This window comes from Stegostoma tigrinum, chromosome 20 (assembly GCF_030684315.1).
Source record: "Stegostoma tigrinum isolate sSteTig4 chromosome 20, sSteTig4.hap1, whole genome shotgun sequence".
Classification (NCBI taxonomy): Eukaryota; Metazoa; Chordata; class Chondrichthyes; order Orectolobiformes; family Stegostomatidae; genus Stegostoma; species Stegostoma tigrinum.
In genome coordinates, this window is record NC_081373.1 from 12,166,886 (window position 1) to 12,232,276 (window position 65,391).

Here is a 65,391-nt window from a genome sequence, read left to right on the forward strand (position 1 = left end):
TGCTTTATCAATTCATTCTTCCGCCCTCAACATCAGTCAGCAATGAATAAATGTCAGGTTGACATGATTTTCAACAGAACCGAACTGCTAGTTACATGTTTTCTCTTGTGCAGGAGCTTCAGGACCCTGGCGCAATCTTGCAATGATGTCATGGAGCTGCAAGTCGCTAAACATAAATAGTACAGCGCACGTGGAGATAGAACACTAGAATGAGAGAGAAGTGAGGAAGCCCATTGAAATGAACACACAAAGAAAATAGATTAGTCTATAATTAATGCAGCTATATCCAGATCCTGGTGTATCTATGATTACATGTATAACAATATGTTGAGTGAAAGGAATAATAAATAGTGTTACTTTGAAATCTAAGCCTGAGGACAGTTCCTGAATTTGCCTTCTCCTTGATCAGTCTGTCTCGAATCCAAACTCATAGTGTGGTATCAAACCACCAACGAGCATTTGTGAAAGCAGAAGATAAAACATGACCCAAGTGTAGGCACAACAGTTCCAAAAATTATTTCCAGTCTTGAAGGTTCATCCTGTTTTGAACTGTGATGGTTAGCTGCTAGTGTGCGTGGACCAGTGCATCTTTAGTCTCGAGATGCCATTGCTGTACCAGGTCGATTGGAGTCTTGCCCTGCTAAAATTAAAAACAGACACATGCCTTACTTTACACAGGCAAACACCGCAACCAATTTGCTCAGAGAGACTTCATACTCTTTGACATTCAATGTTGCACACTCTGATCCCCATTCAACATTTCACACTCCTCATTTCCGGAACGATGTTCCCTCGTGATTCTTGTGACCTGTGGCTAAAGCCATTAAAATGTCACCAGAAAATATGACATTGACAAGTTGATGTCTCTGATCTGAAATCCCACACGTAAAGGTCACATCCTAGATCCAAATTAGGGCTCCATTATTATTTAAAAATTCTTTCTTGGATTGTGGGCATTGTTGGTAAGACCAGCATTTACTGTCCTTCCCCAGTTGCTGGTAAGCTGCCGTTCTGACCTGCTAGAGTGGAGAGACACCCACAATGCCATTAGGGAGGGAGTTCCAGGATTCCTACCCAGTGACACTGCAGGTGCAACAATACATTTCAAAATAAGGGTGTTGTATGGCTTGGAGGCGAACGTGCAGGTTGCGGCGTTCCCATGTACCTGCTGCTCCTGTCCTTTGTCAGCTTTGGGAAATGCTACCCGAGGAGATTTGGTGAACATTCTGTGTGGTGAAAGAAAGACGCACCGCACATTCTTTATCTCAGTCATCTCAGAGCCGTGGCACTTACCTCCTTCAGTCTTCTCTTCCTCTGCGAAACTTATTAAAGTTGCCTAGTCCCCTAATTGCTGGGTCTTGATCTATATCAGCTCCTCACCACCTCTGACTGATTCCCCTGCACTACGACCTTCAATGTAGGATCTTCGCAGTTTGAAAGATGGGGGTGTGAAGACTTACCTCATTTCTGGCTCTCAAGTCAGCCCCTTGCAAAATGAGCAGCTTTGTGATCTTGTACCGGTTGAGTCTGACAGCATCATGTAACGCTGTGTCCCCCTCCTGTAGATCAACGAAGGAAATGCAATAAGTATCTCAATCGGGTCTCAATTCTCTGCATTCCAGATCTACTTATTTGAACAGTAAATATAGATGTGTTGCCAAAGTATTTCATCTTGCACCAGAACATGTTTGATGTGATTTAATTTATTGTAGTGACATGTACCTAAATACAGTGAAAAGTTTTGTTTTTCCAGCAGTACAGGCAAATCACAGCAAACAAAGTCATACAGATCACACTGTGCTTAGACAGAGAGAGGTATACAAGGTTACAGCTGCACAGGAGATGAGAATTTAGGTTTAAAAGTGCAGAATGGTTTTAATAAATGTGAGAAATAGATCTGCTATAGACAGCTCGCCAACAGTCACCCAATGTTGGTGCCATCTTGAATCAAATAGCTATCTGATTTATTTTTTTGTGATGTCTTTTGCAACAAAATACAGTGAAAAGTGTTGTTTTCTCTTTCATGTTCCTTTCTTCCTACTTCATATTTCCTTAATTTCCAATCCATTGCTTCCACCTCTTAGCTCCCCTTTTATTTTTCTAACACTCGGTTGCCTGACTGGTTATCTTGGCCCTTTCCAGCACATTAGCAAATACGCTCACAGGAAATTAAACCCATGTTTTGGATATCACTGACACATGAAGCAGCAGGAAGCAGAGACTGTTTAAAGAGAGGTTTTGTGTATGTGTAAAGAAAAAGGAACCACAGAAATATGTGGAGTGATGGTCGAGGTATTTAGAGCAGGAGGAGACTCAAATAAACAAAGACTGGAATTGTTGGAGGAACTCGGCAGATCTGCTAGCGTCTGTGGAGATAAAACAAAGTTAATGTTTTGCATTCTGTGGCCCTTCTTCAGAGCTAGAAGTAGCGAGGAAAAGGTAACATTTAAGCTGATGACAGTGAATGGTGGTGGGTACTGGGGGGAGGAGTGAGTGTACAGGTGGACAGGAAGGCCAGAGAGAGAGGGGAGGGGGAGAGAGAGAGAGAGAGAGAGAGAGAGAGAGAGAGAGAGAAGGGATAGGCAAACAAGGGGATCGTTGACAATAGGCAAAGGGATAAGAGAAGCTAACAAAAATGGAATTTGCTGGAAAATCTCAGCAGGTCTGGTGGCATAAATAAAGAAAAATCGAAGTTCTGAGGAAGGGTCACTGGATCCAAAATGTTAACTGATTTTTTTTCTTCACAGATGCTGCCAGGCCTGCTGAGCTTTCCAGCAACTTCTGTTTTTTGCCCTGATTTACAGCATCCACAGTCCTTTTGGTATTTTTTTAACAAGAGAAGCCAATTAGGTGATAATGGAGACTATGAGTCATTGAAAAAGGGTCGGCTATACTGACAGCAAACCATTTCATGACAATGATAATAAAATGTGAGGCTGGATGAACACAGCAGGCCAAGCAGCATCTCAGGAGCACAAAAGCTGACGTTTCGGGCCTAGACCCTTCATCAGGGTCTAGGCCCGAAACGTCAGCTTTTGTGCTCCTGAGATGCTGCTTGGCCTGCTGTGTTCATCCAGCCTCACATTTTATTATCTTGGAATCTCCAGCATCTGCAGTCCCCATTATCTCTCATTTCATGACAATGACCTGGGATGCTGGAGGTGGCGGGGGTGGGGGGGTAATAGACAAGGATTGGGGCAGACACACAGGAGGGGACTCATGTTTTTATTTAATTGTTTGTGGGATGAGGGCAGTGCCGACCATGCCAGCTTTTTCTGAAGAAGTGTCCAGACCCGAAACGTCAGCTTTCCTGCTCCTCTGATGCTGCCTGGCCTGCTGTGTTCATCCAGCTCCGCACTACGTAGTCTTATTTATCGTTTAATTCCCACTTGTTCTACATAAGGCAGTGGTGAGATACCTTTTTGAACTGTTATATTCCATGTGCTGTAGGTAAAACTATAATGCTGTTCGGGAGGGAATTCCAGGGTTTAGACCAGTGGCACTGAAGGAACAGCGATATATTTCTGAGTCCGGATAGTGAGTGGCTCGGAGGGGAATTACAGATGGTGGTGTTCCCATGTATTTGCTGCCCTTGTCCTTAGAGATGTTAGTACTTGCAGGTTTTAAAGATATTTTAAAGTGAACTTGGCAAATTGCTACAGTCCATCTAATAGATGGTGCTCAATGCTGTCTCTCTGATGAAGGGAGTGAATGTTAAATCTGGTGAACACATTGCCAATCAAACAGGCAACTTTATCTTCAATGGTGCTGAATAGCTTGAGTGTTGTTGGGGCTGCACTAATCCGGGCAAGTGGGGGGCATTCCATTAGGATCATGATTTGTAGGTGTTGGACAGGCTCTGGGCAATCGGGAGGTGAGATGTGCACTGTGAGATTCCTAGCCTCTGACCTGTTTTAGCAGCCACTGCATTTATGTGGCGAATCCAGTTGAGTTTCTGATCAATGGTAACACCCAGGGTGTTCTATAGTGGGAGATTCAGTGATGGGAATGCCATTGGAGTGTTGAGGGAAGGGCGACTTTGCCTGGGAATGGTGTTGTGCGAATGTTACTTGCCAGTTATCACGATAGAAAATAAGCCAACTTTACCCGGTCTTTAATGTTGATATCAGTGCCACAAGTGATGAGATGCTCCACACATTCCACATGTCCTGTTCTGGTAGCAACGTGCAAAGGTGTACTGAGCAGCTGCAAGTGGAGGAAGAGCCAATGTATACACAGCAGTCAAACTATAATAGTCCACTAGAACATTGTACCTACTAACTGCACCACCTCGTTCACTATTAAATAACACACAAGTGGCAACTCAACACAAAAGGTCTTTGCTGGTCCTTTGAAATATTTCCAATTGGTCCCAAATGGTTAGGATCTGAAATGTTCTACCCAAAGGTATGGTGGGGGTGGGGGGTCAGATCAGTCAAGGTATTTAGGGAAATTTGCATCAATCTCTGAAAAGGAAGGGTGTGCAGAGTTTTAGGCAGTATGCAGTGGAATAGCACAAGGTGGACTGTTTACAGTGTGGAAACATGCCCTTTGGCCCAATAAGTCCACACCGCCACTTGAAACATCCCACACAGACCCATTCCCCAAACCCACACGCCCCTGAACACTACGGGCAATTTAGCATGGCTGATCCACCTAGCCTGCACATCTTTGGACTGTGGGAGGGAACTGGAGCACCTGGAGGAAACCCACGCAGACACGGGGAGAACGTGCAAGCTCCACACAGACAGTTACCCGAGGCTGGAATCAAACCTGGGTCCCTGGCGCTGTGAGGCTGCAGTGCTAACCACTGAGCCACCGGGCCACTTTAGAGGGCCAGCACAGAAAGTATTGGGCTGATGGTATCCTGTGCTGTTACACTTCTGTGTTTCCATGCAACTTAGAGTCCCTCTCTTTCCCTGACGAAGGGGCTTCATTCCAAAAGCTTGTGATTTCAAATAAAGCTGTTGGACTATAACCTGGTGTTGTGTAACTTCTGACAGTAATTATTCAACTATACACTGAAAGCCAATTGCTATAGTCAAAGTGAAAATAAACCATTGATATTCACCCTCTTATCGATTTCCCTGGCTGATAATATGACTGAACATACAGGCCCAAAAATGGGTGGAAATTGAGGTTCTAGAAGCAGTCACTGATCTGAGAGGAATAAGGGCCAGGTCAACACCCTGAAGAGAAGCTGGAGAGAAAGGGGAGGACAGTCAGAGCTGCCCCCAACCATCAAAAGAAGGGAGGCTGGTTGTAGATGGTTTGGTGTTCAGGGGTGGGCCTTCTCCTTTACTGGCTCCATCCCCGCCTCTTTGATCGGTCTGTCTCCTCTCCACCTATCTTCTCCTCTATCCATCTTCTATCTGCCACCCATTCTCTCCCTATTTATTTCAGAGCCTCCTCCCCCTCCCACATTTCTGAAGAAGGGTCTAGGACCAAAATGTCAGCTTTCCTGCTCCTCTGATGCTACTTGGCCTGCTGTGTTCATCCAGCTCTACAGCTCGTTATCTCTCTTATCAAAAGAAGCAGATTGGGTGGGAGGCAAGTGGGAAACTGCCCCAAATGCCCCCACTGTGGGAAATCAAAGGATGCAAAGCGAAATTGTTCCTGGTGTTCCCAGAAACACAAGCTGCAAGTGTAGGCATTAAGGTGGTCCGTGTCTGCTCAAGTATGACCAGGACAGCTGTCAGGAGGTTGTATCAAAAGGAATGGTGACACTGGCTGCTCTAAACTTGTCTGGGATTTCCTGAAACACTAGGTGCTCACAGGCACTGCGAGTGGGGAAATTAAAACATTTTCAACCCTGAAGCAAATTAAGTTCCAGCGTGCTGATGAAAGAGCTCATGGGAACGTATACAGAGGTGGCACTGCTCTAAATTTACTTATAGAACAAACCTGTTATGGGTCTTGTAACAGTGTGGGGCTTGTCCCAAGCATAGCATAGGGAGGGAAAATGGTTGACAGATACCTTTGTGGTAAATCACAAAGAACTAGTGGAATTTTCAGACAGGCCAGGAGGAAATGGGGCAGAAACCTCATTCAGTGGAAGATTTCATTTTCTGAAGAAGGGTCCAGACCGAAGTGTCAGCTTTCCTGCCCCTCTGATGCTGCTTGGCCTGCTGTGTTCATCCAGCTCTACACCTTGTTATCTCAGACTCCAGCGTCTGCAGTTCCTACTATCTCAGTTCCTACTAAGAGTGCTGAAGATTGCTCTTCTTCTTACCTCCATTAAGATGCCTGCAGCGGTCACTGCTTAACATCTCATTTGACAGGCAACACCTCTGACTCCACAGCACATCCGCTGTACACACTAGAGTATCAGCCTGGATCATTGCACGTGGGTCCCAGAGTCACAAGGATGCTGCCTGATCTGTACACTCACACACATACACACACACACACACACACACACACACACACACACACACACAAACACTAACATAGACACACACACGCGTGTACGCAGATATGCACTCACATATAGTAACACAGACACACACACACACTCATGCACGTACACACACACACACACCAAGCACACACTCACACATACACTCACACACAGACACACACTGCTCAAATACACATACACGCGTGCACACACACACACACACACACACACACACACACACACATCCATGTACACACACGTACACACAATACACAAACTCATACAGATACTCACACAGACACTCACAAAGACAGGCACACACTACTCACATACGCACAGACAGACACAGGCAGCGACACACACACACACACACACACACACACACACACCCACACACACACCATGCACACACTCACACTTACACTCACACCGACAGACAGGTGGTACCCATGGCAGTGCCAGCAATGGCTCAGCTGGTAAAGTGTTCCGAGGTGTAACATTGTGAGTTTGAATCCCACTCCAGGGCTTCAGTATAATTGTCTCAACAGACACTCCAGCTGGTACAGTTGGTGAGATGTTAAAATAAGGCCCTAACTGCTGGTATGGCTGCTGCAAATATCCTGAGGCAGTGTTGTGAAGAAGAGCAGGGGAGTTCTGTCTAGGGCCCTGGTCAATATTTAACCCTCAACCAACATCTCAAGAAAGGCTCACTATCACATTACGGGTGCTGGGACCTTGCCGTGCACACATTGGCAGTTGTGTTTCCTACGTTACAATAGTGAGTACACTTCAAATGTATTTCATTGGTTGTGAAGTGCTTTGAGATATCCAGTGGTAGTGAAAGGTGCTATATAAATGGACAGCTTCTTCCTTTAGTTTTAAATTCCTGGGAAGCCCCAAAAGGCAGTCCTGGAGTTTTGGCAGTGCTCTGCCATCTCACACAAACTTCCCAGCACAGGCCGCTGGGCAGTACGTGGGAGAAAGACTCTCTCTGCTTTTTATTGTACTCTGGAAATTTTGACAAACATTAAGATTGATAAGTCCCCAAGGCCAGACCAGATTTATCCTACGTTGCTCCGGGAAGCGAGAAAGGAGGTTGCTAAGCCGCTGGCGAAGATCTTTGCTTCCTCACTCTCCACGGGAGTTGTACCAGAAGATTGGAGGGAGGTAGATGTTGTTCCTCTTTTCAAGAAAGGGAATAGGGAAATCCCTGGAAATTACAGACCAGTCAGTCTTACGTCTGTGGTCAGCAAGGTTTTGGAAAGAATTCTGAGGGATAGGATTTATGACTATTTGGAAAAGCATAGCGTGATTAAAGGGAGTCAGCATGGCTTTGTGAGGGTCAGGTCATGCCTTACAAATCTTATTGAGTTCTTTGAGGAAGTCACGAGACAGGTTGATGAGGGTCGAGCAGTGGGTGTGGTGTACGTGGACGTCAGCAAGGCATTTGATAAGGTTCCCCATGGCAGGCTCATTCATAAAGTCAGGAGGTATGGGATACCAGGTGATTTGGCTGTCTGGATTCAGAATTGGTTGGCTGACAGGAGGCAGAGAGTGGTTGTAGATGGTAAGTATTCTGCCTGGAGGTCAGTGCTGAGTGGTGTCCCACAGGGCTCTGTTCTTGGGCCTCTGCTCTTTATAGTTTTTATAAAGGACTTGGCTGAGGAGGTTGAGGGGTGGGTTAGTGTGTTTGCTGATGACACAAGGTTGGAGGTGCCGTTGATAGTATCGAGGGCTATTGCAGGCTTCAGCGAGACATTGACAGAATGCAGAGCTGGGCTGAGAAATGGCAGATGGAGTTCAACCTGGATAAATGCGAAGTGATGCATTTTGGAAGGTTGAACTTAAATGCTGAATATAGGATTAAAGGCAGGATTCTCGGCAGTGTGGAGGAACAGCGGGGTCTTGGTGTTCAAGTGCATAGCTCCCTCAAAGTTGCCACCCAGGTGGATAAGGTTGTTAAGAAAACATATGGTGCTTTGGCTTTCATTAACAGGGGGATCGGGTTTAAGAGCCGCGGGGTTATGCTGCAGCTCTACAAAACCCTGGTGAGACCACACTTGGAAAATTGTGTCCAGTTCTGGTCGGCCTATTATAGGAAAGATGTGGAGGCTTTGGAGAGGGTACAAAGGAGGTTGACAAGGATGCTGCCTGGACTGGAGGGCTTGTCTTAGTCCTTGTCTGGACTGGAGAGGTTGACTGAGCTCGGACTTTTCTCTCTGGAGAGAAGGAGGAAGAGAGGTGACCTGATCGAGGTGTACAAGGTAATGAGAGGCATGGATAGAGTCGATAGCCAGAGACTTTTCCCCAGGGCAGGATTGACTGCCACGAGGGGTCATAGCTTTAAGGTGTTAGGAGGAAGGTATAGAGGAGACGTCAGAGGGAGGTTCTTCACCCAGAGAGTTGTGAGCGCATGGAATAGTTTACCAGTGGTAGTCGTGGAAGCGGAGTCATTAGTGACATTTAAGCGACTGCTGGACATGCACATGGACAGCAGTTATATGAGGGAAATGTAGGTTAGGTTATTTTGTTTTTGGATTAGGATTATTCCATGGCACAGCATCATGGGCCGAAGGGCCTGCACTGTGCTGTACTTTTCTGTGTTCTATGTTCTGTATTCTATACCCAGGGTACTGATGCTAAATGTGACAGATTCAGCATTACTTTGGTTAGGATTAGCTCAATCAGATCCAACCTTTGGAGTGGCTCAGTGGGTTAGCAAATCCCACCACTGCAGCTGGTAGAATTGGAGTTTAGTTAAAATCTAGAATTGAAAATCAAAGAACAAAGAAAATTATAGCACTGAAACATGCCCTTTGGCCCTCCAAGCCCGCAACGATCCAGATTCTCTATCTAAACCTGTCGCCTATTTTCCAAGGATCTGTATTCCTCTGGTCCCTGCCCATTCATGTATCTGTCTAGGTACATCTTAAATGACGCTATCATGCCCGCCTCTACCACCTCCGTTGGCAACGCGTTCCAGGCACTCACCACCCTCTGTGTAAAGAACTTTCCACACATATCTCCCTTAAACTTTCCTCCTCTCACTTTGAACTCATGACCCCCTAGTAATTGAGTCCCCCACTCTGGGAAAAAGCTTCCTGCTATCCATGCTGTCTATGCCTCTCATGATTTTGTAGACCTCAATCAGATCCCCCCCTCAATCTCCATCTGTCTAATGTAAATAATCCTAATCTATTCAACCTCTAGCACCCTCCAGGCAACATCCTGGTGAACCTCCTCTGCACCCTCTCCAAAGCATCCACATCCTTTTGGTAATGTGGCGACCAGAACTGTACACTGTATTCCAAATGTAATCGAACCAAAGTCCTATACAACTGTAACATGACCTGCCAACTCTTGTACTCAATACCCCACCTGATGAAGGAAAGCATGCCGTATGCGTTCTTGATCACTCTATCGACCTGCGTTGTCACCTTCAGGGAACAATGGACCTGAACACCCAGATCTCTCTGGGCATCAATTTTCCCCAGGGCTTTTCCATTTACAGTATAGTTCACTCTTGAATTAGATCTTCCAAAATGCATCACCTCACATTTGCCTGGATTGAACTCCATCTGCCATTTCTCCGCCCAACTCTCCAATCTATCTATATTCTGCTGTAATCTCTGACAGTCCCCTTCACTATCAGCTACTCCACCAATCTTAGTGTCATCAGCAAACTTGCTAATCAGACCATCTATACCTTCCTTCAGATCATTTATGGATATCACAAACAACAGTGGCCCCAACACCGGATCCCTGTGGAACACCACTGGTCACCGTTCTCCAATGTGAGATACTCCCTTCCACTACAACTCTCTATCTCCTGTTGCCCAGCCAGTTCTCTATCCATCCAACCCGTACACCCTGGACCCAAGCTAGGACACCCTGGACCCCAACTATCAATAGCTGAGGCAGCAGTGCTCACCACTGAGCCACCTTGTCACCCTTTACATTTAAGTCCAAAGGTCAGCTATCAATAATAGGGAAAAACCCAGCTGGTTCTCTAGCAGGGAAGTAAACCTATTATCCTTACCTAGTTAAGCAGGGAAGTGATGCTAGCATAGAAATAATGTCAATGCAGTATCGTAGAATCCCTACAATGTATAAGCGGGCCAATCAGCCCATTAAATCAATACCAAGCCACCAAACTTCATCCTTCCCATCCCTGTAACCCTGCACTTCCCATGGCCAGTCCACCCAGCCTGCACATCTTTGGAGTGTGGGAGGAAACCAGAGCACCCGGAGGAAACCCACGCAGACACAGGGAGAACATGCAAACTCCACACAGGCACCTGATGGTGGAATCAAACCCGGGTTCCAGGTGTGCTGTGAGGCAGCAGTCCAAAGGTGTGCAGTTTCGGTGAATTAGTCAGGGGAAATGCAGGATTACAGGGATAGGGCAGGGGGAACAATCTGGGTGGGATGCTCTTCTGAGAGTTGGTGTGGACTTGTTGGACCAAATGGACTGTTCCTACAGTGTAGGGATTCTATGAAAATGTATAGTAGAAATGTGTCCCCGAACTCCAGCTGAGTGTTCTGGGAGCATGGTTTCAAATTCTTTCATGGCAGGTAGTGAAATTTGAAATTAATAACCAAAGAATTGACCTATTGTCAATTTTTATCAAAATTATCATCTGGTTCACAAATAATTTAGGAAGGGATATGGACTGGCCTACATCTAAGTACGGACCCAGTGTATCTGCCCTCTGCAATGGCCTAGAGAACCACTCAGCTCAAGGGCAGTCAGGGATGGACAACGAGTTCTGGCCTTGCTCCTGACTCCCACACCCATTGTCCTCTACTCTTGCAATCTGTTGTGGAACCCCAGTGACTCTTACCTTGTCATTGACGTTCACAGTAGCTCCTTTTCCCAGGAGGATCTTAAGCACCTCCAGTCTCCCTCCTCGGCAGGCCCAATGAACAGCAGTGCAGTCGAGCTGAAAGGAGAGGGCGAGTCGAGGATAAATCAATGTTTGTGAGAGTTTCACCTTATTGGATCTCAAATGGCCAATGAACTGTGAGTAATTCTTCCAGAATGAGGTTGCAGCTCAGCGCTGAAGCATGCCCCTAAGCTCCAAGAGGCAGATTAGCACATTAAAATGTGACACCATCAGAATCCATAAGGCCATAAGAAATAGGAACAGAAGTAGGCCATTCAGCCCTGTGAGCCTGCTTCACCATTCAATAAGATCACGGTTGATCAGACTTTCCTCATACCTACTTTCCTGAATTTTCCTTATAACCCTTATGCCCCTACTGATCAAGAATCTATCTATTTCAGCCTTAAATATGTGGCAGAGTTCCGAAGATTCACAACCCCCGAGAGAAGAAATTGCTCTTCATCTTAATCTTAATCCCTGATCCTTATCAGGACAAAGCAGCTCTCCCCCCCCCCCCCCACCCCGCTTTAATTGGCACCACATCCACAAGAATCCACTCTCTCTATCACCGACGCTCAATAGAAACAGTGTAGACCATCTACAAGATGCACTGCAGAAATTCACCAAAGATTCTTAGACAGCAGCTTCCCGACCCACAATGACATCCATCTAGAAGGACATGGACAGCAGGTACATGGGAACACCACCACCTGAAAGTTCCCCTCCAAGCCGCTCACCATCCTGACATATATTGCCATCCCTTCACTATCGCTGAGTCAAAATCCTGAAATAACCTCCTTGAGGACATTGTGGATCTACTTACAGCACATGGACTGCAGTGGTTCAAGAAGGCAGCAAACCACCACCTTCTCAAGGACAACTAAGGATGGGCAAGAAATACTGGCCCAGCCAACAACACCCACATCCCATGAGTGATTTTTTAAAAAATTACACTCTTAAATGACTGCAGTTTGTCCTGAATGGATTTTACCTCGGCTGACCTGTGTCTGAATCCCTGTCCTGACCTGACACACATACATCTACAAGCATTTTTCAATCAACAGAACCTACAGCATTGAAGAGGCCATTTAGCCCATTGTGACCCATTCTCGCTCTTTAAGAGATCTGCTGAACTATTCCCACTCACCTTACACTTTCCCCATTACCCCTGTAAATTCCTCCTTTCCAAGTTTTGAACTAACTAGCAACGTTGCTAGGAAAGCTCAGCAGGTCTGACAGCACCTGTGGAGAAAAATCAGAGTTAACATTTCGGGGTGAAATGAAACGTTAACTCTGATTTCTGTCCACGGATGCTGAGCTTTTCCTGTAATTTCTGTTTTTGTTTCTGATTTCCAGTACTCACAGTTCTTTTGGTTTTTATTTTGATTTTATTACTGTTTAGAATGTTATGCTCAGGCAGCATAACAACACACTGCATGTGAAAACATTTCCTGTCATCCCTTCTCTGATCTTTTACTGATTCTCTTCAATCCGAGTGTCTTGATAACCCAGTCTCCTACCAGAATGGAAAGTCGGTGACTTTCCTTATTGTGGGAAAACCCTACACGGTCTCTAAGCGCTTCTATTAACTCTGCCCCAAACCCCCCATGATGGAAGGTTAACTCAGTCTAAGCTGCTGTTAGCTGTCCAATTGAAAGAATGCACCCATTGATCTGCTGACTGGGTAATGACAGATTGAGATGTAAGGGTGCTGCATTATTGGCTCTCAGCTGGAAAGGAAGGGTGTGTTGTTAGTCTTTCAGGAGTTGTCTGACCAATGCCTTCTAATCTGGTTTCGGTGGGACTGCCACAATCTCAAAATGGGCCGACCATCCTCCCCTTTAATGTCTGAGAAAGTCTTCACAAAGTCCAGTTAACATAGAACATAGAACATCACAGCACAGTACAGGCCCTTCGGCCCTCGATGTTGTGCCGACCTGTCATACCGATCTCAAGCCCATCTAACCTACACTATTCCATGTACGTCCATATGCTTATCCAATGACGACTTAAATGTACCTAAAGTTGGCGAATCTACTACCATTGCAGGCAAAGCATTCCATTCCTTTACTACTCTCTGAGTAAAGAAACTACCTCTGACATCTGTCCTATATCTTTCACCCCTCAATTTAAAGCTATGCCCCCTCGTGCTCGCCGTCACCATCCTATGAAAAAGGCTCTCCCTATCCACCCTATCTAACCCTCTGATTATTTTATATGTTTCAATTAAGTCACCTCTCAACCTTCTTCTCTCTAATGAAAACAGCCTCAAGTCCCTCAGCCTTTCCTTGTAAGACCTTCCCTCCATACCAGGCAACATCCTAGTAAATCTCCTCTGCACCCTTTCCAAAGCTTCCACATCCTTCTTATAATGCGGTGATCAGAACTGTACACAATACTCCAAGTGCGGCTGCACCAGAGTTTTGTACAGCTTCACCATAACCTCTTGGTTCTGGAATCCGATCCCTCTATTAATAAAAGCTAAAACACTGTATGCCTTCTTAACAGCCCTGTCAACCTGGGAGGCAACTTTCAAGGATCTGTGTACATGGACACCAAGATCTCTCTGCTCATCTACACTACTAAGAATCTTACCATTAGCCCAGTACTTTGCCTTCCGGTTACTCCTACCAAAGTGCATCACCTCACACTTGTCTGCATTAAACTCCATTTGCCACCTCTCAGCCCAGCTCTGCAGCTTATCTATGTCTCTCTGCAACCTACAGCATCCTTCGTCACTATCCACAACTCCACCGACCTTAGTGTCGTCTGCAAATTTACTAACACATCCTTCTACGCCCTCATCCAGGTCATTTATAAAAATGACAAACAGCAGTGGACCCAACACCGACCCTTGCGATACACCACTAGTAACTGGTCTCCAGGATGAACATTTCCCATCAACTACCACCCTCTGTCTTCTTTCAGCAAGCCAATTTCCAAGTTCTAGCATAAGTCACAGGCTTTCACTGTCCCAACCCAGAGGCTTGAGTACACAGTCCAGGCTGACAATCCATGACATTGTTGAGGGAGCACCACACTGTCAGAGGTGTTATCTTTCAGGTGAGACATTAAATTGAGGATGCTCTCACTAGGGAGGTCAATATAGCATGGAAACAGACCCTTTGGTCCAGCCGATCCATGCCAACCATATCCCAAACTAAACTAGCCCCATCTGCTTGCGTTTCGCCTGTATCCCTCCAAACATTTCTTATTCATGTACTTATCCCAATGTCTTTTCAACGTTGTAACTGTAGCCATATCCACCACTTCCTCTGGAGGTTCATTCCACACACAAACCACTCTCTGTGTAAAATAAAGTGCTCCTCATGTCTTTTATAGATCTTTCTCCTTTCAGCTTAAAATTATACGCCCTTGACTTGAAATTCCCCACCCTAGAGAAAATGTATCTGCCACTTACCTTACCCAAACCCTCATGGTTTCATAAACCTCTATAATGTCACTCCTCAACCTCCTATGCTCCAGTGGGAAAAAATATCCCGGCCTATCCAGCCTCTCCTTATAATTCAAACCCCCCACTCCTGACAACATCCCAGTGAAAAACACGTCTCCCTGGCCCACTTTTTCGTCTCTGTATATCCCTCTGTCGAAAGGTAAGATTACCACAGTCTTACCAGATCCTACAGCTACCCTCTCATTAGACAGAGGCAGACTGTCTAATGTCTGGTGATGGTTTAACCTGAGGGTCAGCGCACTTCAGGCGAGAGGAGACGTTGAGAAAGAGAGTTTGTTGTGGAAACTGCCATTGGCGCTGGAATTGAGCCCCTGCTCAGGAAGTCACCCTGCATTGAAAACCACTTGTCCACCCAACAGTGTTAACCCACCCCCTCCATCAACTTGTCAAAAACAGGTCGGTATTATATTTTTTTTTCATACACTGGCTGCCTACTTCCTACATTACAACAGTGGCTACATCTTGAATCATGCTTTGTAGGGTGTAAGAGGATTTGGGATGGTCTTGAAAAGTGCTATATAAATGCAAGTCTGCCTGTCATGGTTGAATAGGAGGAAAGAATGGAACACTCACCCTATCTTTGAAGTCCACAGTTGCTCCCGCTTCGAGAAGTTCGGTTACAATGTCAGTGTGACCTTCTAGAGAAGCTCTGTGCAGGGCAGTGCGCTTAAACTATGGAGAAAAATATATGTAAGAATCGCAGTCAGGCCAGAGTGCTGGGGGCTGAGTGTAAATCATTCCTTGTGTTGTAGACCACAGAATTCCTGCAGTGTGGAAACAGGCCCTTTGACCCAATAAGTCCACACCAACCCTCACACCATGTCTCCCAAACCCATTCCCCTACAACATACCTAATCTACACATGCCTGCACACTACGGGTAATTTAGCATGGCCAATCCACCTAGCCTGCACATCTTTGGACTGTGGAAGGAAAGCAGAGCACCCAGAGGAAACCCACGCAGACACGGGGAGAATGTACAAACTCCACGTAGACAGTTGCCTGAGAGTGGAATCGAACCGTGATGCTGTGAGGCAGCAATACTAACCACTGAACCACCATATCGCCCCTTTGGGCTAATTCCTGGGATGGTGGGTCTTTACTCTAAAGAGAGATTGAGGAGGCTGGGACTGTGTTCTCTACAGTTCAGAAGAATGAGACGTCCTCATTTGGGCCACAACAGAGTGTGACAAATTGCAAGGCAAGTCTGAGGGTTGATTCAAGTCCATTTATGCTTTGAGTGTCAGCAACACTGACCAGGCTGCATTTATTTTGCATCTCTAGTCGTCCCTAAGCTGTGATTACTTTTACAATGGATTAGTGCATGGCCAGCTCTATGAGTCCCAAACACAGAGAAAGACTGCAAACACAACTAGCCTTTGGATAGAAATGATCTAAAGGTAATTTGTAGGGTAAATAGGTTTGTTTGACAATATCAATATCTTTACACGTTCAGCTCTTCACTGGTTCTAAGTTACATCAGTTTCCTGTTCAATCATACACCGCCATCCCCACTATCCTCTACCCAGATGCCTCAACGAAGCCTTATCACTGAGGGACAGGGAAGTTCATTCCTTGACTAAAAAGATACAGACTATCTGCTCTTTTTCAACATGGCTGCTCACGGGACTTTAACTGCTGGCAAACTGCCTGCTGTGATTTCTAATTCACAACAGTGGCCACTGCACAGCCCTAGCTCTAGGTGTACTTCCTCAGCCCTCTACCTCCACCCCATCCTCTAGGGAAACAGTGACATCACAGTAATACCTCTAGATTAGCCATCCCAAACCACACGCAAATCTCCGAGGGGGATGGAAGTTCGAGTGGCAGGTGATGAAAATCTAAATTCTGCAAAAATCAAAGCTAGCTTAATGGTGACCTACGTTCTGTGTACATTCCCCCTACATTCACGTGGACCTCTGAGGTCTCTGTGAGTGACAGCAGCTTCGGAAACTGGAAGTCGATACGTTGGCATGGCGATCAGTGTGTGCAGAAAGTGTGTGACCCTGCGGCTTAAAGGGAACACGGATTGTGAGTGCGTAACCGCTGTCAATTGTTGTAAAAATTAAGCCATCTGGCTCACCAATGTCCTTTTGGAAGGAAATCTGCTTCCCTTAGCCAGACCCACAACAATGTGGTTGACTCTTAACTGCCCATTGAGCAATTAGGGATGGCCAATAACTGCTGTCACAGCCAGTGACATCAACATCTTATGAGTAAAAACAAAACTGCTTCCTTTAACCAAATTCCACGATGAAATTTACCATCTGTCCTAACATGACACCTGCCTGGATAGGCACAATTCCAACAACACTAAGGGAGCTTGACACCATCCAGGACAAAGCAGCCCGCTTGATTGGCATCACATCCTCCAGCATCCACTCCCTCCACCACCGACCCTCAGTAGTTACAGTGTGTACTGTCTGCAAAACGCATAACAGAAATTCAAAACGTCCCCTTAGACTGCACCTTCCAAACCCATGGCCACTTCTACCTAGAAGGACAAGGGCAGCAGATATATGGGAGCACCTGCAAGTTCTCAACCAAACCACTCGACAGCCTGACTCGGAAATATATCACTGTTCCTTCACTGTTGCTGGATTAATGTGCTGAAATTCCCTCCCTAAGGTCATTGTGCGTCTATCTATAACATGGACTGCTACAGTTCAGCTCACCAACCCCTTCTCAAGGACAACTAGAAATGGGAAATAAATGCTAGCCAGCCAGTGACATCCCATGAATGCTCTGCATGGTACTTGCTTTGTCAATGCAACTGTGACTTGAGATGTTGGATTGCATTGTAGGTGCTATATGAATGCAAGCTGTCATTGTTGTTGTTGATCAGCTGACTCTCATCAGCTGAAGGTCTTTTCCTTCCTTGTTGCACTGATATTCTGAGACACCTGCTGGAATAATACTGAGCAGAGGCCAGGAATAGATGGAGCTGTTCTGGATGGGATCCAGAGACAAAAAACACAGGAGAAATCTGTCAGGCTCAGGGGTTACAATTCTGCACTGACCTCGTCACATGCATCTGGACAGCCTCCATCCTTCAGGTATTTCTCGATGATCTTAATTTTTCCCTGCACAGCAGCACTCAGAAACACTGGGACCTCAACTGGACCAGTCTGAAAATACATAATCATTCTCAAAGTTTGGGTCTAACAATCAGAATCTCTCTCAAACAGGAGCACACCCATTTTTCTCCAGATGACAGTCACATCGTCGGGACTCTCTCTACGCACCACAGGCAGAACCAAATGCACCAAACTGTGTAATTCACAGACTCCCCACAGTATGGAAACAGGCCATTCAGCCCACCAAGTCCACATCGACACCCCGAACAGCACCCCATCCAGACCCACCCCCATCCCATCCCCGTAACCCCATATTCCCTATGGCCAGTTTTTACCAACTCTCAGCCATGATGTTGTTGGATGGAGGGACCAGCTTGAGGGGATGGATGGCCTACTCCTTATGTTCTTACGGATGGACTCGTAGTCACTGTCCCTGAGATTGTTCTGAACAAGAGTTCCCGGACCCAAAACGTTAACTCTGTTTTTTTTTCCCTTCCCAGATGATGCCAGACCTGCTGAACTTCTCCAGCAACTTTGTTTTTTTCATTTGGTAAAAACCCATCTGGTTCACCCATGTCCTTTAGGGAAGGAAATATGTCATCCTTATCTGGTCTGGGCCTACATGTGACTCCAAACCCACAGCAATGTGGTTGACTCTAAACTGCAACTTAGAATGAGTAATGAAGCCTGGCCTGGCCAGCAATGTCCATATCCCATTAAAAAATAAAAATTTAGAGGCTTATACCCATTAAGACTTTGAATAAGGAAATCCAAAACCTCCTCTTAATTTATCACACTAGCCCTAGAATGAATAAATCCACTGGATTGGCCAGCTTTTCACTTGAAAACAGAAGACTTTCTCCATTGTCAGGAGAGTTGGTTTGAAGGCCCTTGATCTCAATCACAAAAAAGCCCACTTTTTTCCTTTATTTACAGGGATGAGGGCATCGCTGGTTGGGCCAGCGTTTATTTTCCATCCCCAATTGCCCAGAGAGCAGTTTAAGAGCCACAGTGCTGTGGTAAATCTACGATGACAATGAATCCATTGTCAATTGTTGGAAAAACCCATCTGGTTCACTAATGTACCAAAGGGGAGAAACTGCCATCTGCATGTAGGCCAGACCAGGTAAGGATGGCAATTTCTTCCCTAGAGCACATTAGCGAACCAGGTGGGTTTTTCCAACAATTGACAACGGATTCATGGTCATTGTAGAGTCACCACAGTGTGGAAAGAGGCTATTTGGCCCATCGAGTCTGCACCGACCCTCTGAAGATTGTCCCACTCAGACTCAGCCCCCTCCCTATCCCCATAATCCCGCATTTAACCACGGCCAATCCACATAGTCTGCACATTCCTGGAGACTGCAAGGCAATTTAGCATGGGCAGTCATTAAACTCTTCTATTGATTTCAGATCCCACCATTTGCCATGACATGGCTAGAGGCCAGGCCCCCAGAATGTTATCTGGCTGTCTGGATTAACACCACAGGCCTACTTCTTTTGATTTAAGCTGTAGATCTTTTGCTGTAGATCTTTTTTCTACAAATCCCTCACCTTCAAACTAATTTAAGGACAATTTGGCAGGTGGTTTTCTGGGTGGCAGCCACGGCTGAGTTGGCAACACAGTTAAGTGTGAGTCGTAAGCTTCCAGATTCAAATCTCACAAGAGCCCAGTTGACAAAGTCAAGGCTCGTACTCTGGTAACAGCATCAGGGGCAGTGAGGGGACACTGCACTCACTGGAGGTGTTGTCATTTTGATGAGATATTGAACTGAGGTTCTGCTTGCTCATCTTGGGAGGATGTTGATGATTCCATCACGCAGTTTGGTAGAAGAGCAGGGCAATTCTCCTTAATACCATGTATAACATCAATCTACAAAGATAAGCAGGTTAGGTGCATGGCCAAGCAACATTGCCCACTGCATTCAGAGATTAGATTAGATTCCCTACAGTGTGGAAACAGGCCCTTCGGCCCGACAAGTCCACACCACCCCTTGGAGCATCCCACCCAGACCCATCCCCCTATAACCCACACATCCCACGGGCAATTTAGCACAGCCAATCCACCTAGCCTGCACATCTTTGGACTGTGGGAGGAAACCAAGGCAAACCCAAGCAGACACGGGGAGAATGTGCAAACACCACACAGACAGTCACCCGAGGCTGGAATCGAACCCGGCTCCCTGGCGCTGTGAGGCTGCAGTGCTAATCACTGAGCCACTGCGCAGGCTGGGTGGATTAGCCATGGGAAATGCAGGGTTACAGGGATAGGGTAGGGGATGTGGTCTGGGTGGGATACTGTTCAGAGGGTTGGTGTGGGCTTGATAGGTCGAATGGTCTGCTTTCATACTGTAGGGATTCTGGGATTCTATTCTATGACCAATCTGTCACTCAACAGAATGTCTGGCCATTCACTACATGACTGTCTGCGGGAGCTTGCTGCGTGCGAATTATCGGCCATGTCAACAGTGACACACATCAGAAAACACTTTGAGATGGCTAGCAGTCATGAGAGGTGGTATATAAATGCAGATAACAAGGTGTGGAGCTGGAGGATCACAGCAGGCCAAGCAGATTCAGGGGAGCAGGAAAGCTGACGTTTCGGGTCAAGGCACTTCTTCAGAAGTTTTTCTTCCAGCTCCACACCTTGTTATCTCAGACTCCAGCATGGACAGTTCCTACTATCTCAGTGTGGTATATAAATGTAAGTGTGCCTTTTCGTTCGGTCACAAGCTCCGGCCCATCTGACATTTTGCCACAAACACCCCACACCCTCAGAATGAAGTCACAGGACACTCTGTCCCCTCGCTTCCTTATGAGCCAGAAGTGATGATAATGCACAATATTTAGTAACTTGCCCTGACATTAATCTTAACCTTAATAGTTTCCTGAACCTCTCTCCTATTTGGCTACAAGCAATAATTGACCTCATCTAAACAAACTGGAGGAATGTCATTGAGAGTGTTAACATTTCATTCACTAATCTCACGGTGATAATTTCTGACATTGTACCCATTTTTTAAATGTTTCACTTACAATTTCCTCTGGCTCCTTCTCTGGTTCTCGAGGGGGAGTTTTCTTTTTGTTCTTCCTTCTCTTTCGAAGCTGAATTAAATTTTCGATTCCTCCGATATCGATTATTTCTTGACGTAGGTCCCTCGAAGTCTTTCTCACTCTTTCTTCACCCTGCGTTGTTATTAGTCAAGAAGAACAGAACGATGATCAATGTGACCTTGGCCATTGTTCCCAGCTCCCCGTCTCTACAGCAAAATGCACTTTAACCTTGGACCAGCAACAAGGAGATCCTTGCATATGGGAAAGTGAGTGGAGAAGGGATCCAGGAAGAAAGTGACGAATAAGAAAGGGAAATACAAAAGGACAAACGAATTTTAAATACAATGTAGAAAGAGCTTTATTTTAAAACTGCCATTTTAAAGGAGTAGAGGGATGTTTACTATATAAATATAAACTTTGTGCTGTACCTGTCCTGGAAGTATTAGATGGGGACAGTGTGGAGGTAGCTTTAACTTTTGTTTAAAATAGTAAAGACAGCGTTAATCCCGTGCTGTCCTTGTCCTGGGATTGTTTGATGGGGACAGTGGAGAGAAAGCTTTACTCTATCTCTAATCTTCTGTTGGGAAAGCACTCAGATCTGAAATCTCAGCCAAAACAGAAACAAAACATGGCCCCATTCTCCAGCTCTGTCATTCTCGATTAAAGAGGATAATGTGTGAAGATAGAAATGGCGAGCATTTCTGCTCCTGGACAGTCCCTCGTGGTCCAGCCTCAGGCTGACTGACTGTGTAAATGTCACCTTGGACAAATAAACTTTCAGGGGGCTGTGGTGACAGCTGACATTTCAGGTATTAATTTATCAATGTCAAGCTTCTACAGCCCTCATTTTGAGCTTATTTAAAATTGGTATTTGACATGCCACACTCAGGGATTTGTAGCATGTGCCCGAAAAAAAACTCTCAAGAGCTCTTTGTCTCATCCTGGCATCAGCTCAGTTACATTCTGGTCGCTGAAAGTTTCACTGTCCTTGGAAACTTTATTTCCTTGTTTCTGAACGCAGAGACTAGCTCGGGATTATGAGCTGTTCGTCTCAGACTGAGGCAAGGAAAAGCCTCTTTGTTTGGAAAGTTGTGAATCTTCGGTATGCTTAACCCTGAGATCAATTGATTGATTATTGGAAATAGAGGGATTTAGGAATCACTTGGGAAAGTAGGATTTAAGTGGAAGATCAGTCGTGATGTTGTATGTTGTATTTTTTTTAGTAATCATTATCCCCCTATGTCCCCATCCATGTCCCCCTAAACCCTTCCTATTCATGTACCATCCAAACGCCTTTTAAATGTTGTAATTATACCCTTTGGCAGATCATTCCAGACAGTTTGACATTCTGCAGTAACCACTCAGTCAAAGCGACTGTGATGGTGCTGGATTGTCATGGAAACTTCAGTTTAGTTGATGAAAGTCCTCTGTGGAAGGAATGCACCCGCTCTTACCCAGTCCCAGCGTACACGTGACTCCAGTTCCTCACCAAAGTGCTGCCGTCTGACATGGCCGAGCAAGCCACTGATTGGTGGAAAAACATAAGAGTCCAAAGGGGAAAGCCAGCAGCACCATCACTGGGAAACCAGGGTGTGGTGAAAAATGCCGGTGTTACTAATGTACAGGGCCCAAGAGGGGCCATTTGGCCGCTATGATCCTGCGTCACCATTGCACAAGATCATGGCTCATCTAATTTTAACCTCAGCTCTACATTCCTGCACGCCCTCAATCACCTTTCAATCCCTTGGTCATCAAGAAACTACCTCTGCCTTAAAAATGCTTAAAGATTTGGCATCTATCGCCTTCTGAGGAAGGGGATTCCAAAGAGACTCAGCCCTCTTGAGAGATATCTAGTGGAGAGAATGATCATTTTAACCCTGTCTTCCCAGGGGAGGTGAACAATGACAGTAATGCCCTTAACTCTGCACCAACTAACTGACCTGACTACAATCTCAGAAGAGGCTCGCACCACTCAGTCGAAAAATGATCCCACAATCCTAACACCACAGCCCAGAAAGAGGCCCTTGGGCCCATCCTGGGAAGGATTTAGAGGAAGGTGGGATGGCTAACTAAGAGTCCTGGAGATGTGCAGAGTTTGCATTTTTAATTCAAACTACGTTCAAACTTGAAGGGAGAGGAATAGAGTGAGACACTCTGCAATGCTCAATAGCCTCCAAAAAAGACAGGCTCAGACCTCAGTACAGTAACAGCTGCAACTGTTATTGGCAGTGGAATAAATACAAAGGTCACTGAATAAATCCCTGTGACTTAAAACAGCTGTTGAACAAAGCTGTCACACTTAAAGCAACATGCACACTGGTTTGTAGAGGAGTGATGCCGCTGTTCCCTGAGGCAATCTTAACCTCCTTGCCTCAGGGAGGATATACTCCCTGTTGAGGGAATGCAGCAGAGGCTCATAGAATCCCTCCAGTGTGGAAACAGGCCCTTCGGTCCAACCAGTCCATACCAATCCTCAGAGCATCCCATCCAGACCTATCCCCCTATAATCCACCTAATCTACACATCGTTGGACACTATCGGTAATTTAGCATGGCCAATCCACCTAGCCTGCACATCTTTGGACTACGGGAGGGAACTGGAGGACCTGGAGGAAACCCACACAGACACGAGGAGAACGTGCAAACTCCACACAGACAGTCAGCCGAGGGTGGAATCGAACCCAGGTCCTGACCCTGTGAGGAAGCAGTGCTGACCCCTGAGCCACCATGCTAATTCCTGGGATGCTAGGACTTTCCTCTAAGGAGAGATTGAGGAGGCTGGGACTGCATTCTCTACAGTTTGGAAGAATGAGAGAGGATCCACTCTGAGTGTAGAAAATTCTTAAACTCTGCAACTTGACGAGGTGCAAGAGGGTGAGTTGCGTAGAATAAGGTGACACTGTCTCAGAGCAAGGAACAAGCCATTTAGGGCTGAGGTGAGGGGAATTGTTTTCAGTCAGAGGATGTGAATCTTTGGAATTCGCTACCTCAGAGTCATAGAGTGATGCAGCATGAAAATAGCCCGTTCGGTCCAACTTGTCCATACCAACCATGTTCGCAAACTATACTAGTCCTGCTTGTCTGCATTTGACCCATATCCCTCTAAACCTTTCCTATTCGTGTTTCTGCCCAAATGTCTTCCAAATGTTGTAACTGTCCCTGCATCTACTGCTTCCCCTGGCGACTCATTCCACTCACGGACCACCCTCTGTGTGAAAACGTTTCCCCTCAAGTCCTTTTTAAATCATTCTCCTGTCACCTTAAAAATATGCCCCTAGTTTTGAACTTCCCCACCTGGGGCAAAGACCTTTGCCAGCCACCTTATCTATGCCCCTCATGATTTTATAAACCTTTATATGGTTACCCCTCAACCTCCTACACTCCAGTAATAAAAGTCCCAGCCTATCCAGCCTCTCCTTATAACTCAAACCGTCTAATGACAGCAATATCCTGGTGAATGCTTTTGGAACAGTCTCCAACTTATTAATACCCTTCCTATAGTGAGAGCTGTGGAAGTTCAGTCAATTCAGTTGAAGGCACAGATTGATAGAATTACATTTGTTAATGACATCAAGGGATGTGGGGATATCACAGTAATACAGAATCATAGAATCATACAGTACAGAGGGGGCCCTTTAGCCCAGTTTGTACCAGCAAAAATGGGACAGGCGACTGTCTGCATGGAGTTTGCACATTCTCCCTGTGTTTATGTGGGTTCTCTCCGGGTGCTCTGGTTTCCTCCCAAAGTCCAAAAATGTGCAGGTTAGGTGCATTTGCCATGAGAAATGCAAGGATAGGGGGTTGGATCTGGGTGCCATGCTCTTTGGAGGGTCTGTGAGGGCTCCATGGGCCAAACAGCCTCTTTCCACGTTGCAGGGATTCTATGATTCCAAAAAGAATATACGTCTACAGGCACTGGTCCCATTTTTCCACACTAGGCCCAGTGCTTTGAGGTAAATGACCAGCCATGATCTGGAATGATGGAGCAGGTTCACTGGGCTGAATGGCCTACTTTCCACTCCTGTGTTTCTATGATTGCTGGTTCCAAGGTTCCTTGTTGATCTTCTGCGATATTTCATATTAGGAGTGATTTTGGGAGATGCATTGGACTTTCCTGGGTGTCTACCCCCAATTGTGTTGAATCATTCTTTTTGCCAAATGCTGCCACAAAGGATACTGTGTCATATGACTCACACTGTAGCAATATTGTGTCACATGACTCACTGTAACAATACTGCCGCATGCCTCACATTGTCCCAATGCTGTGTCACATGACTCACATTGTCCCAATGCTGTGTCACATGACTCACATTGTCGAAATATTACGCCACATTACTCACACTGCATTGAGGTTGTTTGATGGTTTTCATACTTGAGAGTTTGTTGAATGTGCGTCAGCGATGTGGTTGAATAACAATTACCTTCACTGTCAGGAATCTGCTGCTTTTAGCTGGCTCCCTGTATTTCTCCTTTTCCAGATCTACTGCATTCATGTCACTAATTGCCACATTGCCACACTTTGGCCTCTAGGAACATGGAAGAAAGAGACATGTTATTTGTTTACATTTTATTAGGACGTGGGAATTTTTATTTTATGAAGCTTTTGACTCAGTAATCCCTCCTCTTTCTGAGAATGTTTGTTCCTGTGTCGTCTAGTAAATATAACAGATGAAACAAAAACAAAGTTGCTGGAAAGGGTCAGCAGGTCTGGTAGCATCTGTGAAGGAAAAAACAGAGTTACAGCATCCTCAGTTCTTTGCTTTTTAATATAACAGATGGACTGGCCATTTATCATTTTGCCATCTGTGGGATCTTGCTCTGCATGATTGACATGTTTTATTGCATTACAACAGTGACTACAGTTCAATAAAATGCTTAATTGGCTGCAAAGCACTTTGAGCTGTCTGGTGGCTGTAAGAGGCACTACGTAAATGCAAGAAGAGTCTGAAGAAGTTATACTGGACTCAAAATGTTAACTGTGTGTTTCTCTCTCCATGGATGCTGCCAGGCCTGCTGAGTTTCTCCAATGATGTTTAGAACGCCATTTTAGCATTATGCAGCAGAATAATGTGCAAACATTTTCAGCTGGCTTAGGGATGGGTGAAATTAAACCACTAGAATCATTTTGTCCTCTATTTTAAGATTAAACATTTAGTTTAATCTTATTTTGTTATAGAAGAAAGATTTGTATCTATATCATGCTTTTCACAGGTTGATGTTTAGCAACTAATTAAATAGTTTTTCACATTCTGAGGAATGATCACTCAACCCAAAATGTTAACTTTGATCTCTCTCCACAGATGCTGCCAGACCTACTGAGCTTTTCCAGCAACTTTGTTTCTGTCTTTGATTTACAGCATCTGCAGTCCTTTCAGTTTTTAAGCATTTGTCAAGTGTGGTCACGGTTAAAATATAGGAAATTTAGCAAACAATTCAGGAAGAGAAAGATCCTAAAAAACAGCAATGTGAAAATGACCTATTTTTATACGCTTTCATTGAGAACTTAATATTATAGGGCACCAGGGATATTTTCTTATGTTTTCATCTCTGAATCACACTGTTCAACAATGTTATTACACAGCTCTGGAGCAGGTGGGACATGAACCCAGGCCACCCACATGGAGACATTTTGTGCTCAATTCCTTTTTTGAGCTGGTAGAATTAGCCCTTTTGTATCCACTTCGAAAGGACAAACAGAAACTCAGTTTTGTATCTCTGACTACATTTCTGACACTGCAGCACTCCCTCGGGGTTGCCAGGCTAGATCAGGTACTCTGGAGTTGGACCATAAACCATAGCCTTCTGAACAACAAATTGAGGGAGCTTCTGAGCTGACAGCGGAGAGTCGAATTTAATTGTTTTACAAAGACAATGCAGCTACCATTCTTGACAATCAGAGTGGGACAGTCTGTGCATCTAAACTTCTGCTGTAGACACTACAGTGACTGGAGTGCATCAGCTCCACTAAAACAAAACACATTTTAATTTAAATTAGATACATCTCCTTTGATGATTTGCCTGTTATCTCAATGTCTACATAAGGGGCTATCAATCATTTCTTCAGTTAATTTTTTTTGAGTTTCCAAGATAGCTCTTCCTCGCAACATTCAAAGTGATTAACTAACTTAAACTCTACAATATCATAAGGCACACTGCAGTGGATATGACTGGTCCTGAATCTCCCAGTCAACTCAAACAGCTTTCCAGTTCCTCCTTAAAGTCACCCTCACTGTACAATTCCCTAGATCCTGTCTGTACACTCCTCTCTACGTAATGCTGTGCAACTTCAAACTGTAAGACCTTGTTGTATCTGCCAGACCTGCTTCTGAAATCCCTGCCAATTTCAGGGTTAATTTTGGGTGTCACAGTTATTGAATCCTTTAAGGATTCTGAGAGATTGGCTCATATCTCATATTATCTAAAGACCTGTTTTCAAATCTCACCTGCTTCTGAAGAAGTTGTTTAAAAAGTCCCTAAGCAGATGCTAATCATACTTGGATTGATTTGGAGGGCAGGATGGTGGAGGGTGATTTCTTCCACTCATTCCTGCAGTAAACTTGGCAGAAGAATAAGGTGGACAGTTATAAATATTCAATCTCCAGGCTTTCTCCAACATCAGCTTCAGAGAAAATCCATCAGCTGCAAGTTCACTCCCACACGCTCTACTAATGATCAAACAGTCACATCCTCTACCAATTTAGAATCATTTTGGAAGTATTGTTGAATCTTGTAACACAAAATAATGTTCCTGTGTTGGCTCTTTATAAGAGCTGTCCAATTAATCTCAGGTCCTTGGCTATCCTGTTGCAAACTGTTTTCCATTTGCAGCAAATATATCCCTTTCCCAGAAGTTTGCAGTTATATATTAATACCCTTTACTACTTACCTGCTGTTCTCTCTCCAAACTCTCCTTTAATTCCACCTTGTTGATCAGGGAGCTGATTTCCTCATCCACATCCATCTCTTCTGTGTGGTCGAGGCAGTGAGAATTGAAAGTGCCCTATCAAAGAGAGCAGGGAACGAGCATGTGTACTGCAAAACGGCAAAGTGCCTCCTGAGAGTTTTATAACTGTGGACTGGTTGGAGAGCCGGCATTAGGGGCGGTGTGTGTGGGGAGGGGGTGGTCTGGCCAGGCAGTCACACTGATCAGCAAGCGGGTCCTGGGAAAGGCATGCACACCCATTGTTGTTTGGGTTTGGGTTGCGAGATGACGGGAGGGCAAGGGATGCACCTGACTTGACACAATGTTGGAAAGCAGCCCAGACATGCAGGGAATGCATGACTTTGAGGTCAGTGAACAAGCACATTGCCAGAGTGAGGTCGTGTGGCCCTGGGATGAAATGAGCACTTGTAAATCAAGGAGAGGATTGGAGCTCAGAGGGGGAGATGACACCGAGACAGAATTATGCGAAACCTACATGCTTGATGTTTGCTGATCTGACACTGGAGGAAGAATGTGGAGACTAAACGTTAATTTGTGACCCTCGTGACAGTTCATGAAACCAAAACAAAACTCTTTTCCTCATAGCTGCTCACTGAGCTCCAGATAGAAAATGATCGACAATCAAATTGGAGGTTTGGGAGGTGACATGGCAGGGGGTGGGGGCTTTACGGATGAAGCTGTTTTCCACAGTAACAGGGGATGGTCTGGAACTCATTCTCAATGAGTGTGGTAGAAGCAGAGACCACCAATAATTTCAACAGAAAATTCAATGGTTAGTTGAGGCTACAAACCACCTGGGCTAACAGGATAAAGCAGGGGAATGCGACTGACTGGATTGGAATACAGAGGACAGTCATGGACACAATGGGCCAAATGGTAACCTGTCTGCCATAATGAATCTGAATAGCGCAGTACTTCAGCATTGCTGAAAAAGAAACACAAGATCAAAGCGTCTCCTCTTACTGTCATTTGGACAGAATTGCAAGAAAGCCAAATTTATCAAATCTCCAAACAATTTATACTGTATAAGAAAAGAGTGCTGATTGTTTGGCAAGTCAACTTTGACTGGTTGAGGCCTGGATATAGGGAATGCACCAGTGAACCAGCAGAGTACCGACTGTCCTCGCCTAATCCATGCTCGTAAAACTCAATATGTTGTGTCCAACATTAGACGCGATTCTGAGATTGGGGCAGCACTTACTAAACAGTCCTAACCGTGTCAACGATTACACTAACAACCGATCTGAGATGATCAGTCAGACTTACAATGTGACTTGCTTCTCGTGCTGAAAACAATGCACCTTCGTACCCAGGTCCTCCCAGGAAGTAGGTGGTTACCCAGGGTTTGCACATTTTTAATTCCCCAAAAACTTGGAAGACATTCTCTGATGCATTCTCCATGGAAATGTCTCAACCAATGAAAGTCCACTTCCCAACCAATCAGTAATCTGTTTTGCATGCAGTATAAATTGTTGTTTCCATTGAAATTTGGCATTCTTGCATCACTCCTGGTGAATGTGAGATGTTAAGGTCTGACAGCAAGCTCTTTTTATAACAATCTTTCAGAGCGATATAGATTGTCCTCAGGTCAAGAGAAGATGAAATTAGGAAGGGTGACCGTGAATGTGGTCAAAGCGTTATCATCTAGAGAAGTTCTGATGGGATGGCTCTTCTTTGAAATAGTGACCGTGAGTTGTTTCATACCTGAGAAGGAAGGCCGAGGCTTGGCTTGATGTTTTATTTTAAAAGGCAACATCTTCAAAGACACAACAAATCCTTCAGTATTTTCTCCAGATGTGTCAGTCTGGATTATGTGCTCCCCTCTGTGAGCCTTCAATGTTGCCATGTGTTCTGCCACAGCTGTAAATTCCACATCTTCACAGCTCTCAAAATTGGCTAGAAGGCAGGAGACAGGAAGTGGTGGTGGATGGTTGCCTTTTGGATGGGAGGTCAAGGGATCGCTGTTGGGACCACCATTTTTTGTCATTTATATATATGATATGGATGTGAATATAGGAGGCATCGTCAGTAATTCTGCAAATTACAACAAAATTGGAGGTGTAGTGGATAGCAAAACAGGTTACCTTGGAGTACACCAGGACCTTGCTCAGACTGGCTGATGGGCCGAGGAGTGGCAGATGGAGTTTAATTTAAATGAATGTGTGGTGCTATATAAAGGCAAACCAGGGCAGAATGCGAGGTCCTGGGGAGTGTTGCTGAACAAAGTGACCTTGGGGTGCAGGTTCATAGTTCCTTGAAGGTGGGGTTGCAGGTAGACAAGGTAATGAAGAAGATGTTAGGTATGCTTGCCTGTATTGCTCAGTGTATTGAGAAAGAAGTTGGGAGGTCATGTTGCAGCTGTGCAGGACATTGGTTAGGCCACTTTTAGAATAATGCATTTAATTCTGGTCTCCCTGATATGCAAAAGAAGTTGTTAAACTTGAAAGGGTAGAGCAAAGATTTACAAAGATATTGCCAGGGTTGGAGAGTTTGAACGGTCAGGAGAGGTTGAATGGGCTGAGACTATTTTCCCTGGTGCGTTGGAGGCTGAGTGGTGACTATATAGAGGTTTATAAAATCATGAGGGGCATGGATAGGGTAAATAGACAAAGTTTTTTTCCCTGGAGTTAGGGAGTCCAAAACTATAGGTTTGAGGTGAGAGGGGAAAGGTTTATAAGAGACTTAAGGGTTAAATGTTTCACACAGAGGATAGTGCATGTATGGAATGAATAGGCTGGCACGCTTAGAACATTTAAAAGGCATCTGGATGGTAAATTAATATAATGGATTTAGAGGGATATGGGTCAAATGCTGGCAAATGGGGCTGGGTTTAGGGTATCTGGTCGGCATGGACAAGTTGGATCAAAGGGTCTGGCTCCACGCTGCACATCTCTGCGACTCACTAGAAATTTACAATCCATAATAATGATGCGGACATGAGGAATAAACATGAGTGAAATTTGTCAATGACACTTGAAAAAGACAGCACCTGAAAGAGTTAGCCAACATCATAAGATAAGGTCTATAGATCATAACATAAAAGAACTGTCCCTGGGATGTGTCAGCCAGTTGTCCACACACCTGCTGGCTATACGCTAAAATTGGGCCTGATTGTCTTACAATGACAAACAGATATCTTAGCTGTCATGTAATTAGCTACTAATTAATATGTAATAATCCTTTACTGCTTGAGTAAGACTGAAACTATCTTCTGTTTAAAGCATCCTTCTGCACCTGGTATCAGGAGCTTGGCTTATTGAATGGCGTAGTCAGCTCAAATGGAGGAAAGCAAATTAAAAACAGGAAATAATGAGGCTACAAAGTGATATAGATAGGTGAAGTGAATGCTAAAGGTCTGACAAATAGAGTATAATGTTGGAAAATGTGAAAGGAAGAATAAAAATATCTAAATGCTGAGAGAGTGTGACGCTGAAATGCAGAGAACCAGGGGGTCCCAGTGCAGGAATCACAACAGGCTACTAAGCAGGTACAGCAAGTAATTAGGAAAGCTGATAGAATGTTATAGTTCATTGCAAGAAGAATTAAATACAAAAGCAGACGGGTTATGCTTCAAGTATACAAAGGACTGGTGAAATCTCATCAGCCTTCCTGCTCCATGATGCTGCTTAGCCTGCTATGTTCATCCAGTTCTACACCTGGAATAGGTGAGTTGTCTTATGAGTAACATTTGTACAGATCAGGCTTGTATCTTCCCGAATTTAGACAAGGTGGCCAGATTGAAACCTACGAAATCCTGAGTGATAAAAACAAAAAATGTTAGAGAAACCCTTCAGTTTGTGCAGTGTCTATCCAGGGAGAAACAGAAGTCATGTTTCAAGTCCTATACAACTCTTCATAAAGTTTCAAACAATATTGGACTCAAAACATTAAAGGGGTGAAAAGTTACGGGAATGTGGAGTAATTAGATTTTATTGGACCTGTGCAATTTACCACTCAGAATGAGGTGGATGCCAGGACACTGAGTAAATTTAAGGAAAGAGTTTAATCTTTAATTAGACTCATTGAATCACAGAATCCATACAGCGTGGAAGCAGTCCATTCAGCCCAACGGGTATACACCAATCCTTCAAAGACCATATATCCCAGACCCACCCCCCTACCTCATCCCTGTAACCCTGCATTTCCCATGGCTAATCCACATAACCTGCACGTCCTTGAACACTATGAGCAGTTTAGTATGGCCAATCCACCTAACCTGCACTCCTTTGGACATAATGCGTTATAGGATTGTGGGGAACCAGCAAGAAAGTGAATTTGAGACTGAGATGAGATCAGTCATGATTGTATTGAATGGTGGAGGAAGGCGCCAGGGACTGAATGGCCTACCCACGATCCCACTTCTTATGAATGGTTGAGGACAGTCAAGAGGCCAAGTGGCCCACTCCACGTTTGTATCACAGCAATTGGACATATATATCATAAAGTATATTATAAATACACAAATGCGTTATGAGATATCAAGGTGTAGAGCTGGATGAACACAGCAGGCCAAGCAGCATCAGAAGAGCAGGCCTTTTAAAAATGGCTTGGGGGCTGCATCAACACCAGTAGGACTTTCTTGGACCTAACTCTTGGGTTGAAACGTGGAAGAGCCCTGGTTTAAAGGTACAATCACATTCCTTTGCCAGTAGGTGCAGTGCAGGCCTCCGGGTTGGTAGGGGGCACTGTGCGCGGCGGGCAGCACTTGTTCCTGCTGCTGAGCTCTCGTTGTTGCCCATGATGGCGGCGCCTTGAGCTTCGCGGATACTGCTGCTGCTCTTCGCGGAATCACGTTTAACAGGGTAGGCAAAATGACCAACTTTTGAAAAAAAAACTTTCCCAATAACAAAAATAAAACTTTAAAGGGAGAGAAGCTTCAGCTGCAAAATAAAAATAAAATACAATACTGGGGACGGAATAATTATCACTTCTAGAGAGAATGGCAACTACTTCCTATAACTGAGGAGAAAGGGGGGGGGGGGTTAGAATATTCAGGTATTTGCAATTATTTATTTTCATAAGAAACTGCTCTTTTACAAATTGATTGCAAATTAGTTTTTAGTTTAGTTAATCCTGCTGTTGCACTCTCTTGTTACTGACTTTCTGCTTTGTATTACTTCTCCAAAACAGTTCCTTACTGAGTATGTGGCTGTGATACATGTTGAATTGTTAGTGTTGATTTGCAAGTTATTCTTATTGTTGAAATCTGTTATTAAGATTGCATATGCTGTTGACAAGTTACAGAAATGGGAAGTGTTTGTTACCCTCTCGCCTCATTCCTTACCCCCCCCCTCCCCCCGCCATCAATAAACCATCTGAGGTCCTCAGTAATTATATAATTGCACCTTCTGAAGTTCTTTCAGCATGGTAAGAGGGTGCCAGAATTTGTTGCCTGTCCCAAATTGCCCCAGAGAAGCTGCTATCGGAATTGTTCCCAGGATTTTTGCACCCTCAGCAGTGAGGGAACCAAAACGAAGTTCAAGGTCAAGATCAGAAGTCTCACACCAGGTTATAGCCCAATAGGTTTATTTGAAATCACAAGCTTTCAAAGCACTGCTTCATCAGGTGAAGTGGACTAAGCCTGCTGGACTACAACATGGTGTTGTGTGACTTCTGGGTTTGTCTAGCCCAGTCCGACACCACACCTCCACATCAACATCAAGGTGGTGTATGACTTGGAGGTCAGTTTTTTCATAAAATGACCTGGTTTCCCAATGGTTTCCCAGTTTTCTCATATCTTGCGTCAAATATAAATGAAATGTTTTCCTTCCTTTAAGCATCCATCACACTGCACTGAATACAGTGCACCCTGTATCCAGCCCCCATTGCACCATTGATGATCTTCAAAGGAATTGTCACTATCATTTTGGCAGACTGCCAACTCTGACTGAGGGTTGGGGGTGTGTGTGTGTGTTTAGTGAAGCAAAATAAATAGTCACCAATAACACCTGGGGAACTGTGAATAGTTTCTGAGGGGAGAAAGCATTTTGAAAGATTATGGGGTGAGCAGAGATTATAAAATAGTTTGCTTTTTTGTCCCATAAAAAACTTGTTGAGAAGTTCAACTCCTCTTTGACCACTGGACAGGACCTTTCCTGTGAATATCAGAGTGGGTGTATGGGTTCAGAGATGACAGAAAATGTACTCAGATCAGAGGTTAGGATCCCCCACAATAGAACGGGACGTTAGATGCCTTCGAGGCAGAGATCAACAAATTCTTGATCTCACAAGGAATGAAGGGCTACGGGGAGAGTGCCCATCAGCCATGATTTAAATGGCAGAGTGGACTTGATGGGCTGAACGGCCTTACTTACACTCCTATGTCTTATAGTCTTATTACAGCACAGCACAGGCCCTTCGGCCCTCGATGTTGCACCGACCTGTGAAACCAAACTGAAGCCCGTCTAACCTACAGTATTCCATTATCATCCATATACCAGCTCTACTTCCTACTCATACAGTCGCTGGGGATGATAAAGAAGACATGAACTGAAGCAGTGAAAGCTCATTAATATTAGTATGCAGTAAGACCATTAGGCAGAGGAGCAGAAATAGGCCATTCTGCCCATTGAGTCTGCTCCATTCTTTAATGAGCTCCATCCTTTAATGAGATGAAATTGATCTGATAATCCCTAACTCCACTTTTTTCCCTGTAGCCCTCAATTCCTTACTGATTAAAAGGAAATGTCTATCTCAGCTTTCAGTGTACTTAATTATCCAGCTTATGTAGTCTACACCCCCTTCGTGAGTGTCAGAGAAACTAATTTATTCACTCAGATCGATAGCAATCTTTGGAATTTTTCCCCTCGGAGACCTGTGAATACTCAATCAGACACACATGAGGAAATCCAGGAATAGGGGAATAATGAGGTGGGTTGGCTCGCCGAGCTGGTTTGTTGTTCCACAGACATTTCGTTATCGTGCTTGGTAACATCCTCAGGGCAGCCTCTGATCGATTCCAAAACCTTAGAGTATGCGACTAAGTTGGGAGAGCGGAGTTGAGATCAAAGATCTATTGCGATCTTTTTGAATGGTGGCAGCAGCTCAAAGAGCCGAGTGGCCTGTTCCTCTTCCCGGTTCTTATGTTCTTACGTGCAGACTGTTTTAGGTGTTTACAATAAGACAGTGGGGTGTTTATTTGGCTCATTACAGCAATGACACTGTGGCCTTTGGTAAATATTTTATTGGCTGGGGTTTGAAGAGTGAAGACTGCGGTTGTAAATGACTCCAAAAGAGACAATGCCTGTACTGAAACTGGGCAGAGGATTATTGTCTGTGGTGTAATGCGTTTCAGGATGGAGAATTCTAAACGGGTGATGACATGGTGAAGCACCATTTGATTCCCACTGGGGATCAGGTAGTGTGTATATAGAACATTCCCTCAGAAAATTCAGTGAGCAGGGAGTCTGTAATAGAGTGTGCATGGGCTGTAGGAGAGTACAGGAGGGGATGAGAATCTGTCAGGACTGAGTGTAGCGGCCATGGTGGGAAAGTCAGTGACAGGGGAGGGTGCACAGGGCTGTGGGAGGGGATTAAACGGGTGGACAGAGTGTATGTGGGGCTGTGGGCGGATTGGTTTGTTCAGTCAAAAATGGCTTGGTTAGGCCCAAGGGTGAAGTCGGATGTGGGAAGGTGTGGTTGAGAGGTTCGTCTGCCATCCATTCCTTCGCCGTCACTGACTGAGTGAACTTTGGTGCCAACAGCTGCCAGACAGACGAGTGCCCGTCAGCGAAAGCGAGCGCCAGAGAGATGGCAGAGGCCGCGAGACAACTGGACACCCACAGCCTCCCACTGAAACCAACTGCGGCCAGGCGGGAGGAAGCTCACAGAGCGGCAAGGGTGGTGGATGAGCAGCCAGAGGCACTCGCTGTGCTCCAAGACAGCCAGGCCCCTGTGGAAGGGCCGGTTGTGGCTGGCAGCCCAGCCTCTGAGCCAGTGACTGTTTGTGACAATGGCCTGCCTGTGCCAGATGGTCGGGAGAAAGCCGGGCCTTCAGGAAGCAGCCGGGTTAATGAAACACCATCTCAAAGCCACGAGGAGGCAAAAGGTAAAGGTGCACACCACAAAGTTGCAGCAAAGGATCAGTCCAGAGCCTCAAGATAGAGCCAACATTTTGGGCTGAATGGCTTCAACTTGTGCTGTATGATCCTGTGAAGTATATTTATGTGCTGGGTGACACAGGAGCCTTTTAATTTGGAGCTTGTGTGTGAAACAAATGCAGTTTTTCCTATTTATTATTCTCCAGAATTTTCCAACACAGGAGGCCATTGAACCTGTGACAGCTCTGTTAAAGAGCTATTCAGTTAAATTGCTCTCTTCCCCAAAGGACAGCGACATTTTCCCTTTCAGGTATTTATCTGCTTCCAACACATCACACTCCAGCTCAATTTGCTGTGCAACTCGTTATCTCCCCGACTCCTTGCTTATCAAAACCCTTTGCAGTTTGGATACTGCAGTTAAAACTATCCTTAACTTTCTTTATTCCACGGAGAGCAATCATAAGTTCCGTCGTTGCCTACATCACTGTACGCTCTGGCGTAATTCGAGCGCGTGTGTGAACTTTTTCCTCTGATTCTGGAGATTTAGACGTTTAAGCCCCATTCCGGGCTCAGGTTGATGCTGCCAAGGAGAGAGTGCTGCACTGTCAGAAATTCTGTGTCTTGGGTAAGAAGTTAAAACATGACTCATTCCACCTCTTGTTGAATGTGTAAGACCCATGGGGCTAAGGGGAGTAAGAGTAAGGAAGTTCCATCTGGTGTCGTGCTGAATGTTTGGAACCTTGACCAGCGTTGGGAGTGATGAGGACATTACCAGATTGCTCTTTGTGCAAGCTTGCTGTGCACAAGTTGGTTATCATGCTTCTTACACTGCAACAGTGACTACACTTCCCCAAGAGCACTGCACTTCCTGTAACACACTAACTTTACTTCTCCTTTAATTGTCCATGAGATTATGGTGTTGCTGATAAGCCCAGCATTTGTTGCCCATCCATAATTGCCCTCGACCCAAGTGCCTTGCTAGGATCGTTTCAGAGGGCAGTTAAGAGTTAACCACATTGCTGTGGGTTTGGAGTCATATGTAGACTAGACCAGGGAACGTTGGCAGTTTCCTTCCCTCAAGGGCATTGTGAACCCAGTGGGTTTTTACAACAGTCAATGATAAATTCTTGGCCACCATCACTAAAACTAGTTTTCAATTCCATGGTTTATGAATTGAATTTCAATTGCACCAGATGCTGTGGTGAGATTTGAACCCACGTCCCCGGGTTGGGCCTTCAGATTACTAGCTCAGTGACATTATCATCTGCTCAAGCATTGAGAGGTGCTGTACAAATGCAAGCCTTTGTTCTTTTGTATTTCCTCTATGTCCATTCAGAGGCTGGGGGAAGAGACCCCTGTGGAGGTATAATTGAGGTGCATCCCCATTGCTGTCCTGATGGCCCTATCTCTGGTCGGGGAGGCAGTAGCTGTTCGAGTCCCACTGGTTGTCAGCTTGTCATTCAGAGTGCAGCTATGATTTCTGCTCAGACTGAAGCATCTGAATGTGTTAATGAGGGCTACCCCTCGGCTTATTCCTCACAGAGAATGTGGATCTTTTGGAGACGGCACAGGTATTGAGTGAGATTGCAGGCCTCCCCCTGACGGAGAGGGAGCAGGCAGAAGCTGAGGAGCAGGCTGAGCCCCTGGCCGAGAGGCGTGAGCGGCACCTGTTGGTCTTCTCGACTGTGGCCCGGGAAAGCCTGGAGCTTCAGGTGCCCCAGGAGGTGATGCTGGAGCTACCCAATGGCATCAAGATGTATGGAAAGGACCTTGCTGCGATCACTGAACTGTTACACCCGACCCAGGTACCGTCTGCACAGCTGTGAGGGTTCTGAGTTGTAAGAGTAAACATTGCAGGGCATTTTTGATTCTATGCAGCGAGACTGCAACTTGCTCTGGGGGTATTTGGGCTCAGTGTAGAGGAAGCTTTACTCAGTATCTAAACTCATGCTGTACCTGTCCTGGGAGTGTTTGATGGGGTCAGTGTAGAGGAAGCTTTACTCGGTATCTAAACTCATGCCGTACCTGCCCTGGGAGTGTTAGATGGGGACAGTACTGCCGGAGCTGTGCTTTCACTTTAAAGGGTAAAGGAAACTTTACTTTTAGTTAAAAGAGTGAGGAAAGTTTTGTTCTGTATTTAGCCCTGTGCTGTCACTGTCCTGGAAGTATTTGATGTAGTGAGCACTGAAGGAGCTTTACTTTCAGTTTAAAGGAGTAGAGGCAGATTGATGTTCAGTTGAAAAGTGTAGAGGGATCTTTAATCTGTATCTAACCTCGTGCTATATATCTTAGGAGTGTTTGATGGGAATAATGTCACGTGGCCTTGACTTTCTGTTTAATTTTAGTTTAAAAGAGTTGCGGAAACTTTACTCTGTATCTAACCCAATGCTTATCCCTGTCCCAGGAGTGTTTGATAGAGACAGTGTTGACGGAATTTCACTTTTGACTTAAAAAAAAGTAGAGGAGGTTTTACTTTGTTTCTGACCTTTGCTTTGCCTCAGTTAGGAAGATTTGCAGTAGTGTGGTGTGGCAGTGGTATTTCTCACCTGTCTGAAATGAAAGAAATGTCACTTGCCGATCACAAGTGTTAATCTCTGTTCAGACTGTGACCTTTCAACTCCCAGGTGTTGCTCCAGACAGGACCTCGGAAGTTCACCTTAGCTACAGCTGACACTGTGATCTCAGCTGGCTCTTTGCTCTTCACTGTATCCCAGGAGACAAGCCAAGAGGAACCATCGGCAAAGCCAGAAGGTAACATCACTGCCATTTCTCAGCTCAGTTCTGCAGCTTTCTGAACTCAAACTCCTTGAATGTGTTTCTTTATCTAGATCCAGAAGTGGAAACGGAAGGGAAATTGTACAAGTGCTATCTCTGTAGTTTGACCTTTAATCGCCGTGGCAACTATGTCCGACATAAGAAAGTCCACATGGTTAACACTGAGGTTAGTGGTGTGGTTTTGTTTTGTACTTTGTGCTTCCAGCTCAGTAACGTTGCCTGTAGCCATCGAGCCTCAGGTCACCCGCTGCTGAAATAGCGCAGCAAGCCACTCAGTTACATTCGAGGTGGTGGATCACCTTCACCTTCTCAAAGGCAGTAATGAATTGAGAGCAATCCTTAGCTTTACCAGTGATAGTATCAGCTGGTGAATGAATTGAGGAAAGCTATCTGGGCCCCACAAAAATCCAGCTGTGGACATTTGTAATTAACCTGTAAAGATACGTTACGATCCATCTCTGGAGCAGTGGGTCTTGAACCCTAGCCGTCTGGCTCAGGGTTTGGAGACACTGTGACTCTGCTGCAAGAACTCCCCCTCAACTCCCAGCTGTACACTTGGACGGTGCAATCAGTTAGCAGATAGTAGACAGGAGTGTGATACGGCTGTATGATTGATCCCAGGAGTGGGTTAAACAGGGAGAAATCACCTAGAACTCTGGACACTTCCGAAGATGAGCATGAGAGTTTTATGTAAAGTGCTGTGTGCTGTCCTGAGACCTTTGAAGTGAAACATCTTTCTGATTCAGGGCAGCAAGCTTTGAATGAATAATAATTCCTTTGTTTTTTTGCTGAATGAGGAAAGAAAATCATGACATTTCTCCTGAGAACCAAGGAAAGGGTCTGAATGACTGGGATTTGTGTCACTGATGTTTCGGAGTAATGGGCTGGCTTGGTTTCTCCTCCCTCCTCCTCAAAGTGAGAAATAGGAAAGCTACTTATATATTGACTTTCACAACTTCAGGATGTACTTTACAACCAGTGAGGTTTTGAAGTGTAGCCACTGTTGCCGTGTTTGAATAAGTAAATGAGCATAAGTATGGAATAAATATCGGTCAAGATATTGTGGAGAGGGAATCCCTCTTCTGTGTAGCATATGCTGAATGAAAAGATGTCCATTTAATAACTCATCCGAAAGATGGCACCCTCTGACAATGTAGCACTCCTTCAGTATTGCACAGGAAGTATCTGCTTGAGTTTTGTATTTGAGCTTTTGTTCTTAATCCCTTAACCAGCAGACTTGGGAGTGCAAGTGGTTTCTAACTCAGCCACGCTGACACCATGGTGGCCTGGGCAGGGTCACTGGGATAGCCCTGTTCCTGGCCACCATGGAGTGATCACAGTAATGTCCATTAGCTGGTCTGGATTTAGTCTTGTGGATTTACTGAGAGGAAGTCTAGATGTTGAGAATTGAACATGGGAAGCACCATGACTAATCCTGTCCTTACTGCCTGTTCTGACATGTTCTTCTGGATCAGTGGTAACAATTAAGGATCATGAAAATGACATCTGTGTTGGTCTCCTTAGTGCTAGGAATTTAAGCCAACTGGAACCTGTTGCGGTGCACAACAATGAAGGACACTGCTGCTGTTAACTCTCTCTTCCGTCCTCTTGTTCCCAATCTCTGTGCGCCCTTCCCTTGCAGGAAGATGCCAGGTACAAGTGCCCACACTGTGATCGCCAGTTCATTCAGCATTGTGACCTGCGGAGGCACATTCACATTCACACAGGAACGCAGCCCCATAAGTGTGATGTGTGCAGGAAAGGCTTTCTCAGAGCCAGGTACGGAGAGAATTTGCAGTTTGCAAAAGGACATGTTCAACCACCAGTCATCTCTTGCCCCCAACTAGGCTTGCTCTTGGTTTGAAACATGGAATGCTGGAGAAACTCAGCAGACCTGGGAGCTTCTGTAGAAAGAGAAACAGAGTCAATGTTTTGACCAGTGACCTTTCAGCAAGCCCCTTTCCAAAGAAGGGTCACTGGAGTCGAAATGTTGGCTGTTTTTCTCTCTCTCCACAGATATTGCAAGGCCTCTTGGTTTTCTCCGGCACTTTGTTTTTGTTTCAGATCCACAGTTCTTTGTTTGGCTTCAGTCTGTGGTTCATGTTTCAATCTATTCTAATTTCAGCGACCTGGTGGTCCATAAGAGATTCCACACCAAAGATCGCCCGTTCCAGTGCAGCCAGTGCCAGAAATCCTTCTTCCAATCTGGTGAGTTCATCGCAGGGATTTCCACAAACCACTTCATTAGACAGCAGCCTGCAACTCATTCCCGAGTGCCTGCTACACAATGCTTAAAATCTGTTCAACCCTTCACAATCCTCACTGTTAATAAACACTTCTCCCCCTGCTCCAAGTCAAGAGCCAAGACCTCTCCTTTCCACATCTTCTTTAAACTAATCATTCTGATCTAGAGATAACAAGGTGTAGAGCTGGATGAACACAGCTGGCCAGGCAGCACTCGAGGAGCAGGAAGGCTGATGTTTCGGGTCTGGACCCTTCGTCAGAGTCCAGTGAAGATGGGTCCAGACCCGAAAAGTCATTTTTCCTGTTCCTCTGATGCTGCTTGGCCTGCTGTGTTCATCCAGCTCTATACCTGGTTATCTCAGATTCTTCAGCATCTGCAGTTCCTACTGTCTCTGATCGTGGACCTAGCTCTGTGTCGTCAACCCCTGGCCAATGGAGGAAAATGTGTTGCGTGTATAAGTGTGTGCGCACATGAGACAGAGGATTACCCCAGGTGAACACATTCTGATCTCATTTAAACAGCCTCTGAATGCTGCTCTTCATCCTGCTTTCACGAAGAAGAGTCATTTGGAAAAGCTTTATGCAATGTTAGCTATTGTTCACAAATTGTTTTGCAGGGTTTGACAGGGTGAGTTGGCGGGCGGTAGTGGAAGAGACAGAGTGATGGGGAAGTTAATGAGCAGAGGGAGTGGAACCTTTTCCAAGGTGTGTCATATTCTACAGGTGACTTGCGCCGTCACATGAGAAACATCCACATGACCAATGCCCGAATGCTGAGCTGTGGTCATTGCAGGAAGAAGTACACCAAGGAAGCAACACTCCTACATCACATTCAGACCATACATCAGGGCGTGCTGCTGCAGCAACAGGGCCAGCACAGCAGGTATGTGAGCAGACACCAAAATTGGTAGTTTTGTAGACTGTGAAGGAAGTTATCTAAGATTACAAAGAGATCTTCATCAATTGGGCCAATGGGCTGAGGAGAGACAGATGGAGTTTAACTTAAATAAAAGTGAGATATTGCATTTTGGCAAAACTAAGTGTTTATGTAAAGGTGACTGTGTGCGAAGAGATTCGAGCTGATATGGTTTGTGTGCGTCTCTCTTTATTGCAGTGAGGTTATTCCATCAGGAATTGGGAAGACAGCTGACACTGGAAGTCCCCTTCACACGTATGGGCCTGAGAGTGTAAAGGCAAGCTGTACCAGTTCAGGTACAGAGACAAAAGCTGAGATCTTGCTGATATTCTGACCTTGCTTGAGGGATGGTGAGTCATACAAGCCAAAGTGGTTCCCAATTTCAGGAAGAGAGCCTTAACCTGGAATCTCTCAGTCCAAATATGCTGTAACTTGTGGTCTTTGAGTGATCAGTCACAAGCAGAGATGTTATCCAGCAAGAGATTTTCAGACTGGGGGTGAATTCCCCTTGTCTTGCAGTGTCTCGCACTTCCATGGGAATTCAGGAAATTATAGTGGACCAACCCCCCACCTGCAACACCACCATGACTTTGTCTATGCTGAGCTTGCAGTTAAACAAAGGGATTGAGCACCGTGACCCTTCCTGATCTTTAAGAATAAAAACTAACTTGTATTCACATCCCTGGGATGTCCGAATCTCTTCAAAGCCAATGAAGATTTTTTTTATTCAGTCGTAAGACATGGGATCACTGTCTAAGCCTAGCTTTTATTACCCATCCCAAACTGCCCCTTGAAGATAGTGGCAAGCTGCCCTCTTGAATTGTTACAGTCCGGGGGTTATAGAGACAGCCACAACAGTTTCAAGGTTTTGACCCAGTGACAGGAAGGATGGTTTCTGACTTCAAAGGGAAAATGCATGTGGCGATGCTCCCCGTGCATCTACTGTCCTTGTCCTTCTCTCTGGTAGAGACTGCAATTTGGAAGGTGCTGATGAAGGAGCCTTGGTGAGTTGCTGCAGCACATCTTGTAGCTGGTACACAGTGCTGTCATTGCACATTAGTGGTGGAAGGAGTAAACCTCAAAGGTGGTGGATGGGATACCAATCAAGCAGGCTGTTGTCCCCTAGATGCAAGCACTTAAATGATTGAGTCCAGCTGAGACAACAGTAAAGTGGCAAGCATTCCATTATGCTCCTGACTTTGCCTTAGATAGTGGATAGGCTTTAGGTGCGAAAAGGTGAGTTGCTCGCCGCAGAATTCTTAGTTTCTGAGTTGCACATTTGACAGAGATTATTAATTGTTGTCAAAAAGTGATGGCAACAGTGTGGATCAGGAGAGAGAATCAGTCGGCTTTACTTCAACGTAAAAGTAACATAGCGAGTTTTGAGAGATTTGTAGCTCAGGTTGAGTTTCTGGATGTGAGTTTGCTCGCTGAGCTGGAAGGTTAGTTTTCAGACGTTTCGTCACCATTCTAGGTAACATCATCAGTGAACCTCCGGTGAAGCGCTGGTGTTATGTCCCACTTTCTATTTGTACATAACACCAGCGCTTCACCGGAGGCTCACTGATGATGTTACCTAGAATGGTGATGAAACGTCTGAAAACTAACCTTCCAGCTCAGCGAGCAAACTCACATCCAGTAAAAGTAACATGGCCTTGTGGACTAGCATGATATCTAATATGCAGAGGGTGGTGCGTATATGGAATGAGCTGCCAGAGGAAGTGTGGAGGTGGCTACAATTAGAACATTTTAAAAGGCATCGAGATGGGTATATGAGCAGGAAGAGTTTAGAGCGCTATGAGCCAGATGCCGGCAAACGGGACTTGATTAGTTTAGGATATCTGGTTGGCGTGGACAAGGTGGATCGAAGGGTCTGTTTCCAAGCAACTCTATGACTCTGTTTATCACTTCTTATCCCATAGCATTACCAGTCGAGGCAGAAAGGAATGAAGAGACCTCAGTGGCAGAGGTAACTGTTACAGAATGTGACACGGAGACAGGTCAGCTGTTGGTACCCACAGTCACAGACAGCACAACGGAGCAAACTGGGGCTTTTCTTGGCTGCAGTGGAACAGTGTCAAACCTTGTAGTGATAGACATGGAAATCACAGGAACCACTGAAGAGACAGCATGTCTCCCAGGCAGGGGAAGTGAAGCGGATTCTCCAGCAGTAAAATGACACATCCACCTGAATGACTCGTCTTTTGCTGAATGTTGTGCCCTGTGGTGTTTCCACCCTTACATCCACGTGTAAATATCACCCCAATCAAAATTTATTTCAATATCAAACCAAAAATATGTTCATAACTTCAGCAGCTGTAAACAACATAAAAGGTTTTATATTTTAACAAAGAAAGCCTATCCCCTGCGAATTCAGCCATTAGGAGCAACTGAACATAAGCAGCCCATCAAATAATTTATTCTGTACCACAGTGAGCTCTTCCTGACATTTGTTTCAAATTTAACTTAAATTTCAAAAACCTGCAATTCTGTTTCTCTCACTTTCTAATAGTAATTGTTTAAAATCAACCTTATATGCAATGCTTTAACTGCTGAGTTAGATCTCCCCTTCAGCAGTCAAGCTATGGACGAAAGCTTTCCTGGATCCACTTAACATTTTTCTGCATTTATTAAGAATGAACTTGCACTATTCACAACCTCAAGACCTTTAATAATCAATCAATAACTTTCAATGTGGTCATATTGGAATCACAGCAGCCAGTTTGAAATAGCAAATTCTCTCCAATAGTGATGAAACAATGACCACGGAATCGATTTTAGTCATATTGATAAGTAATCGGCAGGCCAGGATTGGGGTATTATTACCTGTGAAAATGTGCCTACTATGGGACCAGGAGGCCTGCGTTCAAGATCCACCTACTTTAGAGGTGTGTAATAGCATCTCTGAACTGATTGATTGGAAAATACCTACACCTGCTAATCTTTGAAATAGTACTGTGGTGATTTTTAAGTCCACAGAAGGGAAATGGGGCCTTGGTGTAACAGCACATGAAAGACAACTGTATGAAAGTAAGATAATAAAATGTGAGGCTGGATGAACACAGCAGGCCAAGCAGCATCTCAGGAGCACAAAAGCTGACGTTTCGGGCCCAGACCCTTCATCAGAGAGGGGGATGGGGGGAGGGAACTGGAATAAATAGGGAGAGAGGGGGAGGCGGACCGAAGATGGAGAGTAAAGAAGATAGGTGGAGAAGGTGTGGGTGGGGAGGTAGGGAGGGGATAGGTCAGTCCAGGGAAGACGGACAGGTCAAGGAGGTGGGATGAGGTTAGTAGGTAGCTGGGGGTGCGGCTTGGGGTGGGAGGAAGGGATGGGTGAGAGGAAGAACCGGTTAGGGAGGCAGAGACAGGTTGGACTGGTTTTGGGATGCAGTGGGTGGGGGGGAAGAGCTGGGCTGGTTGTGTGGTGCAGTGGGGGGAGGGGATGAACTGGGCTGGTTTAGGGATGCAGTGGGGGAAGGGGAGATTTTGAAACTGGTGAAGTCCACATTGATACCATATGGCTGCAGGGTTCCCAGGCGGAATATGAGTTGCTGTTCCTGCAACCTTCGGGTGGCATCATTGTGGCAGTGCAGGAGGCCCATGATGGACATGTCATCAAGAGAATGGGAGGGGGAAGTGGAAATGGTTGTACTTCATTTCAGTTCAAATCTGGGTTGATTATGTGCTCGAGTGTCTGAAGTGACCTGAGTGCTCATGCAGTGTGAGACAGAGGGGAGAATCCACACTTACTGAATCACAGGTGACACTGCAATTTGAAATAAAGGCTTCTTGACTGGAGGTAGAAAATAAGAACATGAAAATCACTTTGGTGGGTTTACTTGCTGCTTGAACAAGTGCTGATCCTCCATCCACAGCAGAATGAGAAGGATAATCACACATTTTAGAGCAGAAAAGATTTCAAAGTCTGAAGGTGCCAGCACTGTTGTGCAAAAAGTAATAACATAAAAACCTTGGTACCTGCCAGTAAATGCCAAAATCCCAGAGGACTTTGAGCAGAGAGGTTTGATTTTGGGTCTAGGTGTACTGCAAAGACATGAGTACAAATTAGAGCATTTTCATTAAACAGCTTTCAACTGCTGTATGGGATGTACGTGATAAATCCTGCCAGTTCACATAAAACTTACTTTTCTGGTGTATTGTGCCTCTACAAGCACTCAGTGTAGCAGTATATAGGGTTTTGTGGTAATATGCCTAAGTCATTCCTTTTGTTATATTAAATGGTCATATCGTCAATGTCACATCAAGTCGTGAGGTGAAACATGGTAATTGCAGACTGCACGCAAGTCAGCCCATTGTAGCAGCCTCAATAATTTGTTACCTGGGCAGATGACTGATGGAAGGAGTGATCCCTCTCATAACACCTGGGCTCATACAGCTGAGCGGGCAGATGGAGGTCTTGTTCTAGCAACATTGTCAATTTTTGAAGAACCATCACTGCTTGGAGTACAGGTCTTAAAACTAAAGCAATGAAGACATGAAGTACAAGTTGTGGCAGAAGTCCATTCTGTGCACAAATCTCAAATCCCAACGAAGCATTTTTATGAAACTATTGAAGTTGTAGGCTAAGCTGCAAAACTTTTGAAAGGTCATCAACTTTCATTTCTCCATCCAAAAGTAGGCAGTGTATTCCTAGCATTTTGTGGGTCCTAAAATTTTTATTGAACCATCCTGGTCCTCTCCCGCTAACACCTTGTCTCTCTCTGCTTATTGCCATCTTTTATAATTTAGAAAAAATGAAGAACTGCAGATGCTTGTGATCAGAAACTGCTGGAGAAAAAGCAGAGTTACCGTGTCAAATTGAGTACACATTGAAGGGTCACAGTCTGAAGAAGGGGCACTGGACTTGCCTTTAATTCTGCTTTCTCTCCAAAGATGTTGCAAAACCTGCTGAGTTTCTCCAGCAATTTCTGTTTTCTAATTTAGAAGTACTCGACAATATCAAACATATTTCCTCTGCATGGAAGATAGCAGGCTGATAGATCACATTTTCAGACCTCTCTGTACAGCAAATATGTCTTTATTATTTCCTTCAATGTGACATTGAAGCTATGGAAGAAAAGGCCTATAGCTGAGTTAAGTTTGAGGATCTCCCACATCCCCATTTTTGCCATGAGCATTTTCATTTAAAAGTGTGTTGGGGGTACAGAACTGACAGTACTGTCTCTCCCTCAGTCAAGGTGATGGTTTCCTAATCATCCTGTGTTCATTGATGAGTCTGATTTTATAATCAATTTTTGATTCACGTTTTGTCCCCATTTCTAATCCCCTCAAAGGTTTCAGTAGCTATCAACAAGTGCGTATATTTCTTGCCGCACTTGTGTAACTACTGCCAATTGATCAACAACCTGAATCACATGAAGATGGTTTCCTTTACTCCTCAGGAAATAAGATCATAAGAAATAGCAACAGCAGTAAGCCATTCAACCCTTTGAGCCTACTGAGCCATTCAATGGGATCATGGCGGATCCAACATTTCCATTTTCCTGCTTTTTTCCCCCCACAATCCTCAATTCCCTGACTGATCAAGAATCTGTCTGTCTCAGCCTTAAATGTGCAAGAGATCACTGCCCCCATGTGTCTCTGTGACAGTGAGTTCTAATACTGTCAAATATCTGAGAGGAGGGATTCCTCTTCACCTCAGTCTTAAACTCACCTCTATCCTGAGACTATGCCCTCTGATCTTAGACTCTCCCATGAGGGGAAACATCCTCTCAGCATTTATCCTGTCAACCCAATTAAGAATCCTACATGTTTCAATGAGATCACCTCTCATTACATGCTTAAGAGATAAGAAGAGAGTTCTAAACTGTTTAATCTTTGTTCATAAGACAATCCCGCCACGCTAGGGATCATCTTAGTGGACCTCCCTAAAACTGCTTTCTGTACTCCAGATGTGGTCTTACCAGCACCCTGTACAGTTGCAGTAAGTCTTCCCTACTGTTATACTCTAACCTACTTGAAATAACGGTCAACGTTCCATTAGCCTTCCTGATTATCTGCTGCACCCGCGTGCTAGCTTTCCGTGTTATGCACAAGTACCTCCAAGTCCCTTTGTGTTGCAGCATTCTGCAGTTTTTAGACAGAATACATTGGAATGGTAGTACTTTGTCCTAAATATTTCGCCAGTAGGAGTCACTGTGCAAGCATAAAGTGAAGAGCCTTGATTAATCTGTTCAGATACCTAATCCTTACCAAGCTTCAAACATTAAAAAAAATACAAGACACACTTTGTACAAACTTCACTGATCTGTTAATGTATTTCTCAGGGCTTCATTGTGAGTAGGCATTTAAGAATCAAAACTATTGTAGTCATTTCATATATGTACATACTATAAAGAACGTGTACAGATCTATAATTAGAATTTATATTATCAAAACAATCCAGTTCAGATGAGCTAAATATTCACACAATTCATCTAACATTTATACACATTAGACTCCCTAAGTACCTAAACACAGGAGTCTGTATTGCAATAGAGTATGCAGCTCAAGGCAGTCACTGGGGAGTACAGCATCAGCATTTAAACAATCGAATGACCCAGCAGAGAACATTTGCCATTTCAGTTTTTTTTAGGGGTAGGGTTGGAGAGAAGTAAGAGGAAAGAATTTCTTTCATTTTTCCAGAATCCACCACTGAACGTTTGGTATGCCTCAACCTCTTGCTACATTCTTCCCACCACCTTCCAGCTGAATCTGAGCACAGGATCTGCTGTTATTTCACCTAATTTCTTTATAAAATCTGGGAATTGGTGTGGTATCAATCATGTCAATGGACTTGTACTCCAAAGGATTCTTACCATGGCAGCTGGTGGAATTTAAATTTGATTAATTTGTAATTTAAAGGTGTTTCAAAAACAGTGACTGTGAAAGTACCATCAACTGTTGTAAAAATCCATCTGGTTCACAAATGGTCCTGCCTGAGTAACCAAGGTAAGGGAAGCTCAGACAGGCAGACTCTATCACTATGGCCATGTTGTCCCATGGAAGGGACAGGGAACACAGTAACTGGCACAGGCCAATTCAAGTGCTTTGTAGCTAATACAACTATCACCAAATTGATTTCCCCACCCCTAATAAGGTGACTAAAACAGGTAATTGGTCATTTTTAATGGGGGTGTATAGTACCTTGCATGTACCACCCATATGCCTGATATACTTCTATAGCTAGGCGGTAAGGAGAGCAAGGCTGAGAAATACCTTCTCAGGGCCAACCTCACTCATGGATATTGAAGTCACATTGCACAGCCCAGAAACACACTTGTTTTCTTTAATTAGGTTTGTAGACTGTTTCACTCTGGAAATGGCTGCACTGACATGGGGTGGGGTGGGATCGGGGGAGTGGGTGCTGGAATGCGGACATAAGTTACAAGTTCTTACCACTGGGTGACAATGATCTGCAGCTCAACAGAAATGGTTTTCAATAATATAATGACAGAACTCTGAAATCAAAGCAAAACTCAGGCCCATAATTTTGCAGTGTGTCTGAAGACAAACTGGACATGCAAGGTATAGTTGTGCTACAGAGGGATGCCAGACATCAAAGATATTGGGATCTGGTTCTATGGCCACCAGCTCTCCCCTATAATTTGGGAGGGTTAACATAAATCACTTTAGGAACCAGTATATGTACATTTCTATAGTACACAACACACACACCACCTACCCAGCCAATTTTTCTTGGCCAATGGAACAACCATACTGCTGTTGCACCTTCATTTCTTTTGCAGCTTTGCGCCCAAGTCCTCCCAACATTCCACCACCACCAAGCAAACAAATATCAAAGAATCAAGTTGGCTTTTTAACATCAAAATTACACATTGGATAGATGGTAGTACTTGGGGTTTGGGGTGGAATTTGGAAAATAGGGGTGGGAAGTTAGGGCTCCACCACAATTCGAAACTGCCTCTCCTATTAATATGTTTTAATGTGGAGAGTTAAAGGCTGAAGATGCTAGACATATGATTGCAGTGGAATGATGTAACAGAAAAATTACTCTGCATATCTGCTATCTCTGTAGAGAAAGAAGCAGAAACTTATTTTAGTTCATTCATGAAACGTGGCTGGGCCAACATTTATTGCTTATGCCTAGTCGGCCCTTGAGAAGATGGTGGTGCCTTCTTGAACTGTAGTCCATCTGGAGTAGACACATGCACAATACTATTAAGTAAAGAGTTCAAAAATTTTAATCCTGTGACCTTGACGGAATGGCACTATATTTCCAAACAAGGATAGTGAATGGCTTGGAAGGAAATTTGCAGTTGGTGGTGTTTCCATATATCTGCTTCCCTCGTCCTTCAAACTGAAAGTGGGTATGGGTTTAGAAGGCCCATGCGCAAGGAGCCTTGATTTTCTGCAACATTTTTGCAAATGTTATACACTGCTGCTCCTGAACATCTTTGGTGGAATGTAAGTATTGGTAGATGTGGCACGAATTCAGTGAGATATTTTGTTCTGGGCGGTATCAACCTGTTCAGTGTTTTTTAGGGCTGCACTCGTTCAGGCAAGTGAATGAGTATTCCATCACACTCCTGACTTGTGCCTTGTAGGTGGTGGACAAATGTTGGGAAGTCAGGAAGCAAATTACTAACGGTGAAGTTCCTAGCCTCTCAGCACCTCTTGTATTTGTATGATTGGTCAGTGGTTACACCTAGAATGTTAATAAATGGAGAAACTCAGCAATGGCAGTGGCATTGAATGCTAAGGACAATGGTTACGTTCTTTTGTTGACAATGGTCATTCCCTGGCACTTGAGGTGCAAATATTATCACGGGTCAGCCCCAACGTGGATATTGTCCAGGTCTTTTGCATTTAAGCATAGACTATTTGAGTATCGGACTTGGCAGAAACAGCGCTGGGGAGCATTCTTACGGTGGAGGGAAGGTCATCAATGAAATCATGAGGATGGGTTGGCCTAGAACACTACCCTGAGGAATGTCTGTAGTAGCATCCTACAGGAGAGATGACTGACCTCCAACAACCATAACTATCTTCCTTTTTTCACTAGGAATGGTTCCAACCAATTGAGAGCTCTTCTCAATTCCCACTGACACCAGTTCTGCGCAGGTTCCTTGATGTCAAATGTAGTCTTACATTTCTGAACACACGCAATTCTAATGCAACATTTTTTTTAAACAAAAGCTCTCCATCAAAGCACTTTTTACTGTTTTTATTAAGCCGATTTCCATTTCTTTTAGGTTTGCACCAGCCTCCCTGATTTATTTTTTCCTATCCTCCTCCTACTTACGAATCCCTTTTGTCGTCTTCTCTCCTGTCTGTTACTGTTACAGTACTCAGAGTCATCAACCTTTCTCTCCAGCTCTGAATCTACTGGAGCTCCTGAATACTGGCCGTATATCCCAAGAAAGGCTATATGGAATTTTACATTTGTGAAAGGAAAGGATGTTTGTTTATAGTACTAAAGTAAACAAAAGATAACACAGTCTTGGACAAGATAATTTCAACATCGTATTTATATTTTTCACCTCATATACCTGTAAAGAAAGATCTTCATAGATTCCCACATTAAGTTGTCAGCCAAAGAAATAGGTTAAAACGCATATTTTTAAAAATGGGAATTAATGCCGGAGATGAAAAGACCTTAGCGTTATGACAGTTGAATGCAACAGGGTATCAGTTCCCAGTAAGGACATGGGGAAAGGGAAGCCATTTTTCAACCAATAAACCTGTCTTTGAGTGAACAAGGATGGAACTATTAATAAACTCTTCAACAGAGCTACAGCCACCCAAATCAGGTTCTTTCCTCATCCCAAATGTAGACAGGCGTAGCGTCTTAGGAGCCAAGATTAAAATGGTCCTGAGGCCAAACCACAGACATGCCATACCATCATCACAGCTGTGAAGAGCAGACAAGGAACAGGTGACTTTGAATGGGTCACAAAATCTTGCATGTACAATGTGGTCCCACAGCATACAGTATTCCTGCTCTCAAAAATTGTGCGTTTGGTGTGGGGGGGGGGGGGGGGGGGGTGGAAGGACATGGCCAGAAATAATGGAAATAGAAATAAAGTCAGCAGATGAATGTGGGGGGAGGGGAGGTGGGGAGAAAAGAGAGAGAGAGAGAGAGAGAAAAAGAGAGAAGACAACTTAATATTTCACATTTTACATCCTTTGTCTGAATTAGAAAATAAGCATTGTGGATTGAGTAGTCAAAGAGGAGGTACAATGACGAGGGGTGAAAATATGACTAGCTTTGTTGGACAGTCAGCACAAATCAAAAGCTTGACTTCAGCCCATAATTCTGCCATGGCTTGAGAAGAAAAATTCCAGTAAAACTTGCAAATAACTCACACTAGCCCAGTTCGTTTTGAACATTTCAAAACAGAGATCCAAGACAACCAGCACATTCATTTCCAAGTACTTCTCTCCCCATCCCCAGGTTTGATCTTGTATGCAAGGTACATTCAAACTACAGTGCAATGATCACATGTAGCAGTTTTGTGCATAAAGCACAGGAAACTTCATGTTCATTTGTGCTTAAATTCATCACTTGTTGTACTTCCACAGTGGAACTTAAAGGGCATGCCCTTAGAAAAAGTTGTTCTTGGAGACTGTAATTCACCCAATAAAAAATGTAACAATTTCACATCTATAGATTTGACATATATAATCCAAAAGGAAAACAGGAACATTACTTAAAACTTGTGCAGTTTGTTCATGAAACTCCATGGTTAAAGAGATCCAGACAAGACTGATTTTTCATTTAACTGGGCTTTGTATGTTCCAGTTTTAACATTTATATGCAAGATGTTACCTTTCCTTTCTCTATACAGACAGAAGGTGACTTGCTTACATATTTCCAGCAGCTGTTCTTAAACTTCAATTTTGCTGAATCCATACTGCAGTCTAATAATTTCTTTTTTAAAAATGGAAGCACAGTTACATAAAGACTTCAATTGGTATAATTCTACATAAACACACAAAAGCAAATTTTTGGTACTTAGCTGGGCCCTTACAGATCGACAGCATAAAACAAAAAAGTGATCAACCACTGCATGATTAAAGCCAGTGTAAAACATTCGCAGTACTGCTACTATATAGCAACCTTTAAAAAGGTCGTCACTGTAAAAGTCCCAAGGTTCAAAGGACAACAGTGAAATAATCAGACTTTTTTTGGGGTGGTGTGAATGGGGAAGAGGTGGCAGAAAAGAGAGAGAGACAGACCAACAGACAGCTACACAAAGAGAAGAGAGAGAGTGGGGGGCAGGGGGTGTGGAGGGTGGGAGAGGGAGAGAAGAGAGAGAGAAAAAGAAACACACACACACACACACACAGTCTGAAAGAAAGAGACAAACAGAGGTGGGTGAACAACAGGAATTATTTTCATTTACAAACAAAAATATCCATTGGCCAACCAAAGGTGGAGTATCAAGGCCGCCAGATATCCATTAAAATGGTTCCTGTTTTTGGCCTTAAGCTATATTTGACTGACCAACTGATAATGGCCAAGGTAGACCACCACACACATTCAAGTGCACTCCCTATGCCGACCAAGTTCTAGAGCCCTTCACAGTTTGTTCTTAGATAAAAGATATATAGTCGAGTGTCTTGCATATTTTCATATATATTTGCCTGGTAGTTCAGTAAATTGCTGCGACCTCATTAACTATAACCTGGACCACAAAGTCTTTCTGTATTTTTGTTTCCTGCAGTCGCATTTTATCAGTGAGTAGCCTCCCCGAGAAGAACCAGCGCTGCCTGGAAGGTTCGATACCCTCCTCCGTGTGCAGTTGCCTCTTCAACTGCCCAATGGTGTCTGCCATGCTGGCATTCAGTTTGACGTCCTTCCCTGTAGACAGGCGCACCTTGAGCTGGAATTCTCGCTTGGCATTCGCCGGAGGATCGGGTATGTCAGCAGTTTCCTCATCACCCTTCTCAGTGATGAGGTTCAGAGGTGGTGCCAGACAGTAAACAGGAAGCTGGTAACGGTTGCCAAGCTCGTCGTAACATTCCGTTAATGAACCTGAACAGGATGGTGGTGGGGTGGAAAAACACTTTTAGTGGAAAAAAAAAATCAACGTTATTCTATTCCTCCTTTCAAGGCAGAACATCCCAGGTCAGACAGAAGGTCAAGAATTTATATGCCAACCTATCAATTTATCATGTTACTTTTTTTACATGGCTATAGTATATATAATTTATACTTACCTACAGTACTGCTGTCATTAACTATTTTTAAGTGCATCAGTACTGTTCATCAACAGTGAATGTAATGGCTAATCAGATATGTTTTGCAACTTGTTCCTGCGTTTGGAGTAAATGTTTAAAAATTTAAAGCTTCAGGTTACTAGTCTCTCCTCCCAACTTAGACTCTATTCTTCCCTTACCCACGGCTATAAATCCTTCTGGGATTGACTTACATGACCATTATTCACTTGAGAGTTGCAATTATAGCTGGTTATTCACCCATAAGAGGCATTATAAGTTGAGTTTGTTTATGTACTCACCATCCTGTTTCTAGATGTGTGGGGTAACCATTGTTAGCTGCGATTTCTACATGAACCAGAAAAGATCTTTTTGCTTCAAATCCATAAGTTATTTTTAACAAAGACTGAATAAGGCCCTTCAGAGCATATGGCTCTATAAATGTTGTATTTTTCTGGGAAGAAATCTAACCCCCAAGAAAACCTAGTGGAGCTCAAAAATGATGCAGGTAACAAAATAAATAAATATTCAAAGTTAAATATGATTTTAAGACAGTCAAAATAAAGTGACACAAGCTTAAAACTGGAGCAAGTATGGAAGATTCTCAATTACAATCACCTATTTGACAATGAGCTTGCTCAAGATTGATGGGAGATAATGGGAATTGCAGATGCTGGAGAATCCAAGATAACAAAGTGTGAAGCTGGATGAACACAGCAGGCCAAGCAGCATTTTCAGGAGCACGGGACTGTAATGACAGTGGAAAAACTTTCCAGTGTATTTTACTGGCTTTTCCTCACTAAAATCCACATGACCATAAAATCATCCATTTATTCACCTTTAAATTATCCCTTGGGATTGCCCAAGATTTGACTGATCAAGATGTTTCAGGTTGTGGGGTGCAGACCACAACCAGATCAGCCATGATTTTATTCAGTGCAGGTTCAAAGTTGAACATGTTATCACTGTTCCAAACTTGTATGTCCAATGCTCACGTGATCATAATGCGGACATCAGCCAAACTTCCACATGTATGCTCATGACATGTAACTCCTTGAATGTGCACTATTTTATTCCCTTCACCACTTTGCCTTTCCCTCTTTCTGGAATGTTATTTACCCTCAATGAGAATTCTGAAATTGTTTTGACTTTGATCCCTCTCCTTGTTTCACTGTTATCAATTCCCTTGCTCAATCCCACTGTCCTCAATTCATCTCTGGTCTTAAGACCATCTTTAACTCCCTATGGTTCATAGGCATTTGGACAGGCAGGACTAATGATGATGGATAGTCAGCATGGTTTTGTGCAAAAGTGAAATAGTGTGTCTCAAACTTGTTTCTTGAGTAAGCAAGCAAAAAGATTGATGGGAGCAGAGCGGTTGATGCCATTTACATGGATTTTTGTAATGCTTTTGAGAAGGTTCTGCATGGTAGACAAATTAGTAAAGTTATATCAGATAGGATTCAGATGAGATGGTCAACTGGATGTCAAATTGGCTTGATGGTAGGAGACAGATAGTCTGGAGGCTTGTGACTATCGGTGTTGCACATGGATTGGTACTGGGTTCACTTTCGCTCGTCATTTGGACAAGAATATATATATAAGAATATAAATAAATGGTTAGTAAGTTCGCAGATGACACCAAAATGAGTGGTAGAGTGGACAGTGAAGGCTATCTATGATTACAAAGCGATGTTTAACTCAATTGATCATGGGCTGAGGAGTGACAGATGGAGTCTAATTTGGATATGTGAGATTTTACATTTTGGAAAAACAAACAATGGCAGGACTTGTACAATTGATGGTAGGGCTCTGGGTAGTGTTGTGGAGAAAAACTTTGGCAGTTCAGGTACATAGTTCTTTGAAATGTGCATCAGAGGTAGAGAGGGTGGTTATGATGTTCAACATGCTCGCCTTCATTGCTCAGACTTCCCAGTGTAGGAAGTGGGATGTCATGTTGAGATTGCACAGGGCAATGCTAAGACCTCCCCTGGAGTATTCTGTGCAGATCTAGCTATCCTGTTCTAGCAAAGATATTACTATGACTGGTGAGGGTTCAGAAAAGATTTACCAGGATGTTGCCAGGAATAGAGGGTTCAAATTATAAAAATAGACAATTGACAATAGGTGCAGGAATAGGCCATTCGGCTCTTCGAGCCGGGACCACCGTTCACTATGATCAGATAGGCTGGGACTTTTTCCACTGGAGCACAGGATCTTGAGGGGTGTCTTTATTAAAGTTTATAAAATCATGTAGGGCACAAATAAAGCAAATAGCCAGGGTCTTTTTCATGATGTGGGGGATTTCAAAAGTAGGGGGCATATTCTTAAGGTGAGAGGAGAAAGTTCTAAAAAGGACAGAGGGGCAACTCTTTCTGTTAAAAACACAGAACAGTTCATGTGTCAAATGAACAGCCAGAGGAAACGGGTACAGTTACACAATTTAAAGGACATTTTGATAAGTTCATGAATAAGAAATGTTTGGAGGGATATGTGCCAAACTCATGCAGGTAGGATTAGTTCAGCTTGGTAACATGGTCAGGGTGGACTGGTTGAAGTGAAGGGTCTGTTTCCATGGTGTATGACTATGATTCGATAACGCCTTGCGCAGCCTCCTCACCAAAACAGGCTCCTAGCAACACCTAAGCCTGATGGAAATCTCCTAACTCTCTACCCACTTCAACCCCAAGAATTAAAGCTCATTTGAACCAATGCCACCTACATCCTTATATGCAAAAGGTATTTTTGTCAATATAACCTGTGTTCACTGACCTACATGAATCATCCATTCCAACAATGCCTTGGTTTTCCACCTCAAATCCCTCCCATGGCTTTGTTTCTCTTCATCTCTAAATGCTGACTTCAAATACAGCCCCAGTTTAATCACCTCAACTTTTGGGAGCAAGCTTCAATTGCCTGGTCTCCGAAGCCTTTAAGGGTGGTAGTAACGCCACTAGAGAGTAGTAACCCAGAGTTGCTAGAGGTAAAACAAAGTGCTGTCTAAACACAGCCGATGGGGTAGTATCTGCGGAGGGAGAAACAATATTACAGAGATATGGGTTTGAATCCCACTATGATAGAACTAGACGTTTGAATTCAATAAAAAACGGGGATTAAAAGCCAAATGATAAACATTAGTGATTTAAGATTTTGAGAATCACCAATGTCCTTTAGGGAAGGAAATCTGTCAGTTTTACCAGTCTGGCATACATATGACTCTAGACCCAAAGCAATGTAGTTGTCTTTTAAATGCCCTCCAAGATCTCACAAGCCAGAGTTGAGAGCCATCAGTATTAGGCAATAAACAGTTTTGTCAGCAATACCCACATTCCTCAAACAAACATAAAATTCACTCTTGAGGATAGGGTTCTTCTTTACGATGCTCTTGAAAGCCTACCTCTCTTTCAGCACACTTTTGGTTGCTGCTCTCAGTATCTCATGTGGCTCAGAATGAAATTCTAACTGACATTGTGTGAAGTTAAAAATGCCACATAAATTTAAGCTGTTGTACTTCACGAAGAACATCTTCACACAAAAGATAGTGGAAATCTTCAAAACGCTGCTGCTTTGAGTAGGAGTCAAAATTGGGTATTTTGATGATATGGATATTAAATAGTTACAGATTTGAAGAACATAAATGTAGTTTTGTCAACTATGAGCAAACTGAATGGTGAAATAGGCTCCAGTGACTGATAGACCTCTGTTCTGATAAGGATTAGGGGCTAGTCATCTTCCTCTCAGACTTCAAATCACGTTTACTCCCATTAGTTTATGAGCAAGTTCCAGTGCTCAGGATTGCTTTGATTGTAGTGGCACAATCATCGACCTAAATGTTTAGATTGCAGGCACTGGTCTTCAATCCTGAGTTACTGGGCAGTTGTGTTCTATTTTAAAAGAAATGAGGTTTAACTTGAGGCTTTATTGATCAAAACTACAGGGATTTGAGGATGAAAACCAAGGCATTGTTGGAATGGATGATTCATGTAGGTCAGTGAACACAGGTCCTGTAGCTGGTCACCAGGTCATTGATTGTCAGTTGGCTTGGTATCAGTACAGGTAGAATAACAACAGGATCATAAGTCTCCAGATCATTCCATCGAGCAATCGGCTTCTGTAGAACCTCCTCAGCAGGAAGGCAAGAATTGGATATCCTTTGAACTAGGAGTACAATCTAGACAAAGGGGGAGGTAATATGTGATATTGCAGACATCAGGATGACTAACCATTCAAGCAAATAAATTTCTCTTAGTGATGCAAGGCGAACAGTACTAGAACAGGAAGAACTTAGAGGGAAAAATAAGAGAAAACATCACTAAAGGCTACTGTAACAATGTGCAGAGTGAAAATCTGATGAAGCTAGCATAACTATATCTAGCTAAAATTAGCATCCTGATGCCGCAAGATTCAGCAGCCTCAGAAACCCACAGGGAACCGAATCAAAACTACATTCTACTGTATATATAAAGCAAAGGTTGCAGATGCATGTTGTGACAAGGTGAGCGATGAAAAGGAAAACAGAAGCAAAACTTTTAAAAACTCAAAATCAGTTGGTAGCCACTGTTTGAATGAGGTGGTCATGTGTTCAAATACAACATTGGAAGCAGAGTATATAAAACTTAGGCAGTCAAACATACTATTATCTTTTAGGTGAAGACCTTCAGGCAACGTTCCATGTGCTTGTTTATTATCCAACTAAAGTGCCACGGAACCACTCGAGGAGCAGCAGGGTAATTCCCCTGCAGCTGTGGCCAACATGTGTCCTTCAACCGTAAACGGTCACAGAGTCATACAGCATGAAAACAGGCCCTTCAGCCCAACTTACCCACGCCAACCAGGTTTACTAAACTGAACTAGTCCTATTTGCCAGTATTTTGCCCTTATCCCTGGAAATGTTTCCAATTAACAGACCTGTCCAAATGTCTTTTAAATTGTAACTGTACCCATCTCTACCTCTTCCTCTGGCAGCTCATTCCATATATGCACCATTGTCTGCATGAAAAAGTTGCCCTTCAGGTCCCTTTTAAGATCCCTGTCATCTTAAACATACACACCCTAATTTTGGATTCCCTTACGCTGGGGAAAGACAGACATATTCAACATTTATCTGCTATTCAACAGACATATACCCCTCCTGATCTTATAAGCCTCTGTAAGAACACCCCTCCGCTCCTCCAGAGAAAACAACCCCAGCCTATCCAGCCTCTCCTTATAGCTCAAACCCTCCAACCCTGGCAACATCCTTGTTAATATTTTCGGCACCTTTGCAAGTTTCAGGTCATCTTGCCTGTAGCAGGGAGACCAGAATTGAACTCCGTATTCCAAAAGTGGCCTAACCAATATCCTGAACAGTCAGAGTATGAAATCCTAACTTCTTTAATCAATATTCTGACAAATGAAGGCCATACGCCTTCTTCGTGAGCCTGTCTACCTGTGCCTCCACTTTCAAGGAACTTTGCACATGTATCCCCAGATATTAGGCAAGTTAAGGGCAGTGAGGTGCTGGGGGTGAGGGGGGTGGGGGGTGGGGGGGTGGGGGGGAGTGTGATGAGGGGTGCAGGTTAGAGAGGGGTAGTATTGGAGGAATAGTTGACATCGGTATGAGATCTAATGTGGTTGATGAATTGTTTAGTAAGATTATATCCCTTTGGATCCAGGGGATGCCAGCCAATTGGATACAAAATTGGCTTGACAGTAGGAGACAGTGACGGTACTGGGCTGTTGTTCAGGCTGGAGACCCATGAATAGCATTGTGCCACAAGGATCGGTGTTAGGTCCACTGTTGTTCATTATTTACAAAAATGGTTTGGAGGAGAACATGAGAATTATCCAAATTTACAATATTCCTAACAGTACAATGCAATGCAAGATGTAGATATTGATGCTATAATTTTGTATTTCAAACGTTATCCAACCACCCAGCCCCAACCTCAAACCGCAACCCCTGCCAAACAATTATTCCCAATATCTTCAAGCCCATCCTATTCCAGGAAAAAGAATAGCAAGGAATAGAAATGCAAAGATTGAGTTAATTGGCCTTCAGGTGCCATGTCAGGATGACAGGATTCTGGGTCTTGCTATCTGTTTGTCTCCATAGATGCAATTTCAGTGCACTGCCACCAATACATCATCACTAGGTTTCTTACAGTGTAAATGGCATCAGAACTCCAAATACAGTTCAACTTTAGGAAAATATCTCTCAACTAAACGCCATGGTTGAGTGCTTTCTCACATGAAGAAAGACGAAAAGTTTACATATCCATGTTTTAGTGAAATTGGTGACAGGTGTGTCCAAAAGGCATTTTCAGGATGGTAAGCTACAAAAGTGGAGTGCTACAGAGACCAGTACTGGGGCCACATTACTATAATATGTATTAATGACTTGGATAAGTAAAGTGACTGTACTATTGTCAAGTTTCAGATCACAAAAATTATTTGGGAAGGCAAGTAGCAAGGATAAAAATAAGGGCACAGAGTGGCATTGACAGGTTGATAGACAGCAGAAAATCTTAGCAGATAGACTTTAATGTGGGGGCAAAAAGTGAAGTATACACTTGAGCAGGAAGAACAGAGGTGAATATCATGGTGAATGGGGAATAGCGCAGAAAGCTTCAGCACAGAGTGGTTGGAGGGTTCGAGTCACAAATCACAAAAAAACTAGCATTCAGGTTCACCTTTAATGGAAATGCAAATGGAATGTTGGCCTTTATTTCAAAGCAAATAGCGTAAAAAAGAGACAGATCTTGCTAAAACTAGACACTAGTCACACCATACTTGGAATACTGTGAACAGTGTTGGTCTCTTATCGAAGAAAAGGTATATTAGCATTGGAGGCAGGCCAGGAGGAGGCTCACTAGGTTTTTTTTGGTATGGAGAAATTTCTTACTAAAACAGAGGTTGAGCAGGTTTGGATGGGTTCGTATTCATTGGCATTTAGATCAACGACCTGAATAAAACATACAAAATTCTCAGGAACTTGAAAAAGTAGATACTGAGAGGCTGTTTCCCCTCGAGTGTGTCTAGGATCAGAAAGCATAATCCCAGTCAGGGGTTGCTATTTAATGACAGATGGGGAGGACTTTCTTCTCAGAGTACTGAATCTTGGAATTAGGGTCGTAGAACATTGAAGGCTGAGATAAACGATTTTTTTTAAAAAACCAGCACGGAATCAAAGGTTATGGAGAAAAGGCAAGAAAGTGAAGTTGACGATTATCAGATGGTCTATCGATTTCACTTTGGATGCAGTTCATTCTTGTGAACTTGGTCATGCACGTTGCTCAAAGATGTCTTAACAACTAGCTGAAAGGTTATTTGCCTTGTGGACTACTTTAAATCTCTGTGCACTTAACTTCCACTGAGCCAAAGTAGCACGAGGACTGAATAAATGAACAGGAAAGTCCCAGGCTCAAAGTAAGGACTAAGACATTTAGTGATTGGTAGAACAGAAATCGTGAATTATTTAGTCTCAGTTAGATGTTAAGTTTCTCTTGCCCTGCCCAATCTAACTCCATAAGCTTTTTGACCTTAACAGAAATATAATGACAATTTCATAGTCATGCAGCACAGAAACTGGTCTTGAGGCCCACCATATTTATGATACCACTTGGTCTACAGCCCATCTATACCCCAGCATTTTAACAGCTCATCTAGATGCTTCATAAATATTCCAAGTACACCTGTCTCCATCTCTCAGGCCAAATGTATTTTTTCCCATGAAATATTTTTTCCCCCGCCCCTCACATCTCCACCAAACCACTCATTCCTCAAATTCAGCTTTTGTCTTGTGGTTTTGGACATGTCTGCCATGTGGAACAGATTCTCATGACCTGTCAATGTCTCTCAATTTTGCATACCTCAAATCAAAACCCTACCCCCCCCCCACCCCCAGCCTACTCTGCTTCAAGGAAAACAAACCTAGTGATCCAATCCTTTCGAAAAACATCCAAAATGTAACTGTCCTAAACTGCATTTTTCATTTACTCCTTCAGTCAAAAGAATTATTTTTGATTCGTTTCACACTCCACACTTGCCTTAAGTCCTCGACACCCTGCATTATCATCCTTTCTTGGCAAGTTAGTTCTAAAAAAGTCCTAACAGCTTAGGAAACCTCATTCCTCACAACGCACTTCAATACTTGTTTATTATGAAACAAACTCTACAGACCACGCTCTGTCTCTGCATGCAGTCATCTATGTTAATGTTAATAGTGCAATTAACAATTTCAACATCTCTAAACTCTGCCAGTATAAGACTTCAAACATCTCAAAGTGTGGGGTGTAGGAAGGAAATAACAGGAAGATACAACCTACGTTGAAAAACTAGATTAAGCTTCGATTCACAGCTACAAGGCACAGGATAGCTACTAAGACTCAACAAAAGTGCAATCAATAAACTTCAGCAGTAAAAAGGTGTAATTTAAATCATTCAGGTTCAATATCTCAAATATTTTGTATGTTTATTGATTAAATATTAAACCATTGACCTGATCTTTATGGAAGCAGTTTTAAGAAGTAGTGGGATGTTACACAGGACTAACTGATTTCCCAGGCGTGTAGTCTCCAAACACCCTAAGACAGTAGGAACAGAAAACTGCATGCTCTCAAAAATTTGTAAATAGTTTGGTCAGAGCAATGCCTATTAGAACTCAAAAATCCCTGTGGTCCACAAAACAGTAGCAGATTCTGAAAATAATGTTCTAATACTTAAGGATAATTCCTTGAAGAGGTATGTTAGACCAGGGAAACCCAGTAGACGTTATCTATCTAGACTTCCAAAAGGCCCTTGATACAGTGCCTCACAGGAGGCTGCTGAGCAAGGTGAGGGCCCATGGTGTTCGAGGTGAGCTGCTGACTTGGATTGAGGATTGGCTGTCTGACAGAAGGCAGAGAGTTAGAATAAAAGGCTCTTTTTTGGAATGGCAACCGGTGACGAGTGGTGTCCCACAGGGTTCAGTGTTGGGGCCGCAGCTGTTTACTTTATACATTAATGATTTGGATGAAGGGACTGGGGGCATTCTGGCGAAGTTTGCCGATTCTACAAAGATAGGTGGACAGGCAGGTAGTGCTGAAGAGGTGGGGAAGCTACAGAAAGATTTAGACAGTTTAGGAGAGTGGTCCAGGAAATGGCTGATGAAATTCAATGTGAGCAAATATGAGGTTTTGCACTTTGGAAGAAAAGAATACAGGCATGGACTATTTTCTAAATGGTGAGAAAATTCGCAAAGCAGAAGTACATTGAGCCAAGCCACGGGAGATCAGCAAACATGCTTTAAATTGTTTAGGTAATTCAAAGTGCAGGAACAGAGGGATGGTTCTGGATGTGAGATTGCTCGCTGAGCTGAAAGGTTAGTTTTCAGATGTTTTGTCACCATTCTAGGTAACATCAGTGAGCCTCCATCACCAACCCAAGGAAACCTAAACACATAAATAGAAAGCGGGACATAACACCAGTACTTCAGAGGCTCACTGATGATGTTACCTAGAATGGTGACGAAACATCTGAAAACTAACCTTCCAGCTCAGCGAGCAATCTCACATCCAGAACCTCAACCTGAGCTACAAATCTTCTCAAAACTCGCTAACAGAGGGATGGTATTTATAGGGACAGTGGTTAAGACAAATTAACCATCTAGTGCCACTATTTGCATAACCCCCGTGAGATTTTGGCCATAAAACCGCTTTTGCAAGAGGTTGAAGAGCTACAGGCAAACTAATTGAGAATCAGTCCAGAAGATTTGAGCCCAAAATAAACAAACATCGAATGTCGATAGTTCTAACAGGCATTGCTCTGACCAAACTATTTACAAATTTTTGAGAGCATGCAGTTTTCTGTTCCTGTCTTAGGGTGTTTGGAGACTACACGCCTGGGAAATCAGTTAGTCCTGTGTACATCCTATTTCTTCTTTAAACCTCTTCCATAAAGATCAGGTCAATGGTTTAATATTTAATATTTAATCAGCACATCAGATGATGGTTCAAAAAAATCCTCTTCCACATGAATCCTGTTCCACACCCAGGTCTAGTCTCAGCTCAGCAGAGATGTAAACCTGCATCATAGGCTTGCCAGCACAATTTTATTTTTTAGACACTTAGTGAGACTGCCCCACCCTGAAATGGGCAACAGAATAGGAACATCTTGGATTTGACTTCTGGTCTAAGGCAGGACAACAGTACTTGTCCTTGGTATACTGACTTAGAAATAACAGGAGGCTGACTGCTCCTGATCACTACCCAATACTTGTTATTGGAAAGTAACTGGAGGTCAGGATCAGTCAACAAAATAAAAGAAAGATGAGAAGATTCGTAGAGAAAGATGGCTTTTACTAGACTGTTATGACAGTAATGGTCTCCAATGGAGCTGTGAACTGAGAGCTGAAGGTGATCTTTCAGCTGTGAGCAACAGATTTTTTGTTTTAAAAGAGAACAAATAAAGCAATATTTGTTTGAGGTCAGGTCTAGAAGTTAACTGCAGGTTAATTCTTGTTCAAAGAACGCTATAAATATTCCATTTCCGGAGAAGTATTATGCTCCAACATATGGCAGATGTTTCAATGTTGGCAGGGGTCATCCCAGGGAGGTTGGTGTCAACCAGTCTCAAACAATGCTAAACCAAAGTTTGAACTGACATTAAAAATTAGATTTTTGGTCAGAACAATTGTGGGTGCCAAAGCTATAGAAAGATTTGATTGTTCTCTGGTTATCCTTCCCCTGTCAATTTCTTTAAACTGTGGAGAATAGAATCTGAATAAAAGCATTTTACGAATATTCCTGAGCCTACTGGAAGCTATGTATGTTGACCAGTATCTTTGGAACTATGCAAGATACGATCCCACGTTCCTATGATATTATAGATCATGGAAACTGCTTAAGTGAACTGGCCAATTACATCTCATTTTTGTTTTGATTTATCCCATGGGTTTGTTAGTCTTTATGGGTTAGAAACAAAGAAGATGGCGTTTATGTCATAAATATTAAACAAACTACACATATTTAAATATGCTCTGCTAAAGCTACTGTATTAATAAATTGTTAATTATTTTGTTTAAGATATTGACTTGCCTGGTATTGGTCATTAATATAGTTTGGTTTGGAAACACTGGAGCAATTTGGAGTGTCTTTGTGTACTTTAATTTTACCATGTTGTGAATACAGGGATAGGAAGGCTGATATGATTTGGCTGATATGATTTGGTCCTTCTCAGTCTTGTTAAAAAAAAGTGCTTTACACCCACTTCAGATAGGGTTAGGATCACCAGCTGAGCATTTGGCTAAAGGTTTCATCAATTAGCCCCACCTATCCAGCCAAACAGTCTTATTCCTCCTCCAAAATCTTTACAAACCTAAGTAGTCAAAGAAAATGGAGGAAAAAAACGTTAGAAAAGACATTTCCTTGGTTTAATCGAGTGG

The 65,391-nt window shown here is 43.8% G+C and overlaps 3 protein-coding genes across 5 annotated transcripts in view; 1 reads left to right on the forward strand and 2 right to left on the reverse strand.

Annotated features, from left to right (window-relative positions):
- Positions 1–299: 299 nt before the first annotated feature.
- Positions 300–28,058, reverse strand: ankrd2 (ankyrin repeat domain 2 (stretch responsive muscle)). 2 transcript variants are annotated; one of them, XM_048551325.2, is made up of 9 exons: positions 27,777–28,055; positions 25,312–25,416; positions 20,874–21,023; positions 17,781–17,888; positions 15,335–15,433; positions 11,245–11,343; positions 4,108–4,206; positions 1,461–1,559; positions 300–640 (listed from the first exon to the last, which is right to left on the reverse strand). In XM_048551325.2, exons 1-9 carry the CDS (start codon positions 27,849–27,851, stop codon positions 566–568), a joined length of 909 nt encoding a protein of 302 aa, XP_048407282.2. In that variant the 5' UTR covers positions 27,852–28,055; the 3' UTR covers positions 300–565. The 2 variants fall into 2 exon arrangements, with proteins under 2 accessions (XP_048407282.2, XP_048407283.2); XM_048551326.2 differs by lacking the exon at positions 17,781–17,888 and having other exon boundaries at positions 27,777–28,058.
- Positions 28,059–32,557: 4,499 nt separating this feature from the next.
- On the forward strand, positions 32,558–44,822 carry LOC125461857 (zinc finger protein 436-like). Of its 2 annotated transcripts, none has more exons than XM_048551148.1 (10): positions 32,558–32,635; positions 35,537–35,880; positions 37,415–37,677; positions 38,497–38,623; positions 38,701–38,813; positions 40,290–40,426; positions 40,773–40,855; positions 41,615–41,774; positions 42,006–42,103; positions 43,730–44,822. In XM_048551148.1, the coding sequence occupies exons 2-10, from the start codon at positions 35,583–35,585 to the stop codon at positions 43,984–43,986; spliced, it is 1,536 nt and encodes a 511-aa protein (XP_048407105.1). In that variant the 5' UTR covers positions 32,558–32,635; positions 35,537–35,582; the 3' UTR covers positions 43,987–44,822. The 2 variants fall into 2 exon arrangements, with proteins under 2 accessions (XP_048407105.1, XP_048407106.2); XM_048551149.2 differs by having other exon boundaries at positions 42,006–42,157; positions 43,730–43,811.
- A 6,996-nt stretch (positions 44,823–51,818) lies between these two features.
- Positions 51,819–65,391, reverse strand: part of ubtd1b (ubiquitin domain containing 1b) — a 99,702-nt gene continuing 86,129 nt past the window's right edge. The window contains exon 3 of the mRNA XM_048551590.2: positions 51,819–53,808. Within this exon, the coding sequence (XP_048407547.2) occupies positions 53,426–53,808 (383 nt within the window). The 3' untranslated portion in view covers positions 51,819–53,425. The remainder of the gene's footprint in view (positions 53,809–65,391) is intronic.

Bases quoted from the DNA above. Each gene is read 5' to 3' on its own strand.
- ankrd2 (XM_048551325.2), bottom strand. From the start codon at position 27,851: ATGGATGTGGATGAGGAAATCAGCTCCCTGATCAACAAGGTGGAATTA. The intron at 4,207-11,244 runs GTAAGAGTCACT...CTCCACTTGCAG, and splicing joins CTGTGAACGTCAATGACAAG to CTGCTCAGTACACCTTTGCA. The intron at 1,560-4,107 runs GTAAAGTTGGCT...GTTGATCTACAG, and splicing joins ATATCAACATTAAAGACCGG to GAGGGGGACACAGCGTTACA.
- LOC125461857 (XM_048551148.1), top strand. From the start codon at position 35,583: ATGGCAGAGGCCGCGAGACAACTGGACACCCACAGCCTCCCACTGAAA. The intron at 38,624-38,700 runs GTAACATCACTG...TTCTTTATCTAG, and splicing joins ACCATCGGCAAAGCCAGAAG to ATCCAGAAGTGGAAACGGAA. The intron at 41,775-42,005 runs GTATGTGAGCAG...TCTTTATTGCAG, and splicing joins CAACAGGGCCAGCACAGCAG to TGAGGTTATTCCATCAGGAA.